Below are 72,089 nucleotides of genomic sequence, written 5' to 3' on the forward strand. Positions count from 1 at the left end.
TTAAGGTCATTCTTGAACTCTTGTTGCACCATACACCAGCTTACTGTAGTTTATGAGCTGTCTTAAAACAATTTTTAAAGAGTTGGTTTTTTTTCGTTTTTTTTTGTTTCTTTCATTAATATTTTAGGTAATACCTAAAAATCAATAGCTTTTTTGCTTGTGTCCCAATAGTTGCTGGATGTGAAAGGAAAATGTGTATGAAAATAGAAGACATCCCTGCGGTACTGAACAGTTCAATGCAAGACTGCAACATTAACCTGGGCCTAAATGTATGTTCCAAATATTGTCAGCGTTGATGTTTCATGAAAGGTTGTAGATTTAGATTGTGCAAATAGGAATGTTGGTCAACTCCGCAGAAGACGCTGGGTTTGATTCCCACAGTGGGTCTGGGAACTTTACCAAATGCAGTTTGCATGATTTCCTCCGGGTGCTACAGTTTCCCCCATTATTACCACATGCCTTATTGACTTTGTCAGTGGAATGGCTGTGTGGTCACAGTGGCTCAGGGAAAAACAATTGTTTGTAATTTTGTTCATTTTGCTGTGCAGTTATTTAGTTTGTTTTTTTCTTTTGTAACATCCGGAGTCATTGGTTTTTGGGAAGTAGATGAGGCCTTTTGATTGGACTACATCATAGTTTGTAAGAAAATCACTAACAAACCATGTTGTTCTGTTCCAGGTGAGACCGGTGCAGCCCTGTCACGCCAACAGCGCCCCCTTTCGGCCCGGACGGCCCACCATGGCCCGGCGCCTATGAAAGGGTACCATGTCAGCCGAAGCTTGTCTCAGCATTCCTCCGGTGGTGGAAGTGGAGGCCCCTGCCACTGCCCACCTGACGACTGCGATGGCCCAGGAAGAGACTACTACCAGGGTCACAGTGACGGGCACTACTACCCAGGAGGCCCAGCAGAGGCTCTGGCTCTTGAGAGGCATCATTCCCACTCTCACTCACACTCCCATAGCCACTCTGGAGGGGGAACGTTCCCCCGTTCTCACATCAACCAGCACCCTCCTTTACAGTCCTTTGACTCTTGTGAGGAGTGCTTATCAGGCCATGGCGGGAAGATGCACCGTATACCCCCAAATCTGATGGACCAGTTTGAGAAGCAGGTACCTTTTCACCCTGATGGCTTTCACACACTGCAGTACCAGCGCAACGCTAGTGGTGGTGCTGAGCATCGCAGTGAAAGCCCTTCCCGCATTCGCCACTTAGTCAATTCAGTGCAGCGCCTATTTGCCAAGTCACACTCCCTGGAGGCTCCATCCAAGCGAGAGTACAATGGTACGAGGGGAGGCGGGGATTACCGCAGTGAGAGGGGAGGAGGGGGTCACAGGAGTGGAAGTGAAGAGGGTCACTACTCAGGACACCAGTCCCGATCCACCAGAAGGAACAAGTCCCGAGAACGAAGCAAGAGTGGAGACTCAAGGCACGAATCGAGCAGACGCCATCGCAGCCGGACCGCAGGCTGGTGGAGCTCTGATGACAACCTCGACAGTGACAGCAGCTTTTTAGTCAGTGGGGGTCGAAGAGGGTATCCCAGTGGCCACGAGAGCTTAGACGCTGCCATTCAGGAGCTCACAATGAAGAAACCAAGGGAGCGAGGAGGGGTCCCGGGATCTGGGGAGTGCATGGCCTGTACTACAGTAGCTATACCTGGGAATGAAGGGGGAGGTCACCATCGGGACCACGGTCACTCGCTAAAGAGGAGCACCTGGTCGGCCATGACAGTGAGTCAGGCCAGAGAGGTGTATCCTTCTAGCAGGGGTGGAGCTTATGACAAAGCCTTGGTACCAGTGGAGAGCAAGATCAAGGAAAGAACCTTCCATTACCTGCAGGTGTGTTTCTGCCTTCTTGGTGACATCTGTACTGTGTATGCTGGCTTTAGCTAATTCAGTAAGTGCATGTACAAACTAAGTCTGATTTATTTACCTAAATACATAAGCCTTCCATCAGAGGCATAGATTTGAATAACAACCGATCCTCAGGTTACATAAACAATCTATAGGGTTTTTCTGCAAAGCTATAACTTCAGGGGTTTTTGGCAAGACCCACAGGAACTGGGTCACTTAGGTCCTGCCCACATTGGATGGATTTAATCAAATAACCTGTATTGCTAAAGCAGTTTGGCTTGGCACCAGTTTTACATTTCCCTAACCACTACTTATTAACTACAGAATCCACTGTGGGAAAGACAATGAATTCTACTTCACAGAAGTAATTTCTAATCAGTGGTTTTTTTATAAACCCACCCAAAGGGATAGAACTTGCTTTTTGTCAGTCAAAACTGTGTTTCTCAGACCTGACTGAAGGTGTCAGTATGGTGCATCTTCTTCTTGATGGTTTGGTAGCCAAACCAACAGTGCCACGTGGAGGTTAGAAACTGTTTTGTTTGGTCATTTGCTTTGGTTCTCCAAGTGAATGAAAGACCTTTCTATCCAGTGCTATCTGGATGAGAAACTTTTCAAAAAAAGAAAAGCTATGCCTTTTATTGGGTATTGCTTTCCTTTTTACAATAATACAGACCATTTACTTTTACCTCATCAACACACCTATCTACATCTCTCCCAAGTGTTGCCACTGGCAACTCTCAATACAAAACGTTATCCTCAGACAAGGGGAGTGGAATTAGTCATAGTGGTGCTTCCGAGGTCTGGGTGATATGGACCAAGATTCATATTTTGATATTTTTTCTCTGAAAATGGCGATACAATATATGAATTTTGTGAACTTTTCTAACCTTTTCTTAATAAACTCTAACCAGAATGAATGATTCTGAATGAGAATCACTGCATAATGCCAGATGGGTGCTTTTATTGACGAACAGCAGTACAATATCAACATGTGCTCATTCATGCTTTTTTGTCTCATTAGGGACAGCATGTGTCAGTATATCAGACACCATGTGATATATCACCCAGACCTGATTCTTTATTATGTCATACATCGCATTTGTGTGTGGGCCACCGACAGTTTAGGAACAGCCATATTACGCCCAAATGATCAATAACCATCACATGCTGTCTTTGTGCACTTTTCGTACAACTTGTGTTTCTATAGAAACAGCACAAGACTCCCTGCTGTTGATAATGTCTCATCTTCAATACACAACTGAGATCTGCCATTAGGAGACTCCAAGAGCATGGAGATATACTGTATGTTTATGCATTCAAGAAACACACTTGCCTGAGTGCTTTTTGACTTCCATCTAATTCACACTGAAGGTCACTAAGTAAACGTTACTACTGCAGCGTTAAGAAGAGTAAGAAGGCCGTGAAATGTATCAAATCTCTTTGGTAAGTGTTTTCAGAAGTTATTGCATTGGGTATGAATCCTCTTTAATTCTCAAACGACCTCTATTGATAAGATATGTGCGGAACCTTTTGTATGATAGGAAAGCAGTTAGAGTAGTTTTTAGTGATGATAGTTTTTTTGTTGTTATACTATATATATATATATATATATATATATATTTATATATATATGCTTGTTTCATAAGTTAAAGTTATCCTACATCCAGAGATTTAGTATGTATCCAGGATTTTTTTTCTCTAAGACTAGAGGAGGAAGTTGGAGTTTGAAAGTGGAGTCCTTTGCGTAACTGAAAAAGTTTGATGCCAACAAATAAAAAACCGCTAACCTTGTTTTTTTTTCATTCAACACACAACACTGTATATGAGAAAGCCTTGCTAGATTTCCATCTGACCTGGCAGTTTGAAGTGTTTCTTTTCCATTTTGGCTTTTTGATAGGCATCATCAGTGCAAGCTTTTGTACAGTATGTTTGTTTTCACATTGTCACCGTGAAGGTTTTAGTGGCAGGACCAGGGTTAGGGTCAATTACATTTTTCAATTGCAATTGCATTTTGAATTATCCATGTTCAATTACAACTTGATTATAAGTACGGTGACAGACGTTTTTTTTCCCAATTACAATTAAAACTACATATTTTTTTCTTCCTGAAAGTCAATTGCAACTATTTACAATTACTGAGTTTTTTTTCAGTAAATCAGCCCATCAATCATAACCTTCCTCTTGTGTAACCTACTCATATTTTAACAGGTCTTAAATCAGCTGTAAAATACCCTACTAATTATTATCTATCATTCAGTTTGTTTCTCACCTATTGGTTATCTTGTTTGGCTTGATATTTAATGAAAATATAGGTATTTATATATTTGGTGTGGGCGTCTGAGCTTTTTTTCTGTCAGAATACCCCTTGATTTAAATTTCAATGGTAAAATGACCATCAAGAGAACTAACAGGTAAACTTAATATCAAACACATTTTAATAATTGTTACCAAAGTAGGCCTATGTGTAAGCCATAGAACTTTAACATGGTTCCCAAGTTTTTCTGTTTAATTAAACTGTAAATTATAATTTTTATTGAATTTTGCATGCCAATTACAATTACAAAGTCAATTACCTGAACTAAATTAAAATTATAAATATATCATAGGTGTAATCTATTATCAATTATGCCATTATATTTGACCCCAATCCTGGGCAGGACTCTGGACCTTTTTCTTCTGTCTTCTTTTAACATCAACGCATACGTGGAACACTTTCTGACATAATCACATTATCGGTAAAAGTTTCCAAATCAGGTCAGTTCTCGACTCGTATAGTTAATCCTTCAGCCATTCAGTTTTTACAATATGCCCATACAACTATTCACTGACTCCACTTTGGGTCTTTGTTTGCTGTTTTCTGAAATGTAGAAACCACTTTGTCCAATATCTTTTTACTGCTCTCGCTGCCAGTCTAAAATCAAGTACTCTTGGGTCTCTTAACCTCACGCTTCCCCTCAACCTGTGTGCAATAGATAAGGGATGATTTAAAAAAAAATAAAATAAATAAAGTAAGAAGAAGAATATATAGTTAAGACTGAAATCCAAGACAGAAGCAGCAAGAAAGTGGGAGGGAAAGATAGAAACGAGCCAGATAAAGGAATGCGGCGAAGATAGCAAAGTAAATACGGGGATAGAAAAACGATAAGGAAGGTGATGGTAGCCAAGGGGCAAAGAAAAGAGAGGGGAGACGAACCAGATGAGGAAATGAGTGAGATAGTGAAAGGCCAGGGGGTTGGAGAGATTAGGCTGAATCATCTTTTAAGTGATGACCTTAAAAACACACACTCAGCTGGATGCCAAACCCTGGGGCCTGCGTGTGTGTGTATGTGCGTGTGTGTGTGTGTGGGCCTTTTTATTTGGTCACATTTGAGAAAGCTCGCCTCACAGCATTGGCAAACACACAGCTGAACAGCTGCTGTAAGGTGGTACAAAGCTTTCATCATGCTGGAAGATTTCTGGCACGCAGACACACATACACACACACATTTACTTTTAGACTAAGTGATTTTTGACATTAATACATTTCATGCTCAAGGTTAATAAAAGTTTGGGCAATTGAACTGGAATAGTTTTATGTATAACAGAAATCACACAGTCTTGACAAATATCCAATATGTGATTATTCCAATAGTTTTATATCGCCTTGGGCTTTTTTTTTTTCTTTTTTGAAATGTTGGTCTAGTTTTGGCAAGACAGTAGGTGGAAAAAAAAAGGGGAAATATGACGTGATTTGGGAAATTCACCCCTACTGAGGACAAACGGCGAGTGTACTTATGCTACAATATCTGCCAAAGGTCAATCAATGCAGACCTAAAAGCGTCATTATTCGTGAGTTATATTGTCATTGACTGAATTGGTTCTGCATATTGCATCAGACTATCCAGTCCCATCAAAAAGTGATGTGCAATTATCATTTGTGCAGTGTGTGGGATTTGTGGAAAGCCTGAGCAACTTAATTCAGGGAATTACAATCTATTAGAGGTGTGAAATGGGAAGAAGAAGAAAAAAATGTAAGTAATGAATTGCAAATCTGACTTTAAATAATTGTTTCATTCGCATCGTGTGATCTTGTGATTACCAAAAATACAGGTGAAACATCGAAAATGTTAAATATCGTGTGAAAGTGAATTTATTTCAATAATTACCTTAAAAAGGTGAAACTAATATTGTACTTATTCAGTACAAGCAAAGTCAGATACTGTTTCACTTGACTACACAACGTTTTACTCCCTACGTTCCTGCGAGTGTTTTTTTCATTTGGTAGTTTTTACTTAATTCTTGTCATTTTATATGCTTTTATCTTGTGTGTTCATTTGCATTTGGTTTGCTTTTATGCCTTCAGACTGTGTGTCACCTCACATGCATTCTGTCTGCTCGTCCCTCTGCCGATCTACCTGCTGCTCTGTGCTGTGCGCTTTCTTTCTTTTTTTTTTTTGCTCTGCTTTTGTCAGCTTCTCGCTTACGCTGCTGCTTTTACTTTTCTGTGTCAGTGTTTCTCCAGCTGTCAGAGTTTCTCTCTCTCTGTAAGTCCCTTTGTCCATTTCTCCCTTTCTCTGCCATCATCTCATACTGTATATATATATATATATGTATATGTATATATATATGTATATATATATGTGTATATATATATGTGTATATACGTGTATATATATGTGTATATACGTATATATGTGTATATATATATATATATATATCTGTGTGTATATATATATATATATATCTGTGTATATATATATATATATATATATATATCTGTGTATATATATGTATATATATGGGATCCTGTGTGTTTGTGCTTTTATTGTGTGCATGGCCTTAGTCTAGGGCTTTCTTTAAAAAGTGTCTGCATGTTTGTCCAAACTATTTATAACCCAACAGCGTTTCTGATGTGAAATATGTTTAATGGAAGATATTGGAAAGAACCTTTTCAATATCTCAACACTGACCGACTCACATTGTGATGAATCGCCTTTTTCTGAACAAGTATAACACGTGAATGCATTACAGTACAGTAGCCCCTCGTTTATCGCGAGGGTTACGTTCTAACGATAAACCGCAATAGATGAAATCTGAGAAGTAGTCAGCTTTATTTTTTACAACTATTATCCATGTTTTAAGGCTGTAAAACCCCTCACCACACACTTTATACACTTTACTTAGACAGGAATGAACATTTCTCTTTTGTTTAAACACTCTCAAAGTTCAAACCTTTGCAGATTTTAAAATATAAACCTGTTTTCAAACATACAGCACTTCAGAGTCACACTGCTAGCGATCAGACATTGACGCCGAACGCATTCAGAGTCTTTGTTGACAAGGACGTCAGGCCGTCAACATGGACACTGGTCTGTTCACCTATTCAACCATGGAGTAGAAGCTGTGTGTGACCACCTGGAGCTGTATGACACGGCCTTTATAACCGGGACTGGACTAGGAAGGATTAGGCGTGGAGGAGAATCAGCGAGAAGGTGGTAGTAGCAGGTAAAAGTTCTCTCTCATTAGCCTCTAATCACACCGGCTTTTTTTTACTGCTGGTTTATGTTTATGAGGAGAAAAAGGAGCGCAGCTCCTCGCTTCAGCAGGCAGTGAAACTCACCGAGTTGGATGTGTCACTGGTGGGTGAACGCAGCATTAGCCATTCAGGACGCAGAACACAATGCGCTGTAAAAAAAAATTGCACTGTAAAAAAAAAAATCTGCGAAACATAGAGGACGTGAAAGGTGAACCACGTTTTAGCGAGGGACTACTGTACTTATATTTCAAACGTCGTAACTTTTTAACCCATCTGAAGGAGACTTCTAGTGACAGTTTGCACATTTGGCCTTGCCAGTCATTTTCCACATGGTTGTTTTAACTCACTCATCGTTTTAATGAATTCTGTGTTGGTCCATTTTTTTTTTTACGCTTTTGACTTTTTTCAATGTCTACGTGAACGTAAATATCTCTCAGGTCCCATCAGATGACTGGGGAGGAGGATACGGCGGTGGCAATGCTTCCGACAGCGGGGGCGAGATCCCCTGCCGTCGCATGCGAAGTGGCAGCTACATCAAAGCCATGGGTGACGATGACAGCGCAGACTCGGACACAAGCCCCAAAGCTTCGCCCAAGTCCACCCTGATCGCCCAGAGAGACGCCTTCAGACGCTCCATCAGCATGGATCAAAGGTCACATGCCGCGCACACTGTTTGGTTGAACAAATTGTTTTTGTTTCTCTGTCATATGCGGAGAGTGGGAGAGACAGTGAAAGCTTTAGCGGACATAAAGTACAAGTTAGTGCTTGTTTTTCTCTGAAAAAGGTCACTCCCTAATGAAGATGACATTTCTTCGTGGGGTGGATTTTGCATAATGCCTATTTCTTGATTACAGCCTAAGGAGTCATCACGTCCTTTGATTACACTGTACTGGGGAGGCTATAAACAAAAACAAAATGGCTGTACAGTATTCATAACAAAACTAGCAAAATAATACCCAATAGATCAGGGGTGTCACACTCATTTTAGCTCAAGGGCCAAATACGGACCAGTTTGATCCCACAGCTGCAGGTTTTAGGCGGGAAAACTTACATTTCAACATTAATGTGCCCAAGTTTCTACTTCCAGTTGTAAAGTAGACATAAAGTATTGAAGGCTTTTAATTTTAATTTGATTTGGGGAGTTTTTCTGGAATAATTTGAGAAAAATTGCAGCATTTTAGAAAGATGTTCTTTCAACAACAATTTACAATTGGATTATTTGGTCATTTACACAATGATTGATGTTTTCTCTGTCATTTTCACTTTCTCCTGCGGGCCGAATCAGATGCTCTGAATAGCTGGATTTGGCCCCGGGGCCTTGAGTTTGACACATGTGCAATAGATGCTCCAAACACAGAACTTTCATAGTTAATTTATACCCAAGGTATTTTTCTGTTCTGTGTAATGCATGAAAGATGCTCAATACAAAATACTGTTGTGCTTCTGCATATTCTAGATACTCATGTAAGCAGTGCACAGATTCCTACCCCAACAGCCGAACAGCCCCCAAAACTCACACCCGCTCCCGTAGTTACACCCGTTCTTTGACCAGCTCACAGGTAACAACTTTTGCATCAGTACTTAGTAATCATTATTGTGGATGAAGGGTAGTCATGGAGGGTCTCTCCATGTGCAGCTGGGCGACACATTGAACCATCAGTTTGAGGCTGTCTGCGAGACCATGTTTGGCGAGGTGGAGTCCCAGGCGGTCGAGGCTCTGGACCTCCCGGGCGTGTTTCGAACACGAAGCCACAGCTACGTCCGCGCCATCCAGGCAGGCTGCTCCCAGGACGACGACTGCCTCTCCCTCTTCTCCATGTCTGGCCCCCAGGGAAGCATCAAGAGCGGGGCTGGTGAGTCGGGAGGAGTCTGCATTTGATTCGAAATTTGCGGAACAATAGCTGTGTTTCCATTACAGATTTTTGCAAAATAAAAGCGATATTTCTAAATGGAAGGAGCCTCGTAACACCCGTGAAATAGACGCTTCAAACTTCCTTATAACACTTTATTATAACACTATTCCTTTTTTTGTTCACATCTAATGTGGCAGTAATAATGTTAAAGTATAATGCTAAGAAATGTCCCAGTGTCCTCTTCTGTTTACATGTGGAAAGTGCCTATTTGTACGGTTGCCGTACGGACAATTGGTACGGTTACCGAAGTACACGTACGTAGGGTGTTAGGGTTAGGATTAGGTTAGGTTATAACCCAATATCACAACAAATTTTAGGGTTAGAGATAGGGTAAGGTTTAGTCTTAGTCACGTTACCTAAACTGGCCAAATAGGGGCGCTGTGTGCGAATAGAATGTCGGTATATTGATGCGGCAACCGTACGGATAGCCACTGCCTTACATGTATGCGCCATGTTTTCTCTGAGTGAAGTGGTCATGTGACCATGTACGTCACGTTTTGTGACGTGTATTTGCGGAAAAAGTGTTTCCATGGTGCTTTTGTGATACATTTCAATATCAAAAAGTCTGAAATTCCTCCTCATGGAAGCGTCAAAACCTTATTAGCGATATTTTTTTCCAAAGTCAGGTGTTTCCATTAACAGTTTTTATTGCACTATTTAGATTTTGCGCATTTCCAAGGGTAATGGAACACAGCTACATGCAGTTTTTGCTTTTATTTTTTGACCCTACAATGGAGTGCAAGAAGTCACGTGACAGCGTTTGCCTGATCTCTCTCAAGCACAGTTGATTTCTAACTAAAATATCTGCATATATTTTTTTTTATTTTCAGCCTATTTTCCAATGTTTTACCTCAATCTGTCACCTTTTAATTCTTGTTAGTGCACTGAAATGTGCGATGCTAGTGCACACTTTCACACATCAACCTAAGTTTATTCCATTGTGCAGTTACTTTGTTCGCCGTCATCTCTGTCTTGTCTTTGTGTCTCAGCGCTTCAATCACACGTGTTTGTGTGAACGCAGATTTCTCAGGCTCAGTAACAGGTTCAGAAGCACTTGTGATGATGATGATGATGATGATGATGCTGATGTTCATAGCTCATTGTCTCCAGCTGCTTTCTTTATGTCTGCATCACCTTCTGCTCTCATTCCTTCGCACCCCCTGTTTTATCCCGTGAAATGGTTCCAGACATGCTCAGGCTTAATATACGCTACAGCTGGAGGTATTCGTGACTACCTGTGGGTGTTTGATTGTACCCAGTTAGTGTGGTGCCAAACATTTCTGAGCCTCCAGCAAAATCCCCACAGAGATTTATCAGAGCCTTTGTGAAGTGTCATCTCCGTCAACCACAAGTGCACACCTGCATACGTGCATGCACACACGAGTGGCTAGAGCTTGCACTTGGAAACTAAAAGGGCTCCCGTGCACTTAGATTTAAAGCAGAGCAGGATGAGAATGAAGCTGGTGAAATGTTATTTTTAAAGATGCAAGGATAGGGTGAGGCTCGAGGGAGGTTTTTGTCGTGTCTGACAGTCTTAGCACTTTACTGAAATTTGCACCAGAAACTCTTTTTTTTTTTTTTTTTTACTGTGGCCACGGTTACATGATGTTTTTTTAATGTCATAATCAGTTATTCCAAATTTAAAAAAGGGTTGTGCTTCGTGTTTACATGGAAATAGTAATTCAGAATTGAGGTTTACATATAAAACAGGTTTATGCGGCTTTATTCAGTTCCGCTTTAGGTCTGGAGATTGGGAAGGGTTCTGATTGGACGGGGGGCAAACAACAAACCTTCTGTTGTTGCCTGTAACATAGAAGACCACATGAGAACTGTTTTCATTTTATTTTCTATTGTAGTTTTGAAGTATCATCTTGACAATAGCATATGGTTTCACTTTGGTCAGCTGAGCAGGAGAAGGAGATAGGAACTAATGGTCGGTAAATAAAGCCAAGTAAAACTCTGAATAACAATAAACAGGAATAAATAAATAAATAACGACAGTAGCTCTAACAACTGGTACAATGATAAAATTGGTGATAAGTGAGCCTGTGAATGCAGTACGGGGGCAGAATTTACTCCGTCTCCGGGTTTTAGTATCACCCGTATGATGAAGCCTGTTCCGTGTGATGTCTGTGTGTGTAATAAGTCCATGTGTAAGCGTGAATGTCCACATGTTTATGCTTCCGTCCATCCACTCTTTTCATTATATCCATGTCTGCTAAGGCTATTATTAAATAATATGGGCCACCATCTTGGACTATGTTGTCATCGCTCGCCATCGCGACTGTGCGAGCATGTGCAGAACAACCGGAATTAAACATTTAGAGGAACAGTTAGAGGAATGATGTATTTCAGAATTAAAATTGGAATATACCAGCCACCTAATTCGGATTTAAGTTTATTTCGGAATTACATTTGCATTAGGAATTAAGTGTTATTCTGAATTAAAGGCGAATTAAAGCTCCCATGTAAACGTGGCCAGTAATAAGCTTGCACATTTGAAATGCATTCATGATTCTTTTTCATTTTAATTGTTTTTCATCCTATATCCTTCTCTTTCCATCAAAATGTTCCTCCTTCCAGTTTGTCCTTTCTGTAAGTACCCCCTGCTCTCTGCTATGTTACCTTTGACCCTTAACAACCCGCTATGCCTTTGTCTTCCTTCCTCCTGCTCTTCTGAAACTTCAGTCTTTCCTTATCATAAAGGTGCTCCTCCCCCACTCCCACCTCGCATGTCAAAGTCTTCACTCTCAGTGCGAGCCCAGAGCAGCACTGAGTCCACCCAGGATGCCTACTTCCAGAGCGCTGGTCAGATGGCCTCGGGCTCCAGTCCAGGGCGTCCCAAGCTTCACAGCAACTCAGTGGACCTGGGTAGTTCTGACGGGCCATCCGGTCGCTCCTCTAGAGGATACTACACGGCCAGCTGCTCAGGGCGATCACGACAGCACAGCAACTCCGCAGAGAGCCTGGATGGGGTCAGGGGTTCACGGGAGCTGGTTCCCTACAGCGGGGGACAAGGAGTCGGGGTGAGGCCCAAGCACAGCAGCTCAGCCGACAGTTTGCTGGAGGGCCCTCCGAGGCCGGCCAGGGAGAGAGACGGCAGGGTCGGAGGCAGCCTGGGGAAGTCTGCCTCTCTGCCTCAGAACAGCATCGTGTTGAGTAAAGCCGGAGGGCAGGATGAAGGACGCGGGGGCAGGAAGTGGAGGCCGTCTATAGCCGTGCAGGTGAGACCAGACACTTTACTCTGATTAGATTAGATTCTGTAGTAAGAGACCTACTGACACCGATTAATATGTACACTGTAAAACAAGGGAGAAATTATTTCAAATGTCAAAAAATGGAGGTAAGGCATAAAAAAGGGCGAAATAATTCAAAATGCCAAAAAATGGAGCAAAGGCTATATATAGTAAGGCGTAAAAAGGGCAAAATAATTTAAAATGCCAAAAAAATGGAGCTAAGGCATAAAAAAAGGGCAAAATAATGTCCAAAGGCAAAAATGGAGGTAAGGCTATAGTAAGGCATAAAAAAGGGCATTTTTTTTTTAAATGCCTAAAAAAATGGAGGAAAGACTACATAAGACATAAAAAAGAACAAAATAATTTCAAATGCCAAAAAATTGGAGGTAAGGCATAAAAAAAAGGGCAAAATAATGTCCAAAGCCAAAAATTGAGGTAATGCTATAATAAGGAATTAAAAAAGGCTAAAATAATTCAAAACGCCAAAACACAGAGCAAAGGCTATAGTATTGAATAAAAACTGGAGAAAAAAATTCAAATGGCAAAAAAATGGAGGTGAAATAAACTCAAGTTTTACCCTACAACTTTTATGTGCAGCCTTAGTTCAGTTTAACCAGACCCTGCTTTAATTTTCCTTTGAGCAAACATCAGTGGAACTTGGTTCAAATCTTGCCCTCAACAATGTATTTATTTTTCACTGTAAATAAATGTCTGTTTAATCCTCAGTGAGTGAACGTAATTCTGTCTATTGTCTGTAAGTACTGCCTACAAATATCTAAGCTTTTAGTGGTGTGGCCCTTTTTATGCTTTAATAAGGCATAAAAAGGACAAAAAAAAATGTCAAATGCCTAAAAATGGAAGTAAGGCTATAGTAAGGCATAAAAAGGGAAAAATTATTTCACATGCCAAAAAAATAGAGGGAAGGGATAAAAAATTACTATACTATACCTTACTATAGCCTTACCTTCATTTTTAGGCGTTTGACATTTTTTTTGTCCTTTTTATGCCTTATTAAAGCATAAAAAGGTCCACACCACTAAAAGCTTAGATATTTGTAGGAAGTACTTACAGACAATGGACAGAATTTCGTTCACTCACTGAGGATTAAACAGACATTTTTTACGCTTGAAATTTTTTCTCCAATTTTCATGCCTTACTATAGCCTTACCTCCATTTTCAGTGTTTGAAATTATTTTGCCCTTTTTTATGCCTTACTATAGCCTTACCTTCATTTTTTTTCATTTGCAAATGTTTCCCTTTTTTATGCCTTACTATAGCCTTACTTCCATTTTTTGCTTTTGCAAATTTTTTGTGCTTTTTTATGCCTTACTATAGCCTTACCTTCATTTTCAGTCGTTTGAAATTATTTTGCCCTTTTTTATGCTTCCTTGCTGCCTTACCTCCATTTTTTGACACTAGAAATTTTTTCTCCAATTTTTATGCCTTACTATAGCTGTACCTTAATTTTTTGCTTTGCAATTTTTTGCGCTTTTTCATGCCTTACTATAGCCTTACCTCCATTTTTTGCGTTTCCAATTTTTCCGCCCTTTTTATGCCTTACTAATGCTGTACCTTAATTTTTTGCGTTTGCACTTTTTTTGCGCTTTATCATGCCTTACTATAGCCTTACCTCCATTTTCAGTGTTTGAAATTATTTTGCCCTTTTTTATGCCTTACTAGCCTTACCTTCATTTTTTTGCATTTGCAAATGTTTCCCTTTTTTATGCCTTACTATAGCCTTACCTTCATTTTCAGTCGTTTGAAATTATTTTGCCCTTTTTTATGCTTTCCTATTGCCTTACCTCCATTTTTTGACACTAGAAATTTTTTCTCCAAATTTTAAGCTGTACCTTAATTTTTTGCATTTGCACTTTTTTCGTGCTTTTTCATGCCTTACTATAGCCTTACCTCCATTTTTTGCGTTTCCAAATTTTTCCCTTTTTAATGCCTTACTATAGCCTTACCTCCATTTTTTGACGTTTGAAATCGTTTTGCACTTTTTTTTGCCTTACTATAGCCTTACCTCAAAGTTTTGCATTTGCAATTTTTTTTCCCTTTTTAATGCCTTACAATAACCTTACCTCCATTTTTTGCGTTTGCAATTTTTTCTCCAATTTTTGTGCCTTACTAGAGCCTTACCTCCATTTTTTTGGCATTTGAAGTTTTTTCTCCTTTTTATATGCCTTACAAATGCCTTTCCTCTGTATTTTGGCATGTTGAATTATTTTGCCCTTTTTTATGCCTTACTTTAGCCTTCCTTCAATTTTTTGCCTATGCATTTTTTTCGCTTTTGTTTATGCCTTACAGTATCCTTACCTCCTTTTTTTGGCGCTTGAAATTTTTCCCTTTTTTATGCCTTACTATAGCCTTACTTCCATTTTTTGCGTTTGCAATTTTTTCGCCCTTTTTTAATGCCTTACAATAGCCTTACCTCCATTTTTTGCGTTTGCAATTTTTTCGCCCTTTTTTATGCCTTACTATAGCCTTACCTCAAATTTTTGCATTTGCAATTTATTTGTCATTTTTCATGACTTACTATAGCCTTACCTCCATTTTTTGACGTTTGGAATCTTTTTGCCCTTTTTTATGCCTTACTATAGCCTTAACTCCATATGTTGTGTTTCCAAATTTTTCGTCCTTTTTTAAGCCTTACTATAGCCTTACCTCAATTTTTAGGCGTTTGAATTTTTTTTACCCTTTTTTATGCCTTACTATAGCCTTACCCTCCATTTTTTGCGTTTGCAATTTTTTTGCCCTTTTTTATGCCTTACTATAGCCTTACCTCAAATTTTTGCATTTGCAATTTTTTGCGCTTTTTTATGTATTAATATAGCCTTACCTCCATTTTTTGCTTTTGCAAATTTTTGGCCCTTTTTTAGGCCTTACTATAGCCTTACCTCCATGTTTTGTGTTTCCAATTTTTTCGCCCTTTTTTTGCCTTACTATAGCCTTACCTTCATTTTTTGACGCTAGAAATTTTTTTGCCTTATTATAGCCTTACCCCCAATTTTTTGCGTTTACAAATTTTTCCCTTTTTATGCCTTACTATAGCCTTACCTCCATTTTTTGGCGTTTGAAATAATTTTGCCCTTTTTTATGCCTTACTATAGCCTTACCTCCATTTTTAGGCGTTTGAAATAATTTTGCCCTTTTTTCGCCTTACAATAGCCTTACCTCAATTTTTTTGGCATTTGAAGTTTTTTCTCCTTTTTTTATGCCTTACAAATGCCTTTCCTTTGTATTTTGGCGTGTTGAATTATTTTGCCCTTTTTTATGCCTTACTTTAGCCTTCCTTCAATTTTTTGCCTATACATTTTTTTCGCTTTTGTTCATGCCTTACAATAGCCTTACCTCCATTTTTCGCGTTTGCAATTTATTTGTCATTTTTCATGCCTTACTATAGCCTTACCTCCATTTTTTGACGTTTGGAATCTTTTTGCCCTTTTTTATGCCTTACTATAGCCTTACCTCAATTTTTATGAGTTTGAAATTTTTTTACCCTTTTTTATGCCTTGCTATAGCCTTACCCTCCATTTTTTGCGTTTGCAATTTTTTTGCCCTTTTTTATGCCTTACTATAGCCTTACCTCAAATTTTTGCATTTGCAATTTTTTGCGCTTTTTTATGTATTAATATAGCCTTACCTCCATTTTTTGCTTTTGCAAATTTTTGGCCCTTTTTTAGGCCTTACTATAGCCTTGCCTCCATGTTTTGTGTTTCCAATTTTTTCGCCCTTTTTTTGCCTTACTATAGCCTTACCTTCATTTTTTGATGCTAGAATTTTTTTCTCTAATTTTTTTGCCTTATTATAGCCTTACCCCCAATTTTTTGCGTTTACAAATTTTTCCCTTTTTATGCCTTACTATAGCCTTACCTCCATTTTTTGGCGTTTGAAATAATTTCGCCCTTTTTTTTGCCTTACTATAGCCTTACCTCAAAGTTTTGCATTTGCAATTTTTTTGCCCTTTTTTATGCCTTACTATAGCCTTACCTCAAATTTTTGCATTTGCAATTTTTTGCGCTTTTTTATGTATTAATATAGCCTTACCTCCATTTTTAGGCGTTTGCAATTTTTTTTGCCCATTTTAATGCCTTACTATAGCCTTACCTCCAATTTCAGTCGTTTGAAATTAATTTGCCTTTATTTACGCCTTACTATAGCCTTACTTCAAATTTTTGATGTTTGAAATCGTTTTGCCATTTTTTATGCCTTTCCTGGGCGACTATGGCTCAGGTGGTAGTGGGTCGTCTTCTGATCGAGAGGTTGGGGGTTCGATCCTAGTACCTGACTGTGTCGAAGTGTCCTTGGGCAAGACACTGAACCCTAAGTTGCTCCCAGTGGTCGACTAGCGCCTTGCATGGCAGTCCTGTCCCACTGGTGTGTGAATGTGAGAGTGATTGGGTGAATGAGCTGATATGTAAAGCACTTTGAGACTGTTTCAGTGTGGTGATAAAGCGCTATATAAAATCAAGTCCATTTACCATTTACCTCAAAGTTTTGCATTTGCAATTTTTTCTCACTTTTTATGCCTTAGCCCCAATTTTTTACATTTACAAATTTTTCCCTTTTTTATGCCTTATTATAGCCTTACTCCCAATTTTTTGCGTTTACAAATTTTTCCCTTTTTATGCCTTACTATAGCCTTACCTCCATTTTTTGGCGTTTGAAATAATTTTGCCCTTTTCTTCGCCTTACTATAGCCTTACCTCCATTTTTTGCGTTTGCAATTTTTTTGCCCTTTTTTAATGCCTTACTATAGCCTTACCTCCATTTTTAGGCGTTTGAAATAATTTTGCCCTTTTTTCACCTTACAATAGCCTTACCTCCATTTTTTGCGTTTGCAATTTTTTCGCCTTTTTTTATGCCTTACTATAGCCTTACCTCAAATTTTTGCATTTGCAATTTATTTGTCATTTTTCATGCCTTACAATAGCCTTACCTCAATTATTTGCGTTTCCAATTTTTTCTCCCTTTTTATGCCTTACTATAGCCTTACCTTCATTTTCAGTTGTTTGAAGTTACTTTGCCCTTTTTTATTGCCTTACTATAGCCTTACCTAAATTTTTGCATTTGAAATATTTTCGCCTTTGTTGATGCCTTACAATAGTTTTACCTCCATTTTTTTCATTTGCAATTTTTTCACCCTTTTTAATGCCTTACCTCAATTTTTGGACGTTTGAAATCTTTTTGCCCTTTTTTATATCTTACTATAGCCTTAACTCCATTTTTTGTGTTTCCAAATTTTTCGTCCTTTTTTAAGCCTTACCTCAATTTTTAGGCGTTTGAATTTTTTTTACCCTTTTTTATGCTTTACTATAGCCTTACCCTCCATTTTTTGCGTTTGCAATTTTTTTTGCCCTTTTTTATGCCTTACTATAGCCTTACCTCAAATTTTTGCATTTTCAAGTTTTTGCGCTTTTTTATGTATTAATATAGCCTTACCTCCATTTTTAGGCGTTTGCAATTTTTTTTGCCCATTTTAATGCCTTACTATAGCCTTACCTCCAATTTCAGTCGTTTGAAATTAATTTGCCTTTATTTACGCCTTATTATAGCCTTACTTCAAATTTTTGACGTTTGAAATCATTTTGCCATTTTTTATGCCTTACTATAGCCTTTCCTGGGCGACCATGGCTCAGGTGGTAGTGGGTCGTCTTCTGATCGAGAGGTTGGGGGTTCGATCCCAGTACCTGACTATGTGTCGAAGTGTCCTTGGGCAAGACACTGAACCCTAAGTTGCTCCCAGTGGTCGACTAGCGCCTTGCATGGCAGTCCTGTCCCACTGGTGTGTGAATGTGAGAGTGATTGGGTGAATGAGCTGATATGTAAAGCACTTTGAGACTGTTTCAGTGTGGTGATAAAGCGCTATATAAAATCAAGTCCATTTACCATTTACCTCAAAGTTTTGCATTTGCAATTTTTTCTCACTTTTTATGCCTTACTATAGCCTTAGCCCCAATTTTTTACATTTACAAATTTTTCCCTTTTTTATGCCTTACTTTTTTTTGTGCTTTTTCATGCTTTACTATAGGCTTACCTCCATTTTCAGTAATTTGAAATTATTTTGCCCTTTTTTTTGCCTTTCTATAGCCTTACCTCAAAGTTTTGCATTTGCAATTTTTTTGCCCTTTTTCATGCCGTACTATAGCCTTACCTTCATTTTTTGACACTAGAAATTTTTTCTCCAATTTTTATGCCTTACTATAGCTGTACCTTAATTTTCTGTCGTTTGAAATTAATTTGCCCTTTTTTAGGCCTTTCTATAGCCTTACCTCAAATTTTAGCAATTGCAATTTTTTTGCCCTTTTTCAAGCCTTACTATAGCCTTACCTTTATTTTTTGCTTTCGCAAATTTTTGGCCCTTTTTTAAGCCTTACTATAGCCTTACCTCCATTTTTTGTGTTTGCAATTTTTTCTCCCTTTTTATGCCTTACTATAGCCTTACCTTCATTTTTTGACGCTAGAAATTTTTTCTTCAATTTTTATGCCTTACTATAGCTATACCTCCATTTTTAGGCGTTTGCATTTTTTTTTGCCCATTTTAATGCCTTACGATAGCCATACCTCCATTTTCAGTCGTTTGAAATTAATTTTCCCTTTTTATGCCTTTCTATAGCCTTACCTCAAACTTTTGCATTTGCAATTTTTTTGCCCTTTTTCAAGCCTTCCTATAGCCTTACCTTTATTTTTTGCTTTCGCAAATTTTTGGCCCTTTTTTTATGCCTTACTTTAGCCTTCCTTCAATTTTTTGCCTCTGCATTTTTTTCGCTTTTGTTTATGCCTTACAATAGCCTTACCTCCATTTTTTTGCATTTGCAATTTTTTTCCCTTTTTTATGCATTACTATAGCCTTACCTCTATTTTTTGCTTTTGCAAATTTTTGGCCCTTTTTAAGGCTTTACTATAGCCTTACCTCCATTTTTTGTGTTTCCAATTTTTTCACCCTATACATGCCTTACTAGAGCCTTACCTTCATTTTTTGACACTAGAAATTTTTTCTCCAATTTTTATGCCTTACTATAGCTGTACCTTAATTTTCAGTCGTTTGAAATTAATTTGCCCTTTTTTAGGCCTTACTATAGCCTTACTTCCATTTTTTGCATTTTCAGTTTTTTCGCCCTTTTTTATGCCTTACTATAGCCTTATCTCAATTTTTGCATTTACAATTTTTTTGCCCTTTTTCAAGCCTTGCTATAGCCTTACCTCCATTTTTTGCTTTTGCAAATTTTTGGCCCTTTTTTATGCCTTACTATAGCCTTACCTCCATTTTTTGTGTTTCCTATTTTTTCTCCCTTTTTATGCCTTACTATAGCCTTACCTTCATTTTTTGACGCTATAAATTTTTTCTCCAATTTTTATGCCTTACTATATATAGCCTTTCCTCAATTTTTTTGGCATTTGAAGTTTTTTCTCCTTTTTTATGCCTTACAAATGCCTTTCCTTTGTATTTTGGCGTGTTAAATTATTTTGCCCTTTTTTATGCCTTACTTTAGCCTTCCTTCAATTTTTTGCCTATGCTTTTTTTTCGCTTTTGTTCATGCCTTACAATAGCCTTACCTCAATTTTTAGGCGTTTGAAATTTTTTACCCTTTTTTTGCCTTACTATAGCCTTACCTCCATTTTTTGCTTATTTTTGGCCCTTTTTTAGGCCTTACTATAGCCTTACCTTCATTTTTTGACGCTAGAAAAATTTTTTTCCAATTTTGATGCCTTACTATATAGCTGTACCTTAATTTTTTGCGTTTGGACTTTTTTCGTGCTTTTTCATGCTTTACTATAGCCTTACCTCCATTTTCAGTCATTTGAAATTATTTTGCCCTTTTTTTTGCCTTTCTATAGCCTTACCTCAAAGTTTTGCATTTGCAATTTTTTTGCCCTTTTTTATGCCTTACTATAGCCTTACCTCGATTTTTTGCTTTTGCAAATATTTCGCCCTTTTTTATGCCTTACTATAGCCTTACCTCCATTTTTTTGTGTTAGCAAATTTTTCCCTTTTTTATGCCTTACTAAAGCCTTGCTTCCCTTTTTTGTGTTTCCAATTTTTTTGTCCCTTTTTAAGCCTTACTACAGCCTTACCTCAATTTTTTGCATTTGCAGTTTTTTCCCTTTTTTATGCCTTACTATAGCCTTACCTCCATTTTTTGCTTTTGCAAATTTTTGGCCCTTTTTTAGGCCTTACTATTGCCTTACCTTCATTTTTTGACGCTAGAAATTTTTTTTCCAATTTTGATGCCTTACTATAGCTGTACCTTAATTTTTTGCGTTTGGACTTTTTTCGTGCTTTTTCATGCCTTACTATAGCCTTACCTCCATTTTTGGACATTTGAAATCTTTTTGCCCTTTTTTATGCCTTACTATAGCCTTACCTTCATTTTTTGACGCTAGAAATTTTTTCTCCAATTTTTTTGCCTTACTATAGCCTTACCTTAATTTTTTGCGTTTGCACTTTTTTCGCGCTTTTTCATGCCTTACTATAGCCTTACCTCAATTTTCAGTCATTTGAAATTATTTTGCCCTTTTTTATGCCTTACTATAGCCTTACCCTCATTTTTAGTTGTTTGAAATTATTTTGCCCTATTTTTTCCCTTACTAGCCTTACCTCTATTTTTGGATGTTTGAAATCCTTTTGCCCTTTTCATGCCTTACTATAGCCTTACCTTAATTTTTTGCATGTGCAAAGTTTTTCCCTTTTTTATGCCTTACTATAGCCTTACCTCCATTTTTGGACGTTTGGAATCGTTTTGCCCTTTTTTATGCCTTATTATAGCCTTACCTTCATTTTTAGTTGTTTGCAATTTTTTCGCCCTTTTTTTTGCCTTGCTATAGTCTTACCTCAAATTTTTGCGTTTGCAATTTTTTCGCCCTTTTTGATGCCTTACTATAGCCTTACCTTCATTTTTTGATGCTAGAAATTTTTTCTCCAACTTCATGCCTTACTATAGCCTTACCTCCATTTTTTTGTGTTAGCAAATTTTTCCCTTTTTTATGCCTTACTAAAGCCTTGCTTCCCTTTTTTGTGTTTCCAATTTTTTTGTCCCTTTTTAAGCCTTACTACAGCCTTACCTCAATTTTTTGCATTTGCAGTTTTTTCCCTTTTTTATGCCTTACTATAGCCTTACCTCCATTTTTTGCTTTTGCAATTTTTTTGCCCTTTTTCAAGCCTTACTATCGCCTTTCCTCTATTTTTTGCTTTCGCAAATTTTTGGCCCTTTTTATGCCTCACTTTAGCCTTCCTTCAATTTTTTGCCTCTGCATTTTTTTCGCTTTTGTTTATGCCTTACAATGACCCTACCTCCTTTTTTGGCGCTTGAATTTTTTCTTTCCAATTTTTATGCCTTATTATAGCCTTACCTCCATTTTTTGACATTAGAAATTTTTTCTCCAATTTTTTTGCCTTACTATAGCCTTACCTTAATTTTTTGCGTGTGCAAAGTTTTTCCCTTTTTTATGCCTTTCTATAGCCTTACCTTCATTTTTGGACGTTTGGAATCGTTTTGCCCTTTTTTATGCCTTACTATATAGCCTTACCTTCATTTTTAGTTGTTTGCAATTTTTTCGCCCTTTTTGATGCCTTACTATAGCCTTACCTTAATTTTTTGCGTTGGCACTTTTTTCGCGCTTTTTCATGCCTTGCTATAGCCTTACCGCCATTTTATTCTTTTGCAAATTTTTGGCCCTTTTTATGGCCTTACTATAGCCTTACCTCCACTTTTTGCGTTTGCAATTTTTTCGCCCTTTTTTAAACCTTACTATAACCTTACCTCAAAATTTTGCATTTGCAATTTTTTTGCCCTTTTTCAAGCCTTACTATCGCCTTACCTCTATTTTTTGCTTTCGCAAATTTTTGGCCCTTTTTATGCCTCACTTTAGCCTTCCTTCAATTTTTTGCCTCTGCATTTTTTTCGCTTTTGTTTATGCCTTACAATAGCCTTACCTCCTTTTTTTGCGCTTGAATTTTTTTCTCCAATTTTTATGCCTTTCTATAGCCTTACCTCCATTTTTTGACGTTTGAAATCGTTTTGCCATTTTTTATGCCTTACTATAGCCTTACCTCCATTTTTTGCGTTTGCAATTTTTTCGCCCTTTTTTATGCCTTACTATAACCTTACCTCAAAATTTTGCATTTGCAATTTTTTCGCCATTTTTCATGCCTTCCTATAGCCATACCTTCATTTTTTGCGTGAGCAATTTTTTTGCCCTTTTTCTATGCCTCACCTTCATTTTTTGCATTTGCACTTTTTTCCCGCTTTTTATGCCTTACTATAGCCTTACCTCAATTTTTTTGGCATTTGAAGTTTTTTTTCCTTTTTTTATGCCTTACAAATGCCTTTGCTTTGTATTTTCGAATGTTGAATTATTTTGCCCTTTTTTATGCCTTACTTTAGCCTTCCTTCAATTTTTTGCCTATGCATTTTTTTCGCTTTTGTTTATGCCTTACAATAGCCTTACCTCCATTTTTTGCGTTTGAAATTTTTTTGCCCTTTTTCATGCCTTACCTCCATTTTTTGCGTTTGCAATTTTTTCGCCCTTTTCTGTCTTACTTTTTCAAATGCCAAAAATAAAAAGGCATAAAAGGACGAAATAATTCAAAATGTCAAAAAACAAAGCAAAGGCATTTCAAACGCCTAATAATGGATGGAGGTAAGGCTTTATCAAGGCATAATAAAGGGCGAAATAATTTCTTCCGTCTGCAATATGGGAGAATGATGTTTGTTAGTGCTTGATTGTACGTCTTATTTTCTCTGATTCACATTCTTCTCTCTGACGGTGCAGGTTGACAGCTCAGAGACTCTGTCTGATTCTGATGCTGAGGGCAAAGCTCTGACAGAAGTTCACTCCATTGGTGTACAAGTGGAAGAAGACAAAAGGTAAACAGAGTCAGACTGCAGAAATGAGTATTGGATGATTGGCCCAGCCTCACCATGAGCTATTTACTAATTGTTCAGCTGATTATTTTTTATTTCTAAAAAAAAAAAAAAAAAAAAACATGTCTTCATCAAAAACATTGGATTTTAGTGCTGTTATAATGTGCTTCCATCAGCTTGAATTATGAATGTCCAATGGTGCAGACGTCTATGGTTGATTTCATTATTTTATTTAACGCTTCATCAGACATCACAGCTTCAAGTTCGTCACACCATTTCCCACTTTTGTGTTTGTGTGTGCATCCGTGTGCGTGTGTCACCATGACTACTTCCAATCATGTGTCATCAGACTCTTTCCTAATTATATACCGCATTGCTTATGGGTCCGATTTGCACGCGTGCACGCTGTACTTGAAATCAGAGGATATTCCCAAACATCTTTCAGTGTTTGATGATCACGTGACCACAGAATGAGGGAAGGTAATGGAAAGCCAATAACAGACGTGTGAGTCACAGAGTAAAGGAGGATGAACGGAGGTGAAGGATCTACTTGTAACATAGTAAACACACATCATTGAGTCCACTGATGTGACATTTGCACACACTGGTGCGTCATATGTCAGCGGATTTAGCGAGACTTCTGACAACCAAGTGTGAGTGAAATGACGGGACAATCCTGCTTAAATTAGAATGTGCAATTATGTGCATGTGCGCACACGCCATAATCTGTGTGACGGGAATGCTCAGGGCCCACCCTGAAAAATTACATTTTTCAGTTACAATTACGTTTTCCATTACCCATGTTTGAGTACAATTCAATTACAACTCCAGTTAGCAAGATTTTTTTCCAATTACAAATAAATTACAATTATTTTTTATTCTCAGAAAGTCAATTACAATTATGTTTTTAATTACCGAAGTTCAATTTCAACTAGAATATTTGCATTTGAAGAAGAAAATGCAAGTGAGGATGCAGGTGCTGGCCTGTGTCATTGAGGAATTAGTTTAGCATTAGCATTAGCCTAACATTAAACTACCATTATCATTAGCTAGCATTAGCCTAGCACTGGCTAGCATTAATTCAATTCAATTCAATTTAATTCAGTTCAATTCAACTTTATTTATACAGCACAAATTGAAACAAAGTAATCTCAAAGCGCTTAACAAAATATAGAATAGTTCGTACTCTATATTTATATAATGCTAGCACAAACTAGCATGAGCTAACATTAACATTTGCTTTACAATAACATTTGCTAGTAGTAGCCTAACATTGGCCTAATATCAGCATTACCCTAATATTAGCATTAGCTAGCATTAACCTTAGCTGGCATTAGCATTAGCCTAACATTGGCCTAATATCAGCATTACCCTAATATTAGCATTAGCTAGCATTAACCTTAGCTGGCATTAGCATTAGCCTAACATTGGCCTAATATCAGCATTACCCTAATATTAGCATTAGCTAGCATTAACCTTAGCTGGCATTAGCATTAACCTAACAATACCATTAGCTGAATCACAATTACTGAGCCTAAAATAAATGACCGACTAAAAGTTAACCATCCTCTTGTGTGTTAGCTTTTCTGTTAGCATCTCTTATAATAACAGGTCCTAAATCAGCTGTAAAATACACTGAAAACAAACATCTATCATCTTATTTTTTTTCCTGTCTCTTGGTTTCCTTGTTCGGCTTCCTAATCAATGAAAATATAGCTTTTAATATTTTTGGTGTGTGTGTCTGAGCCTTTTTTGTGTCAATATAGCACTCAATTTCAATTTTTTTTAATGGTAAAGTGTGGGAAATTGTTAATATGTGTAGAACTGTACATAGAACCGTAGCATGGTTCCCCAGTTTTGCATTAAATTGTAATTGACATTTTTTAGAGAACGTTCATGGCAATTACAATTACAAAGTCAATTATCTAAACTCAACGACAATTTAATTACAATCACGACAGCAACAGATTTTTAAAATTACAATTATATTTGTAATTACTTATCAATTACGCGATTACAATCATAATTGACCCCAATCCTGGGGCCCATCACCACTTCCTGGATTGCAGGCGGGCTCGTTTCAAGCGCTCCAATAGTGTGACGGCGAGCGTGCAGGCCGACCTAGACCCTGAGGGCTTCCCAGGCCTCAGCATCAGCGTCCCAACACAGGACAAGAGTCTCCAGTTCGGCTGCTCCTTCCAAAGGCATTCATCTGAGCCTGAGTCTGCCAGCCAGTACGCCGAGTGTCACCGCACCGTTCACACACAGGGCCAGTGGGCCTACAGAGAGGTAGGTCCCTCAAATGCTGCTTTCATGAAAATGCAAACCAACACAGATTCCCCATGCACATCAAACAATATCACAGTCAAAATGATACATCATGATTGGAAAGGAGCAATAAGAAGAATTAGATTCTTATATTTCTGCCCCTTTAACTTAATCAACACATAATCAATGACCACACCAACCTTCCCCCATCAATACACGTTTTACTATTCTCTGATGTTATGGAAATCTTCAAGCAAACACTATATGTCTGATGAAATAAAGTCAAATTAGACCAAAAGATATTTTGTGGATTTTATTCCAGAGCTCTTGCATGAAAAGAAGGGAATGGATGAATTATTATAGGGTAAAAAAGGAAAACTTGGGAGAAAGGCTGTTATTGGCTAATCACATAACAGAGGGGAGGGGACACCTGCATGAACTTTGTTATGGGATAGTCTAGCACTGAGAGAACAAGGCATGTTTAGTGAACTTGTCAAAGGACAACATAACATTAGGGAAACAGAGCTCTGACAGGAAAGGAAGGAGAAATATACATATATAAATGTCTATATTGGCATCTGTACGCTCAGAATTATAATGTGCATATAATTCTACCATTACACTGATAACCCAAAAAACACATTTACAAATTACCCCACGAGTCAACTTTCTAAAGCATAATGGCTGATTATATTTTTTTTCCAAATTGACAAATATTTGTACAAACCTTCAAATCATTGTTTATGTTTTATTTATTAGGATCCCCATTAGCCACAGCAAAAGATGTTGCTATTCTTCCTGGGGTCTGTAGAAAAATACAACATATACAATTACAGTGTAAAGGCATAATTCCAGCTGTCCTCTGATTTTGATTCACAACAGTTGCGCTGCATTGATGAAGTCCACACTGAGACGGGAATGTATATAAAAAAATAAAGAATAGAGAATAGGATAAATACAAAGACCCTCTTCCGCAGGAGGGGTGACGCGCTGAACCCTGAAAGAGTAAAACCATATATTTTATAGCATGATGAAGAGGAAGGTGGGGAGGGTGTGAAGGGAGGAAGGATTTTGATGGAAAATTACTGCTTCTACAGAGCTCTGCTTATCAGAGCTTTGTTGAGACCTTGAACAGAGACTGGTTTTTGCTGGCACATGTGAATACAGCACATTCTGTCTGGACTCCGAGTAATCTAATCTGACATGACTCAGCAAAGGAACCACGTCCATGTTCAAAAGTACAACGAATAATGCAGCCATTGTGTATAAACACATGAAAAATTGTACACATGAACAATATGTATAATGTAAAAATAATTGCCATAACAACAGAAAGATAAACTTTAACAACAGTTATTATCATGTAATGTACAAGTAATGTCAAAATATGGCCTGGTGTATCTAACAGTCAAGATACTACAATCCTATTAATAAAATAAGCAATAAATTCACTTAGGCATTATAAAAACATAACTAAATCCCAATAAAACATTATTAAATCACAAAGGTACAGACTTCACTCTGGAACAGCTTTAAATTCATGTGTAACATTATCTAGAGCATTCCATAACCTTATATCAGTGGCACAATTGGCAAATCTTAAAATAAATGTTTTAGTGTTTGAACTGTTCTTGATTCTTGCTGATGTGGAAATGTTGGGTTGTTTCAATATAACATAACTTTATATTTTGGGGTTAAGTCTCTTGAGATAATTGGTGCTACATGAAAAACGTTGAATTCCAGGGAGTTAAAAAATTCCTATTAATGCTAAAAAAAAAAAAAAATCCCCAACAACTTTCATATTCAACTGAACACATTGTAAATTAGTCTTGTGGTTTTGTTTTTTTCAGGCCAGGCCATATTATAGCCATTAACTCTGTATTATAGATAATGCACCTGGTTCAAACACGTTAATGCTCTTATACTGTAGGTCACAGGATAGCTTACAAAAGAAAAAATGGTGGAGAATAGAAGCTTAAAAATAACTGTAGTTTGTCCTTTAATTTTAACATAATGCCATTGTGGACTGTTTTTTTTTAATGTTGTCAGGACTTAATTCAGAGTGGCTACACCTCTGAGGCGTGCCAAGCAGACCAACGTCCCCACCAGCACCCCCACTTGCCCCCGCGTGCCCACTCGCCTCTGCCTATCACCTCTGAGCGTGCATGGGCAGCGACACCCTCCCTAGAGGGTCCTCGAAGCCTGCCCGACTCAGGGAGAGCCTCGCCCTGCATGAGAGATGGAGAGTTCTTCCTCCGCCTCCTGCAGACGGAGGTGGAGAGGATGGAGGGCTGGTGCCAGAACATGGAGAGAGAGGCAGAGGAGAATGAACTTCCTGAGGAGGGTGAGTGCGGCAGACGGATCCCGGATAAAAAATGTAACCATGAGTAAACATGGGATTGCTCTCACTGTCTCTAGTTCTGGAGCTGATTCATAATGCAGTTGGCAGCGCGCAGATGCTCATGTCTCAGAAAGTCCAGCAGTTTTTCCGCCTATGCCAACAGAGTGTGGTAAGTACTTTTTACACACGGTTTTGATGAGGATCGCAGCTGTTAACCCTTCTATTATCCTTGGGGTCAATTTGACCCCATTCAATTATTATCATTCAAAACTTTGGTTTTTTTTTTTTTGCTTCATATTTCGTGACCTTTCATAATTTGAAGGGTACAATTGATTGAGCATAAAATGATCATGATGATGTTTTTTCAATGTGCTGAACACACAAATTGACCCCAAGCGGTTTTAGTTTAGGGCCATTATTGAAACAAAACTATTTGTGTTTGCCTCCAGTTGCAGGTGTCTGTCACTTGGTGCCAGCGAAAACTGCTGGTTTCTAACGGTATTTCAGGAGTTACAAGTTTCAAAGTTACAGATCGCATTCGCCAAATGTGTTCCAAAAGTCCTGTGCACAGAGACAGCAATAGAGAGTCCCGATTTGATGACGCGCCTCCGGATGTTCATACAGACACACAGAATGGATTACACACAGACAACTTTGTTTACAAATCCTAAATCTACACATGACCATGGCTCAGGTGGTAGTGGGTCGTCTTCTGATCGAGAGGTTGGGGGTTCGATCCCAGTACCTGACTATGTGTCGAAGTGTCCTTGGGCAAGACACTGAACCCTAAGTTGCTCCCAGTGGTCGACTGATGCCTTGCATGGCAGTCCTGTCCCATTGGTGTGTGAATGTGAGAGTGATTGGGTGAATGAGCTGATATGTAAAGCGCTTTGAGACTGCTTCAGTGTGGTGATAAAGCGCTATATAAAATCAAGTCCATTTTACCATTTACATACGAATTAAAAGAGACACACGGAACAAGGTACAGACACACAGATTGTATTATGCACACACAAGTGGTTTTACACATTGCACTTCCACACACACAGATTGTAACACACGCACCCAGATCAAGGTACAGACACACAGATTGTATTATGCACACACAAATAGTTTTGTTACCATAATGGCCCTTTTAGATGTGTAAAGCGTGTCTCTGTGTGTGACCCGTGTGTGACCCACACCATGGGCATGAATGTGTTTGTGTTGTATCTCTGTGTGTGTATGAGTGACCTACTACTCACACCTGCTAAAGCAAAACAGCTGTGAGTAGTTATTCAGGTGTGAATATCAGTTAAAACCCCAAAAATGTTAAAAAAAAGATAAAAATTACTTAATGAGAGGAAAGGGGGCGGGGGGGGGGGGGTCACCAACATCAACCGATATGGTTAATTCTGTGAGAGTCATGAATGTGCACCCCGAGTTCGAAAATAATTGTATAAAAGATTTTTAGGATACACTAACTGTAAAACTGATTTGGATGAAAACTATTCAAGATAAATGCATTGTAATTTAAAAGTTTGGCCTGATGGTGGCGCTAGAGAACAGGTCAAGGTTTCATTACCAAGGGGTCATTTATGTATTCAACAAATAAACAAAGTGCCTGACACAAAAACTTGGTCAACATTTTTCTGAAAATCATATTCTGGAGGTAAATATCCCTGGGGTCAGATTGACCCCAAGGGTAAAATGTGTTTGTAATATTTGAGGATAATAAGAGGGTTAAGGGGAACATTTGCTGAATTCTACACAAATTGCACAGGCTATCATTTAATCATTTCATACTTTGTCCCGTGTGTCTACCCAGGACCCATCAGCCTACCCCCAACCCACGTCTCAGGACCTGGCAGCCTTCTGGGACCTGCTGCAGCTCAACATCGAGGACGTTAGGGTCAAGTTTCAGGACCTTCAGCGGCTCAAGGACTCTGGATGGAGGCTTCCACCTGAAAAGAAGGTGAGAGACCCAGAGAAGCCAACGTCCATGGTTTCCCTCCATTGTCTTCCCAGAGTTAAAGTGGCAGTGTGCAGACAAGTAGCACAGATGGTGTTGCCTCCCAAACCTTTGCAGGCTGTGAAGCTGCAAACCGGCAAGAGGAACTGAGCAGGGATGCCCACAAGGAAATATCTAGAAGGATTTGGGGCAGTTCAGTGCACAACAAAGAAATCAATGCTGTTATTTTTTTTCTATAAATTTTAAGCAAATCAATGACCAACGTGATTCTCAGTAACAGCTCTTTCTCTGTCTTCTTCTTTGTCCATTTTTTTTACCCCCTTCCACCTTTTCTGTTTTATTCTATTGTTTTTTTTTTTCCATTATTAATTTTATTGCATGCTGGAATATGTTTTGTGGATTTTTGTTGGCCTGCTGTGATATTTCAACCCTTATTTATTTACTCCTCGTGTTGGTGCTTTTGTCCTCGTGTTCATTGCGTTGCTTTAACCTTTGACTTATTGCATGACGTCTGTTTTACTCACCATACAATATGCATGTTTTCACCCCTCCAACATGATGAATCCACTATCCGTTTTCATTGTAAATCATGAATTTACCATGACTGAATCAGGAGGATAAGAAGCTTCCTCCGCCCTTACCAAAGAAGCCAGCAGGCGGGGTGAGCGGCAGCCTCAGAGCGGACAGCGTCGGGGACGGCGGTGCCGGAGGAGGCGGGTCGGGTGGTCTGGTGGTTCCTCGCATCGGAGGTCACACCCTGCCCATCAGGGAGAAGTGTTTGGACATCGTGGACCGTCAGAGGACAGAAGCGAGGAGGAGGCTGCTGCAGACCAAGCGCACCGCCTCCTTCAGGCAGAACTCGGCCACGGAGAGCGCCGACAGCATCGAGATCTACATCCCCGAAGCTCAGACTCGACTATAAAGGCGCGAGGTTCCACTTTCCCAACATTTTTCACTCTCACCTTTGGCAAAGCTCACCAACCTCTGAGCCCAAACATAAGCTCCAATCTCCTCGTGCATTCAATCATTATTAGGAAGCAATTACAGCCATTGTAGTGTCTTGAAATTTTGACATAAAAACAGACACAGAGGCCTAGACCTTAAATGCTAACCAGATTTCCTAACTTTTTTGGAGTTGCTTTTTCTATTCATCTCATTTGTCAGGAAACAGGAAACGGCTCACTTTTCTAAAAGCAGTCAGAGGAGTAGCATGCCTGTGCGTGTCCACCCAGCACATCTCCCATCACTGAAAATAAAGGGCTTAACAGGCACAAGACCTTTGATAGAATCTCCCCCTGTCAATCCCCCCGATGCCATTTGCAGCACATACTGCTGTGTTTCATTGTTTGAGGGGGATCTTGAATAAGAACTCAGAGATAAATTAACTTTTTTCTGTTGAAGCGATGCTAAAAATATGATCATCTGGTTAAAAGTTTGAAACCTAAAGATCGTTTACCGAGCTCCGTAAGCCTAAAACACTTTTTGCCTGGGCGCCACCTGTTCGCGAAGGTATTGAGAAGAAAACAAAACAGTGGCCAGTGGCATGCATTGATTCCCACATTGCATAACACGGTGAGGAATTTGGATATTTGAAGTGCGCTCACATGTTTGCCAAAAAAAAAACAAAAACAAAAATTGAGCGTCATTAGCGTAGCGTCACAGCCGGCATGAGTCAGAGATGGAAACTGAAGAACAAACAGCGCTGTTTGCTTTCTGAAGTTTGGAGAGTTCAGTGCTGGCGGTTTCTCTCGGTTTTGTAGGGAACGTAATTCTGTGGAATTTCAGGAATAAAGCCTTGAAATTAAAGCCAGGAAGCCTCTTTTCCACTGGGTGACCACGGTGCCACCCTGTGGTAAAATACTGACCCAAAAAAACAATAGGGGAGTGCAGTTCGTTTAACTGTCAGGATTCGATGCATTCACAAAGCAGATATAAAAGAGGAGTACGTTGTCTTGCATTTTTAAAAATCTCCTTTCACTTATTTACGTCCTTCAGTGGACTTTATACTAATATTTTAGCCTAGACAGTCTAAAGGACATAGTTATTTGATTTGTCAGATAACAGGAGTCACCCTCTGAAGACTTTCCAAAGACAGAAAAATGTTGGTTGAAGAAATTAAGAGGAAAAAAAAACATTGTGGTTGCGTTTTTTAAAGATGCTGAGGCCTGGGAACACTTACTGTATATGACAGGAGTTCTGTGTTTGTGCTGCTCACATGTTGCAATTTTGTATTTTTTTCAAGCGGCGTAGCATGATTTTTATTCTGAGTTCATGTTAGAGTGGGATTTTCTTGGTTCTGGGGGGGACGTTCCATTAACCTTTGTTCGTGCTAGTACGCAGCGGGAAAACCTCATAGCGAGTATAAAGCCTTGTCCACAAGTGTACAGATTACGTAAAATTCTAGAGCAGTTTTCTCTTGAGATTTCTCTTGATTCATTGGGATGAGAAAGTATTGAAGGTGCAAAATATCATAGGAGATTATTCAGCTGCAAAAGTGAACCACAGACAAATTTATTTTCAGTTAAATTTGAATTTTTGGTACGCTTTCATTTTGAACACCTACGTTTCGACAATGACAATGTTCAATTTCAAGTTAATTTAAAACAAAACTAAGGGAAATGTATTCATTTCATACACAAGGCAACTCATTGCGCTTTACATGATTAAAAAGTGCAACAGAAAGTATTTAACAGATTAAAAATCAATAAAAACAATAACAGCAGTAAAAACATTAAATCAACAATACTATGACTAAAAATCTCCCTCTCAGTCATACGCAGTAGAGAAAAAGAGAGACTTAAACTTTGATTTAAAAATGTTCACATTGGATGCTGACTTCAGTTTGTTCCACTTCTTTGCAGCATAACAACTAAAAGCAGCGTCAACATGTTTGCTGTGAACTCTGGGCTCCACTATCTGACCTGTGTCCATAGAGCTGAGAGACCTGCTGGGTTCATACCCGAGTAACATCGCACTGATGTATTCTGGACCAAACCCATTCACATATTTATACACCAGCAGCAGAACTCTAAAGTCTATTCTGAGGCTGACTGGGAGCCAGTGTAAAGACTGTTCTGGTAAGACCCGAGCTGCAGTGTTCTGAACCAGCTGTAGATGTTTGATGCTCTTTTAGGTCAGGCAGTGAGACATGCACATTTAAAAATAGCTAGGTTGTGTGATATATTCATTTAGTGATATACAGTTTAATATGACTTTCTTATATGCTTTATAGAAATTGGCAATGTTGTTTAATTGAGTATATCTGGATTTTACTTCTTATTTTCTACAAAAATATTTTTTAGAGTTGCTACTTTTCCCATTTCTTCTTGTTATGCACCTGTCTGGGAGGTAGGTAACATGACCATATTAAGGGAAAAGGTGTTTGTTCCCAGTCCTCAAATAAATCAATATCATCTGACCAGCAGCAAAAAGGGGCATTTTGGTTCATAAATGGGTACAACCCCTTCAAAAGCAGAAACACCCCCTTCTTCTTATTCGCTCCTGAATTGTAACATAACGTCCGGTCTTGTCGGTATAAATAAGATATTGGGTTAGGGTTCAGCACTTCTACTTGACTTTGACGGAAGTCAAGTCGCGGAAATGACATTTTTTCAAACCCTTTCTAATTGGTTGGTGAAAACCCCCACTCAGTCGGTTTTGTAGCCCATCCGAAACGCCCCCACAGCTGGCCCGACCCTGCTTAAATAAATGATCGAACAAACAGAGATACCAGGGTACTCACACTTTGTGGGTTTTTTCCACAAGTAATTTACAAAGCACTAAAGGAAAAAAAAATCACCGTCAATGGGAACAAGAAGCTGGATCCAAACTAAGGAGGCAGTCTAGCACTCAAAAATAAAACGGTCCAAATAACACTGTCAAAAATCAACTAATGAAGACAAACTAAACAAAGTCATCACTATGGTCATAGAGGTATCAGAAGAAACCCTTCTCAAACAAATCTAGTTCTTTGGACGCTAGGGACAAACGAGCTGTGTTGCTGTCAGAGGTTCGCTTCTCTTTTTTTGGTGGAGGACCAAAAAGTTTGTCTCCTCCAATCATGCAGCACCACCTAGAACACTACGATCCACTCACAACTCACAGCACTCACTCACCTACCAAAACTGAATACAATATACAAAACTCTTCATTACGGCCACAGCCTTAACACTTCCCTTCCTGTCTTTCACACAAATGACTTCTCTCCGCCCTTATTCACATGTTTTGCAAGGAGCCAACATGGCAACGGACACGAACGGAAGTGTGTGTCCTTGCAGCAGAAAAGTTCTTTCTGAAGTTTCAAGCACGGCTAATCTCTTCTAACCTTGCCTGCAAGATATATTCTCCTGGTGTTCACAAACACCAGAATCCATCTTGTACTGTTCCCGCCTTTGCCTTTCGAAACCGAACCAATTAGAACCGATCACGAGACAGTGTTTATGGCGGGACATCCGGGTGTGACAAAGACAGAAGCGCTGAAGCAAAACTGGCACATGCGCAATTGCGGGGAGAGGAACTAGCTGGGCTACTGCTATTAGCATAGCTCCGAATCAAAATAGAAAGATGTCGATGCAGGAGGATGGTTAACGTGCCCTTTACTCGCATATTTGTGTTGCAAAAACGGCAAAAGTCACTCAATGATCGCAGCATTACTATCCCAAAAGAAAGTTTTCACCAGCGGAGCCTTCTTATTGTAGCAGCGTCTCTGCGGCGCATTCCAATGACGACATCATTATTTGTCCAATCAGCTTCAAGCATTCAAGGATTAGCCAGACACAGACCCAGATCGATGTGGAGAACTGGAGTTAGAGGAAGGGCTACACATTAATCTGGCTCATGCCAGGTTAAATCTCTTCCTCTGCCATCTACAAAATCAACATAAGGTACAATTTGACAAGTGTGTTACAGTCCAGGCCGCAACCCAAAGTCCGTCCATGCTCCTGCCCCGAAACCAGCCACTCTACAGAACTTACTCACACGTGCTGTTTCTTATGAGAAAAAAAGGCCAAAAGTGGCTGAACATGTTGACTTTGTGCAGCTGGTTGTCAAATATTTTTTTCTTTCTTATAATCCAGCTCTAATAATACGTATATATTAAACAAAAAAAACATTGATGCCACATCTTATACAGTAATTTGATCAGATTATAGGTAAATTTAAAGGTTTCTTTGGACTTTGTGATTTCTATTGTTTTGTCATTCAAATACATGTTAATGGTGTTCACATACGCTTTAATCAAGATATGACCAAATGAGCAAGTCAGAATCTCTCGTTACATAGCAAATAAAAGCTGTGTTTTCTATCTGGACACGTGTGGACAAGGACAAAGGCTAACCAATGTTTTAAAACTCCAAAGCTCCCATTTTAAAAGAAAACAAACCCAAAACAGGGACTTCTTCGTTTCTTCCTCTTGTTTTTTTTTTATTGCATGATTTTTTGCTTTTAATTTCCTCAAATGTGGATGGAAGGTGTCCGGCCAAATGGGATATTTTATCAGGAGATGTATATTTTATAATATAATCAACATTTCTAGATTAGTAGAGATTATTGAGAACCATATATGTACAAAAAAAGCATATATCAAATGTGAAATTCTACAGTATTATTATTAATATGATAGATGATAGTGTTGTGTGATACTACAGCTGTGTGGCATATCCAGAAACAGTACATGTGAAACTCAACTAAACAGCTGTTGTTCTATTTGAGATGGTGAGTCAGGTTCACAGGGTATAACTGGCCACGGGTGCCAAGTATGATCCTCCTTTATAGGTTTACTGTCTTATCTGTCAGTGGTTGGAACTACATAAACCCTGTACTTCCTCTTCTAGAACCAACTACATGTGCCTAACCAGCGATATGTGGAGGTTTACAAATTCTAGAAATAGAAAAGATGTGTACATAGAAACGTTTGGAAAAATAGCAGAGAATATTGTTAAGATGTTTTTATTGTACTGACACTGATGCTCCCAGCCCTTATCTGACTAACCTTTACCTGCAACACACACACACACACACGCACACACATGCGTAAGACTGGCCCATTCTGTTGGTGTTAATGCTGCATGTTCAATGACAGCCTCTTTTTAGAGAATTGATCTGAATTTACACTTTGATCAATGAAATCCACTTTTATAGCCTATAATCCTTTTTTTTTTTGGTGATTGAAAATAAGAAGCATAGCCTTTTACAATACATCGATCAGAGTTTGTACAAAGATTACGATATATCAGTGGACAGCTCTCTCGTGTTTAATCCATCAACAGCAGCGTGGCTTTCTATCCCGTCATCCTCAGCCTCCGACTTTGACAACTCAGCGGCGTTCGACGCAACTCATCATCAAACAAAAAGCACAAAGACCCGCTTCGATACTGTTACTCCACTGTGAAGGACTCTTGACTCCACCCTCACCATCCTCAAACCATGCATGCTGAGGGATGGCAAAGTCTTTCCCTCTGCGACTTGAAGGAATCAAAGAGGATTTGTTATTTTTGTTTGAATATATTTATCCACAGTAGCAGCATCTATACCTTAATTCTTCAGTTCTTGCTGACTTTCTTACACACTCTGTGCATCACATGGGCGGAGGTGTTGGCCAGCCACCTTTGCCTTTAAACAGGTCCAATGCGAACACTCTCCCCCTGTGGTGACTTTCATGTTTTGTTTGTTTTTTTTTTTGTTCAATATTGTACCAATTTATTGTCCTGTATCTGCACATTGTGGGACTCCACAGCACCTGGCGCGTAGTTGTAGAAATGTAACATCTATAGGAAACTCTCACCTGTTTCTAGCATAGCAGTGGAAAAATCCCACATGGACAAACTAGTTGGAAAACTCGGGAGTACCTCAGTTTCTAGCAGCATCCTCTCCCAATGACCCAGGCCTCTGTCCTCAGGAGATCTTCCAACCCCACACAGACTCTGAAATCACACCAATCCTGCAGGAATGTTGTTCCTACTCCAAACTGAAGAGCGGGGGCATCCCTCAAAACTTGAGGCCGGATTCCCTTTTAGCCATTTTCTGAGAGTGGAGAGCAACACGGTGACATAGAGGAGGGGGGGAGGAGCCGAGGCAGCAGCTTATGTGTAGCCTCTCTCTGTGTGCGTGTGTGTGTGTGTGTGTGTGCGTGTGGCTGGAAGGGATGTTGTAGCAGCAGATTTGAGTTTTAATTTGACATTTCTGTGAGCTGCTCTGGAGGTTGAAAAACTGCTAAATCGTTTAATATTGAAACTCATTAAGGCAAAGAAAGTGTTTTTTTGTTTTTCTTTAATTATTCTGTGAAATATTTAAAACCGAACCACTCTCTCATAGCATAGCCCGTAGATAACTTTTATTAAGCAATTGCAAATCAAAACATACCCAAAAATGAATGGAAAGGTATTTCACATAAATAGCATCCAAGCAAAACTACTTCTAGACGGCTTATGATGGACATTTTTAGCTTCTGTTTTTTTTCTTTTTTACATATGCTGATGTTTAACTGGAAAAACTCAGGGAGATCAAAAAGCGTGGTTTACATTTACATTTTTTCAGCTTGGCTCTAATCAAAAACGTATTTCAGAATAAATGTTTGTCATTTGCCATGGCATAGGATGCAACTGTTTACTAGCCTACACATATTCCCTAAAACTTGATTATATCACACTTTATACGTATTAAAAAAAGTACATTCTTCTACTTTTATTTTGGCAGAATTTGGGATACATTTACCAGTCGTAACCTTTCAAGCCAACCTAGTCTTTATCGTCAAATTTAAAAAGTGTAGTGTGCCACATGTAGGGCTAAATGCACCTTTGAAAAACACTACGCACTACAATTTGACCACTTTCGCCATTGCAACACCAATGTATTTGCAAATGAAATAAATACTATAAGTGTAAAACAGAAACAAAAACAACATTAAAGCTTGTGGAGAACTTGCAAACGACACACAGAAAGATTCCAGGAAGGTTTAATCACTTTTTTCTGTTGAAAACAAATGTATTTAGTATAAAGTAGTGTTGTTTGATCAAATATTTCAATTTGGTCTATCGTGTTGTAAAAATGTAAGAGTGACTGCCCTCTATGGTTGAAACCTGCTATTACCATTGTTTTTCCTATAGACCCATTTCAATGCGGACAAACATTTGACTCGTGACTGCCGGCGCATGCATACTCGGTGCAGAAACCATGCTGTTTACATATGTGACGCTTGAAAAACTGAAAAATGGCAATGAATGAATCATTGTTAAGGCTCATAAACAGTTTGTAGTGTGTAGAAAGCTTGTCACATGATGACGCGGCCGCTTATTTAAAGAAACTGATCCGGAGTTTCTGCGAAATCTATGTTTATGTATGATTCTTTTCAAATGCGAAAAAATACCTAACTAGTCTTTTACTATGGTCTACTGCCGGTGGTCATTCGTATACGTTAATGTATATAAGTAACTCCTTCGTCCTATAGACCCCTATGCAAATGGAAACGATCGCCGAGTGCGCCCAGCTCACTTTTTACTGGATCCAGATTGAGATAGTGCTCGATCCGTCCGCTCCCAGATGCCTCTGCTGCGATTACGTTGACACGATCGCTTCTGAACAAACGTAACATGGTTATTTGGCAACTTTATGCTGTTCAAAACCGGCTGATTTTTACTTTATCCGGAATGTTTCAGCGCGCTCTCTCTCTCTCTCGCCGATGTTAGTACAAAGCAGTTCTCCGGTTGTTTTGCACCGCGCATGCACCTAATTTAGTAGGCATACGTCACACGAAATGGGTCTATTGGCTGAGATGGCGTTTTGATGGCTTCTTACATCACAAACCACCACTATTGGCCCCACCCCCTCCTATAAAAACAAACTCTGAAGGGGGTTACTTTTAGAGAGTGACTAGACGTGTCTTAACTGCTCCAGTAGAGACATTTACAAAAAAAGAATTCCAACTAAATCCTCAGGGCTTAGTTCCTCTTTAGAAATGTATCAGTGTTTTAAACTGTTCAAATGTTAATTGGATTAAAACCTCAATTTATTTCTAATTCCTTTAATTTACCCTGCAATCAGAACAGCAGAGCAGGGAAAACACTTACTGAATAATAACATAATTAAAGTTTGTAAAATACAATGTGTGGAAATTGCCGAAATCTCCCGTCTGTTGTCAAAAACCGTTTTTCCTGAGTAGCGTTAGAACAACATGGGTCACCAACACGGTGAATTCCAGGATTCAAACTCACAAAAATAAATACATATGACAGATGTAGTTATTCAAGTTAAATACTGCTGTAGGTGATGAAGTTTTAGTAGTAAACTAACCATCTTTAAATGTTTCACTGAAACATTGTGACAAACGTGTTTCAGATTTGGTGTATGGTTTGTGGTATGTTATATAATATGACATATAAGATATATTTTTAAAAATGCAAGGTACATTTTTGTAAAACCTGACAATTGTTTCATTTTACAAATTTGATATGTTTTACGATCAGTTAAAAGTTGGTAGTTAGTAGCTAGTAAAACAGGAAGGTGATAATTTTCTATGAAATGTAACGAAAATGAAACAATTGCACAGATTTAATAAATGTTGAAGCTTAAACATTTCCAACCTTCCTTTTTTATCTCAGCCTCTAAATAAAGTGAAATCATGAACATTTGGTATTTAGGGACAAATCGTGCACAATTGGAACTTAATTTATTTTCCACAAAGGCATCTGTATAAAATAAAAGTAATACCAATGAATTCAATTCAAAATTAAAAAATGCTAATTATACAAACTCTAAAACTGAGAAACTATCCTCCATTCAATGCCGTTTTGGCACCGTGCATTACGTTTAATCTGATTGGTCGGCTATGATGTGATGCATTTGATTGTTGTTTGGTTATTTCATGTTTTGTAGTTTCACAATGTTTGTAGATCATTTTAAAACTAAAACAATAATAATAATTCACTCAGTAATCGTTGGGTGTATAAATATAATGAATTATTTTACTTCTTTTAAAACATACTTTAGCACAAGTAAAAATGACTGATTTAGAAATATACTCAGAAAAAGTACACTTTAAAAGCAACCCAACTACAGTAACGTGAGAAGGTACCAGACAACACACTTTAACGCGGCTTCTTCCTGCCTCGTCTTTAACTAACTTTGTCCCAGACAAAGTAAATGATTGAGTGTTTTGTGCCTCCAGAGTAGCTCAGCCAGATGTTGAACTCAAACTCCAATGTGCCTTTAACACTGAGGTGTGATGTGTGCACTCAGTCACAGCGAACCGTGCAGATCAGAGACAAACTGAGCAATTACTGTGTAATTAAAGTAGAAGTAACGACGCCCTGCCAACGATACGTTTACAACGCTGTAAATACCAATGTTACCAATGGACACTGCTCTTCTCAAAAATATGGATTCTCACTACTATGATTACTGACATTAAAATGATCATATATTGTCATCACTTTCATAAACAGTGTTGTCTATTCTCGCTGCGTAGGTCGGTCCTTTTTGGCCTTAAAGGCTGAGTGTTGTTCAGAGAAAGTGAAGAGGTTCTAGTTGAAGGAGACGCTCAGATATATTGCTGCTACGAGGAGATGGAGAAGAAGAAAGCCAACCTGACAAACTCTGGGAAGCCTTTTTTTTTTTTTCTGGGATCACTGATGGACACTCGTGAGGAGTGGAGGACGGACGGACGGACGGAGTGGAACATTTCGCCATCGTCTCCACCGTTGTTGCATCCATGTGCTTTTTTGTTCCACTCTGAACTCACCAGAGGGGAAACCATGGATATCACAGTGATGCAGACGCTCCACTCTGTGTTTACTAGTCTATGATGTAGCAAACACTGGTGTTCTCCCTCAATCAGACGGGTTATAACCCAACTAGCTCTTCTGTCTAAAGCTTTATTCTTGTGTTCACTCGTTTTATACATTTGATGCCAAGACCGCATATTGTACAAACAAGCATTCAAACGTTTAAAATCTGTCTCCTATTTAAAAATAAACAAACAAATACTGGACATATAGCAATAGAGAGATGCCATATTACACAAACGACCAGGACGATGGATTCACAGCATGCATGAGAACGAGGACGTGCCCAGCAGGGTTTGGGTCAATTACGTTTTTCAGTCACAATTATGTTTGCAATTACCCACGTTCAACTACAATTAAATTATGATTACAGTTACAATTATTCTTTATCCTCAGAAAGTCAATTTTATTGTCATTTTTTTAATTTTTCTGTTTTCTGTAAAGCGGCTTTGAGTCCCAAAAAAAGTGCAATAAAAAACTGATGTATTATTATTACTATTATTATTACAATTACGTTCTCAATTATTAAAGTTCAATTATAATTCATCACAATTACTCAGCCTTAACTAATCAACCTAATACGTTCCTTTTGTGTTAGCTTCCTATTAGCATCTCTTATGATAACAGGTCCTAATTCAGCTATAAAGTACACTAAAAACAAATATCTATCATTTAATCTATCATCTATTCGTTACCTTGTTAGGCTTCCTAATCAATAAAAATAGGCAGTGGCTATCCGTACAGTTGCTGTATCAATATACCGATATTCTATCCGTACGCAGCGCCCCTATTTGGCCAGTTTAGGTCACGTGACAAAGACTAAACCTTACCCTAAACCTAACCCCAACCCTAAAAATTGTTGCAATATTGGGTTATAACCTAACCCTAACACGCTACGTACTTCGGTAACCGCACCAATAGCACCAGGGGTTGTCCGTATGGCAACCATACAAGTAGACACTTTCATAAAAAATATAGGTAAAATGTGGGAAAGCTTGATATGAAACATATTTAAATAATCGTTATCTACATATGTGTAGAACTGTACATAGAACTGTAACATGGTTCCCCAGTTTTGCGTTAAATTATATACGACAATTTTTACAGAATTTTCACGACAATTACAAAGTCAATTGTTTGAACTAAATTACAATTCAATTATGATTACAATGGCAACTCATTTTTCTTTTTCAATTACGATTATAATCATAATTACATCATAATTGTGATTAATTACCAATTACGCAATTACAATTATCACTGACCCCAACCCTGGTGCCCAATGTACATCAGGATTCTGTTTGTTGTGTTATGATTCTCATGTTGGACTCACATTCATTTATTTATTGATCTGGTATGTTCTATGGATGGAGCGTGGAAGGCACACTGTGACGTGGTTTACCCCCCAACACAGAATGTAACACTGTCTACGTGGTCAAATCATTTTCTAATGGCTAATATTATTATTATGAATATGATTACTATAAAGCTATTTTAGCGAGGTAAACAAGGGTGTCACGCGTCTATTCTGTCATCCTTGTGTGTTGTTTTTATTTTTTTTACTGCATTGAACACTTCACAAACTAATAATGCATTGGATTTTATATAGCACTTTATCATAGACACTCAAAGCGCTTTACAGAATTAAGGCATTATGCTTTCACTCCACACTTTGTGGTGGTAAGCTACTATTGTAGCTACAGCTGCCCTGGGAAAGACTGACGGAAGCGAGGCTGCCATAGTGCGCCCTCTGACCAACACTCACTCACACACTACATTCATACTAAGCAATGTGGGTGAAGTGCCTTGCCCAAGGACACAATGACAGATACCAGTGGAGCGACTGTCTCCCACTGTGGCACCTGGAATTCTCAGTGGTCTCCCATCCAACTACTAACCAGGCCCAGACCTGCTTAGCTTCAGAGATCTAACGAGATCGGGCAATGACAAAGGCTAAAACGTCAGCTCGAGAATTTTGTTAATATTCAAAACAAGGAACTTTTCATAGAAGTTATTTATTGGAATTAACTGGAAATTAGGATGAATTTTAAATAAATATCATATACAAACATAAATATTAGCATCTGTGCTAATAACAGTATTAAAAACATTACATTTCAACAGATTTATTTGAAAGTAGAACTTTAACATGTACAGTAAGTACAAATCTAACATCCCATAAGGACATATCAGAGTGATCAGCATAAAAATACTAAAAGGAACGGACATTAGACTTATAATGATCAATACCCAAAACAAATCATGGACAGACAAAAGCAAATGATAACAGAAGGAAAGAAAACACTCATCTCACTGGACAAACTATACATATACGGACAGTTATACCCTGGTTATACTAACTATTGCTTTAATATGTTCAAGCATAACTGCCCTGTCTCTCTCTTTCACATACACTCCCCCCCCCCCCCCCACATCTACTCACTATAACACAAGGACAAATATATTTACTAAAGCACCCATGTCCCGCTCCGCACAATCATGCACACACACAAACAGCGCACACCTATTGTTTAGTGTTTTTGTGTTTTATTTTTGCCGTTTGTTTTTTTTCATTTTGGTTTTGTTTATTTGGTGATGTAATACACACACACACACACACAAAAGCATAATGATTCCCCACTCTCTGATTGTTAGTAATCAAACTGTATGACAGCTCCTTAAATGGTTTCATGTAATGTTCGTGGTATTGGCACTCACCTCACTCCAGGCTGATATTTGTCTAGAACTAGACAACATTAAGGTAAAAGCATCTAAATTTCTGGTCTCGTTTTCATCATCATAACAATCAACAATATTTCATTAATAATTGGTAATCTACAGTATATGGCCCAAACATCGATGACTTATCCTTTTATAGAACTTCTTTTCATCCATATCAAACTTTTATGACTCTCCAATAACCCATCATTTGACAGATCCAGCACATTCGGCAATAAACGCACTTGGCAGTCCACAGAAACAATAATCCAGTTCATTAGAGATTTCGGTCTTGGCGATAGTTGGTGCCAACACCATCTAACTGCAAGAGAGTTCTCATTTTGTTCACCAGTCCATCACTCATACTCACAAATCAATTTCTTTCTCACCAGTAACTCAATCATCCAAAACATTTCTGATCGCCAAATCCACCCCATTCTCATCAGCGACCATGCCCCAGTTACACTCAAATGGACCATGCCAAGACTTCACAAACCAGTTACCAGATGGCGTCTCAACACATCACACCTTAAAGACCCAGAATTTAGCACCCTCATAGAAAGTGAGTGGGCTTCCTTCCTGGAATTGAATGATTCCCCAGAGTCATCATCAACCCTTCAATGGGAAACAGGTAAAGCCGTTATGAGATGTATAATCATTTCATACTCCATTTTCATTTTTTATAAGCAAACTAAAACCAAAACTCAAACAGCTAGAAATTAATAACGCCACTAACCCAACAGAACTAAATGACAATGAAATCGCCATCTTAAATGCAGAAAAAGCTTTTGACAGAGTAAACTGGTCATTCCTCATCAACACCCTCCACAGACTTGGCTTTCATTAACTGGGTTAAAACACTATACTCCTCACCTACAGCCAGTCATTACTAATGACGTACACGCCTCACAAAACTTCACTTTGCACCAGGGGACCAGGCAAGGTTGCCCACTCTCCCCCTCTCTGTTTACCATATTCATAGAACCCTTAGCAGCAGCTATCCGTCAGAACATCCTCATAACTGGATTCCAAACATCCAACATGCACCATAAAATTAGTTTATATGCAGATGATATATTACTATTTATTCATAATCCACAACCATCACTACAAGAAGTTATCAAAGTTATTAAATCATTTTCCAGTATCTCTGACTACTCTATCAACTGGAACAAATCTTCCATACACCCATTAAACCCCAACAGTCTGGACGTGGCAGCCCATACAACGAGGAGGGTTTGACCAGCTATGGAGGCGTTTCGGATGGGCTACAAAACCGCCTTAGTGGGGGTTGTGGTACCTTTTCACCAAGTAATCAATCAAAACTGACATGTCTGATTCTAAATTCAAATTGACTGTTTACCATTTCGGATAAAATAAAGAGAATATTTAATTTGTATAATGTGTGAATTTTGGTTACTTTCTTTCATCCCTGAACACAACATGAAGAGATGAGGTGAATTCTGTGTAAAACGTCTCTATAATTTCAAATACATGCTTTACAAATGTCATTTCTTGAAATATCTTCTTTTTTTTTTTTTAAAGAATTCTGATTTATTTACATTTCCACATGTTCTTGATATGGCTGTCAAATGAATGTGTGAAACTCAGAATAGTTTTATATCCTTTAATAAGAGGAATTTGGCTCAATTTACCAACAATGTTGACGACGACCAAGTATTTGGAGCTCCAGTATTTCAATGGTTGGCAAATGGAAGTTTAATTTGAATTGATCAGAGACACACACACTGCTGCACTGATCTAAGACTCAAAATAAATACTGACCAAAGTAACACTTCAAAGCTTCATTGTCAAATGATGATTGATAATGTTCTTAATTTTGACCTCTGACTTAGTTTGACGTTCTACTACAAATCAGCGTTTGACAAGATGGTGCCATCAACCAAATATTGGACTTATTCAACTAGAAGCTCCATGTAGAATTCTTCAGTCCATCACAAGGCTAACACACACACACACACATTAACAAGTCAAACACACTGCTTGACACATTTTACAGCCACATCTGCCCTAAATGAAATTATTTTTATGCTTCTGTAACAGCTGAAGTAATAAACTTTATTACTAGCTCTTAAAGGGAATAATAAGATACAAAATTACACTATCTTCAAAAATCTCAATATAGTTTATGAGATCTGAAAAAGGAGTGTAGTAACCTAGGTATTGAAGAAGCTCAAATATGGCCATAAAAATTCAAAATTTCCTTTAAAAATAATGTTTTCATGACAGTTTTTCTATGAAGTTTTATAAGCAGACTACATATAAATATGGGAGGAAATCAAAGTAACCTGAGAGAACCTAAAACCTCTCACATGAATTCCAACTTCATTGTGTAGCATTAAACACTGTCTCAGTTCCAGCCTGAAAGCAACAAACCAAAGTAGCTTCAACAGTTCAATCTGGCTTTAAAACGATGGTTCTCACAGTCTGAACAAAATGCTGATTTCCTTTAACATTCTAACTGTTTAAAACGGAAGGAAATCATTGTTTTGATGGTTCACGCCAAACTTTCAGTGGGAAACAAAGAGACAACACAGGAAAAGGTTCAAATGAAGTTTAATTTTAAACATTTTTCAACAATTCAGTGAAAAAAATAGAACATGCTTTCGGTCAAAATCTTTAAAAAGGTGTGTATAAAATCTGTTTTCTATATAACAGCTGCCCTTCATGATGGCAACTCTTATGACAACTTGGGCCAAAAAAAAACAGAATATTTAGAATAATCACCAATTTGTGCATTAATACTGGAAAGAACAAAAGCTTTGTGTGTTTTGTCTGTCATTTAGTGCATTTTTCTTGTTAATGGTTGTTTTGTTTATTTTTGTCATTTTGGGGTTTTGAAGTCATTTTACTTTTATATTTGTTGCCATTTTGGAAAGATTTGTCATTTTCTATATTTTTCCTTCATTTCATTTCCTGTGATTTTGTATGTTTTTTTAAAGTAATTTTGTGCGTAGAGTATAATGAAGCTTACAACCCAGAAAACCAAAGCACAGCAGAACTCACTGGAATCCTTCCAGCTTGAGCGTGAAGGCCTGAGGATGACCGATGAAGTACTGCTTAGGCAGAACAACGGTGATGCCACTGGGATCACTTGGAAACCAGTTTAAGGGCAGAGGAGACCCCAACAACGTCACCTACACAGATAGCATCAGTTACAATACAAAGGATCCAAACTTAGAAACGCTTTGGTTGCATGTTTTTGGTGTTGGTTGCATTAACTCTACACTTTATAGCAGACATAGGAAACTAGTAGACCTCCCCTCAAAATATGTATTTCAAAAAAGTTGGAAGGAACATAAAGCCCAACATAATACACAAAATAATTCCCAAGACACACAAATTGACAGAAAAAAGCACAATGTACACCAAAAATACACAAAATAGCAACAAAGACAGACTTAACAAGCACTTAAACATAATGACTATGTAAACAAAAAAACACCAACACATTACAGAATAGCTCCAAAACAAACTGTCAACAAAATGACGAGAAAATAAAGAAAACAACCACAAAAATACAGAAAGTGACCCCAAAAAAAGCACAAATAAACAACATAAATGCAGAAAATAACAAAAAACAAAAATACACAAAATTGCAACAAAAACAGAAAAAAAAAAAAAAAAAAAAACACACACGATGACTCCAAAAATAGGAATGTCCCAATACAACTTTTTCACTTCTGATACAATACCGATATTGTAGCCTTTGGTACTGACAGATACCGATATCAATCCAACACGAATCATATATACTTTCATTGCTTATTTTGTAGTGTGGAATGTCAGAAAAGCCTTGATCAAGTGATGTCGCTCAAACAGAGAACAACAGTAGGGATGAGAACAACTGACCCATTTATTATTAACCAATTGGTTACATACATTTTAACCTTCAACATAATATCTACTGTATTCTACAGTTGAAAAAAAAAAAAAATGTATTAAAAGACCCTGAAATATCGAAGCGTTTATATCGGAGATTTTAGATGCAGTCCGATAAAACCTGATAATCGTTTTCTGGCTGATATCAGACCAATATCCGACATCAATCTCTAATTGGGACACCCCTATCTAAAAACACACAAAATGACAAAACAACAGAACTACAGATGTTGATAATGTGGACCTCGTGTCAGATACAGTCACATTTTTGAAAACCTGAGGTAGAGATATTAGATATACAGTATATGTCTATAACTATTTTAGGTATGTTTTCACACACTGGCTGTTTTGGTTTCATTAAAAATCTCAAACTCTGATTTTCAGTAATCGGCTCACATGCAAACCAGTTAACACTCTGGTGTCCAGTAGGTGGCAGCGTTGAGTAAAAGAAGAAGAATCAGTGGACACAAACAGCAGCAGAGACTCAAACTTTTAACGTTGTGCTTATTACAATTTCTTTCCTTGAACGTTCATCATATTTTTTCCTCCATCTTGTTTGACATTTATTCTTTGTAAAAAAAAAAAAAAAAGAAAAAAAAAAAAGACTGTGGTTTACTCTAAAATACATTCATTTTCACTCATGTTTAATGTAAAAAGGCAGGGAAAGGCTTCATATGGAAAGATACAATTATTCTAATCCCTGAAACAAATTTTTATGAGCTGGTATGATTTAATGACCCCAAAAATGACTAGCTTTATGAATTAATTTACTCATAAATAAATATACTGTATGACTAGCTTCAATCACAAAAACTGGCAGCTAAAATGTCCAATCAGGTTTCAGAGGTGGACAAACATCTAGCTCCGCCCTCACTGAGCGCAACTGGAAAACAGTTAGATTTGTATGTCCTAATAATTTTATCCAAGTGTTTTCAACCTTGGGGTAGTGACCCCACGTGTGGTCGCCTGGAATTTAAATGGCGTCACCGGAAATGTCTAGTAACTAAAAATAAATAAATAAATAAAACTTAAAACAGCACATATTCTTAACTGAATTCTATGCCTTGTCAAATATTAATCTATTTCAAATAAAATGAACTACAAACTAAGTTGTTTAAACCAATCTGTATTTGTAATTCAGTGATACAAACATGATCAAAAACTAATTCCAGATTAAAAAAAGCGTCTTTGGAGTAACCGCAATTTTTTTTTATATCAAAATGGAGTCACGATCCCAAAAAGGTTGGGAACCACTGCCTGAGTACACTTCCTCTTTGCATTCCAGAGTTTTCGTAATAAATAAATGCCTGACTGACGTGGTAAATCGAAAAGCTACTCTACAGTATGTCTGTGTGTATAAATTCCTACCTTTGTGGTTGCTGATGGGCGCGGTGCTAGCAGCTGCAGGTCGATGGATACAGATTTTCCAGTAATTACAGCAAAGACCACGTTGTCTTTAGCAGTGTACCTGAAACATGAAGACACTCTCAGTGTTAGTAATGATTGAATGAGTGAATCTGTAGTACTGTACACAGGCTGAGGCTGCGTCTGAATAGTCCCTTCCTATCTCCTTTCCTATCCACTTTTCCTTAACCCCCAAAAGTGTTCAGCCATAATAAGGAGAGTTTGAATTGTCTTTAAGCTAAGGAAAGGAGGCTCAATGCTTCCTTTATCACCTCCTTTAGCCTAGGAAACACTGATGCATCCTTTACCAAAGGACACCAGATTATGCTGACCCACAATTCCTTGTGGCGACAACATTTAAAGGGACACGCACACCCGAGCGCTTACGGAAACTCACAATAACCAACAAGGGACTGAGATTATATAAGTTACCAATGCAATAATAGGCCTTGAACAACTTTAGATAATCTAAAACCCTTATTTTATTATGAGTAAGGAAAATTATCAGAATATAACTGACATAAAACAGACACTTTGTCGGTCATGAAAAAGGGATCAAAGACATTTTTAGCCACAATATGTTTCATTCAACATAATTCATATTGGTGAGTGGAAGGTGTGTATGAGCAACCGTTCTCAATGTGACGTTCTTTAAGTTTCACTTTTGTTCCTCGTAGCCTGTAGTAACCTCTTTTCCTTTGATTTACATTCAAACCTTGTGATTTTTGTGATTATATCAGCGGAAAGTGTTAGAAATGTGCTTTTAGTCATTTTCAGAAATGTGTAGTTTTTTTCACCACGGCAGACGTCACTTACCTTCACCACCATAGGATTATAACGTCACCTAGTGGAAGTGCGTTTGATTGTCAAAACAAATGTGATCGCCTTTTTCCTAACTCCTCTTCTAACACCTTTCCTTAACCCCATGACGTCATCCACGGGGTTAAAACAGTGGATAGGAAAGGAGATAGGAGGGGTAGTGTGTCTGTAGTTTACCAGACTGTCGCGGTGCTGTTCTCATGCTGCACTCTCCAGGGTTTGGAAGCGTAGATGGCCTCCCCGTTGACCTTCAGCCACGCTCCAACACCTCGGAGCCTCTCCTGGAACACAGCAGGGATCGTCCCGTACGGGGTGGGACCCACGTTCAGAAGGTAGTTGCCTCCGAGGGCCACGGTGCTGACCAGATCCTGACAGATTACCGGTAGTGTTATGGTTTAAACCTCATGAAAAAAACAAACCATGTAAGATTTCAGCCACATTGATTGTAGATCAACAATCCCACCTCAATGATGGAGGGCGCGTCCATCAGCTCACTGATCTCCATGTTGCGACGGTATCCCCATGACAGCGTGTCCACAGACGTGCATTTCTCCCACTTGTGCTTGGGCAGCTGTCCTGGTGTGTACTTGTCTCGGCAGTTGTAGTAGCCGCCATGTTTACAGGCACAGCCGGCCCCCCATCGGTCATTGGTCACCACAGTGTCCTAAAGGGAACAGAGCAGGGTTGGGGTCAAAATGCAGCCTTTGCGTTTAGAAAATCACGTTTTATAATATCGCGATAATATCGCAAATGCAATTAATCTTTCAGCTTGACTTTGTAATTGGAATCTATACATTTTATAGGATATAATATATTTCGTGTGTATTTTACAGCTATTTTAAGACAAGGGTTAAAACTGCTTATAAAAGATGCTAACAGAGTGCTAACACAAGAGGAAAGTTAACTTGTATATGGTTATTTATTTCAGGCTCAGTAATTGTTATTAATTGTAATTGACTCTGGGGGGGGGGGAAATAATAATTGAAATTTTAATTGTAATTGGAAAAAAATGCCGGTCACCGTAACTGTATTGTAAATGAACATGGGTAATTATTAAAGACTTAATTGCAATTGAAAAATGTAATTGACCCTAACCCTGGACCTCACTTTCACTGGGCTTTCGTTGTAGAGCCAGGCCAAAAAGCCTGTGGAATTCCAGTAGGTGTCGGGAGCTTCCCAGTCCCCGTCAGACCAGATGACTTCAGGCCGATACCTGTAAAGTAACAACAGGACAAAGGTTTAAAGGCGGAGCGCTAAAAAAAACAAACAAAGAAAAAAAAACACCTTGTATTTTGTATGAGGAACTTATGTAAACACCGACTGCATAATGAGAGTAATGCAGAAACACACACCGTAGAATCATGTCACGAAGCTCAGGAAGGAGTTTATTCATCACAAACTCCTGCGTTTTGAATCCGTTCTGCTTGTCTTTCAGGTAGAGAGGATGGAACCACTCGTACAGGGAGTTGTAGAGTCCATAATGCAACGACCTGTAGGAGGAAAACACAATACAACAAAAGGATGATTGGTCATTATTCTAAACTTGTTTCCCTTGGATCTGACAATCTGAGTATTAATGCAGGAAACAACAAAGGGTTTTGTTTTTGGTATTTTTTCCATTGATTATGCCTTGCGGTTAACGTATCGATCCAAAAAATGTCCAAGTTGATTTTATTAATCATGTTTTTTTAATGAAAAAAACATTTAATTGCACTAACATATGCAGAGCACGTAAACGCCCGGTCACTTGGTGTCACGTGTTCTCGATATTGGTAATTGAATTACCATTTGTTGTTCTCGCAAGTTTTCTTTTTCTTTTAATAAATTGTATTTCATACCATTTTGTACTTGTAAAGGTGAAATTTGTAATTATTAATATCGCAATGTATATGGTATTGGGATATATCGTATCGTACCGTCAGATTCATGGCTATGCACACCCTTAGTTCCTTAGGGGACCACAAAACATACCGAGGAACGCATGTGGGCCCCGGGCCACCAGTTGCCAATGTCTGATCTACACCCCCGTATCCTGTTTTTTCTTCTTTTTTTTCAAGTGTTTCTTATTACTGCATATTTCTGTTAAAGTTTGATTATTCTGAATGCATTAAAAAAAAAAATCTCACAGAAACACGTACGTATATGTATAAAAAGGCCAAGAATTCATTATGAATTTAACTTGTTTTTTCATCTACTGCATATAATTAAACTAGAGCCCGAGATCTGGGTTAGTGTAATTTAAAAAGTTGGAACAATTAGATTAAAATGGCAAATAATGGGCATCACAAATCGGGAATGTGGTTAAATTGGCAAAAAAAATGCGACAATAATGGGTCATTATCTGCAACATTAGGTGGGAGACGTGGTGGAAAGGTTTTTAGAAGTAGATAAAATGTCTTGAAAGTGGAAAAAAAATGTGCAGAAAAGGCACTGAAATTTGATGTAGAAGTGGCAGAAATGAGAGTAAAAATATGGCAAGAAAAAGTGATGAAAATAGTATTAAATACGTAGTGTCCGGACCTGGACCTCAGACAAACCAGACTATATAACTCCATGTCAGGATGGTCGAGTGGTCTACAGCGCCAGACTCTAGGATTCTTCCTTCAGCTGGAGTGGTTTCAAATCCCACTTTTGACATATATCATTTTAACACATTTAACACGGCAAATTCCACCTTTACAAATACATATACAAAGAAAATAAATACTGTATTTTAGGGTATTTCCTAGGGCTAAAATAAAACTGACAGAACTATCACTAGTGACGGAAATACCAACTGCGCATGTGCACAGAACGTGCCAGAACTATAGTCAGATTTGTCTGGGAACTATAGCAACAGCCTATAAAATATGCCAAGTTTGGTGTAGTTTCAGAAAGAAGATTAAAAAAAATAGCAAAAATGGGCTCAAATTTAAAAATATATATATTCTTAGTTCCTAGAAGGCATCTGGCGACCCCCTTCCGTTGTCTCACGACCCCAAATGGGGTCCTGACCCCAAGGTTGAGAACCCCTGATTTTAGAGGGCCCACCTTCTCCGCACAGCCTCTCCCAGATCACCCACCAGGTCCCTGTGAGGACCAGTATCAACAGAGTTCCAGTTCCAGGAATGTGCAGAGCCCCAGTTAGTGAAGCCTTCGTGGTGTTTAGCCGTCAGCACCACATACCTGTGTCAGAAAAGACAGGGTTACGCAAAAACACATGACATAAGGCATCAAAATGAGGATTAAAGACTGACTTTGCACCGGAAGCTTGGAACAAGTCCGCCCACTTCTCTGGGTCGAAGGACTGCGCGTGGAAGTCAGGAGCGAACTCCGGGTAGCTGAACCCAGGAGGGTAGTTCTGCTTCATGAAGCTCACACACTTCTGGTCCGGAGGCTTCTGACCCTGCCAGTGCCACCAGAACCACTCACTGCCAAAGGCGGGCACAGAAAACACACCCCAGTGGATGAAAATCCCCACTTTAGCATCGTCGTACCACGAAGGCAGAGGTCTAGAGTCCAGACTGGTCCAATCCGGGCTGTACTGGGCCCAGGTTACACCCACAAACACCAGGAGGGACAGAACCACAGCCAGCATGCTCAGTCTCGGTAAAAAAAAATGCAAATAATACAAGTCATATGACCTACGTCAGGTGACAGTACAGCGGAAGTTTTTTTTTAATATATTAACTTTATTGACAATAACAGTAAAAACAAACCGCCCACAGGTGTTGCTAGGTTGAGATAATTTTATACACGTTGGGCAGCAAAAAAATACCATGACAAATTGGGCTGCTTTACAAATTATTTGGCAAAATTTTAAGAAAACATGGTGAATAATATAAAAACAAAATAGCAATATTCTTTTTAAACAAAGTAATAGGTTTTTAGAGAGTTTGAGATTTGGCTGTTTTTTGTTGAGGTTTCTAAAATACTTGTAAATACTGTAAACTATTTTATCAAAAAAAAAAAAAAAAAAATTGTTCAACATAGCAAATAGCTATCCAAAACAAATAAACTGTAATATAACATTTACATGAAAAGGCTGGTTTGGACGTTTATTCACTCCAGAATCAAGCCATAAGACTCGAACACAAACTATTCCTTTGGAGAGCTCTTTTGCCCCGCTTTGCTGTTATGTTGCATTGCTATCTAATCAATAAACTTGGCATTTAATAAAATAAAAACACTTGTTTTTCAAAACAAGCCCTTTTTTTCAGTTATTTTACACACAAATATAAATGATCAAGTAAAGTGGGGAGGAGCATCATTCTTTTCTTGGTTGCACAGCTACTCTTGTTTGTTTCTTTTTTATTCTTCATTAAACTGTTAAATATTCTTTGAAGACTTACTTTCATTGCTGATTTTTAACTTTCTTAATAATGGCTTGGATTTACACAGCGCTTTTTTCGAGGACACTCAAAGCGCGTACAGAAACCATTATTTATTCACACCAGTCACATCAGTGGTGGTAAGTTATAATGTAGCCACAGCTACCTTGGGGCATTCTGACAGAGGCGTGGCTGATCCACGGTTGCTGCTGTTGTTTTAAATTAATCTTTATTTGTACAGCATTTTGTGATTTTTATCTGTGAAAAGCACTATATAAATAAAATGTACTTACTGCAACAAAGTCTGAAAGACAAGAGCAATTTCAGCATTGTTTAATTATAAGTTAACACACAGAGCGATATGGTCACGTATTCATGAGTGCACTCCATGCACAGTATGGATTTACAGACTCATTTTGTATAAAAGACAACCAGACATGATAACGGGACGGCAACAATGAAAGCATGTCAGAAATAGAAGTGCAAGTAGAGGCATGGCTTGGACATTTGCTGTGATGCAACATGGCTGTAATCAACCAGGATTGGTCTTTGAAGGGTCACAGCTAGACTTTTGAGAATCTCCGAACACTTGTCCTTAAAGCTGATATTTGTTCATATTCTTCAAACTTCTTTAAGACTCCATGAGATCCTATTAGTTATCAATCACATTTGGATATTTTTTCTTTTCTAAACAAACATGTTCAGTAAACACAAGTGACTCCTGCAGGCAGCCATCTTAGAATATCACATGCTTTTCTTTAACTCGTGAAAGAAAATTCCCAAATTTCCCACACTGACTGTTTAGTTTTCTAAAAGCTGGGATTTTGGTTTTTTGTCGCAGCAACAGCTACTTTCATTCCTAAAGCACATTTATTAATAATAATATTAAATAACAGTAAAATCATTCATGTGTACATTGACGCCACACTTATTTATTTTTGTTACTTTGACAGTTCAGACCAGTGGTTCCCAACCTTTTTCGGGTTGTGACCCCATTTCTTATATCACAAATTTCTGGCGGCCCCAGAGACATTTTTTCTCTAGAATTAGTTTTTGATCATTTTACTGCATTATATTTGAACTAGAATTATATTTGAGAAAGTGAACGTATAAAATACTAGTGTTTGAGATTGTGTGTGGTAAAGAATAATAATGTATGAATAATTGAGAAATATAGAAATACATAATTTCAATTTGTATATTTTCTATCAATTACTAGACATTCCATGCAACCCCATTTTAATTCCAGGCGACCCTACATGGGGTCACGACCCCAAGGTTGAAAACACCGGCTTAGACTCAGTGAGTCACTTCACGGTAGAACACATTGTCAAGCGCTACTTCCTTTTCCCACAAGTGGAAAAAAAAAAAAAAAAAAAAGAGAAGAAGAATTCACAGGTAAATCCTCTTCATGGAGTATGTACGATACTACATATACAGAGATATTTGGTTTAAACCAACTGTGCAATACACAGCTGCATAATCGAAGATCACATTAATAGAAAAAAAAATAAAAAATCAATCGAAGACTATGTTCTTCAGGAAAATTGCTAAAGGCTAAAAAGCGGTAAAGATACAATAAATATTCAGCATCAAATCGACCAATAAATACAGTTTCATGCCAATATTGATCAGTTATCGGTTATTCAGGCAGCTGTTTGTGAAACAATATAAGACATCACGGACTTTTCTTTCATGTTGAATCAAAAACGATAGCGTCACAGAGTTTGATCTTCATCGTTGCAGACGGCCAGCTGCCTTTCAAGCATCTGTTTCTCCACCAAGTCCTCCACCCGGCCTACCTCCACCTCATCCACGTCATCCATAAAACTGGACCAATCGGCAGCACCATCCGCTCGCTCCATGACCTCGGCCTGACTAGAAGAGTGGCCTGAAACCGAATCCTCGTTAGTGGTGGTCACGCAGTTGCAGCTGTCGCAGATGCCAAAGCGCCTGAGACCAGGAGACACGCTCGAACCGGTGAAGCTCCGCCTGCAGCTTTTACACGACACGGGCCAGTAATGTCTGTGGACCTGAGGACGTGTGACGTGTTACACAGACAATCTGTAATACACTGTACATACTCAGACACTGACATGATTTAGTCACCAGTGGTTCAACACATCATCTTTCTAAGTCAGAAAAAAAGGACATGAAAATTACCTAATTTATTAGCAATGGATTTAGACTCAATATATTAAAAATGTATTAAGATTAAATCCCTGTAGTTTAAAATAAGGCTTTTCTGTCAGTGTTTAACCTTTTATTTTGAATTTCAAAGATGTATTTATTGTAAGCCTGAGCAATTTATCATTTATTGATCATGTGATCGCCAAAACACCCGTTTTTTGCTAGGGGTGTCCAGATCCAATATCAATATTGGTCCGATATTAGCCTGAAAACAAATATAGGATTCAAATTTTTTATTTTTATTTATTGTTTTATTTATTTTTCCCCCAATTAATTTTTTATTCATTTTCTTCAATTGTAGAATACTGTAGATATCATGTTGCAGGTTAAAATGTATGTAACCAATTGGTTAGTAATAAATGGGTCACCTAATGTTGCTGACTATTGTTCTCTATTTGAGTAATTAATTAATCAAGCCTTTTCTAACATTCAACACCACAAAACGTGTAATTAAAATATGTATCGTATCAATATCAGCAAATACCCAAAGATGCAATATCAAAAGTTGTATTGGGAGAGGCTTAATGTTAAGCCACAGACAGTAACTAATGCAGTGGTTCACAACCTTTTTCAGGTCATGACCCCATTTTTATATCACAGATTTCTGGCGACCACAGACACGTTCTCTCTAAAATTAATATGTTAAGGTTTCTTTAATTCAGACTACTTTTTTCAGGAAATTTACTTTGATCTCCTGACATGTTTTGACATGATAAGTTGACTTTTGCCCTTATCCCTTTGATAAGGATACATCAAAGCAACGCCTCTGAGGAAGACTGACAGTTTTCAGTCAAAACTTGTCAGGAGATCAAAATAAATTTCAAAGTAAATTTCCTGAATTTGTCTGAATAAATTAAACCTTGACATATTAAAAAAATAAATAAAATACAAAATGAATTGTTAGAATTATATTCTAGAATTAGTCTTTGATCATGCAGGATTATCGCACTAAGTGACACGATGCGACAGGTCAGATATATATTTTTTACTGCATTTTACTTTAACAAAGTTATATTTGGGAAAGTGAAAGTATAGAATACTTTTGTTTGAGATTGTGTGTTAAAGAATAATAATTAAATAATGATGATATTAATATTATCATTATACATAATTGTCATTAATATTCATAATTTAATAACAATTAAAAAAATATATATATATATAAATATTTAATTTTAATCTGTATAGTTTCAATCAATTACTAGAAATTTCAGGCGACTACACATGGGGGTCACGACCCAAAGTTTGAAAAACCCAGTGACTGATGCATCCCACTGATGCTGCTGCTTACACTGAGTGCGTGGCTGCGCAGGTGCTCCTGTCGGGTGAACCTCTTGCCACACAGCGGGCAGGGGAAAGGCCTCTCTCCTGTGTGACAGCGTATGTGTCTCTTCATGATGCCCTTCTGCTTGGCCGTGTAGGGGCAGAACGGGCACTTGTGCAGCTTTACTGGGACGACCAGTCCATCACCTGTAGGGGGAGACACAGAACAACCAGTTCATCCTTTTGGTTAAACAGAAAAGGGAAATTATTAAGTTGCCATCTTTTTCCCAGAGCCTGGCGCTGGGTCAATTATAATTGTAATCGCGTAATTGATACTTAAATTAAATTATGACATAACTGTAGTTAAATAAAATCCGTAATTGGATTGTAACAAAAAGATTGCAATTCTTCTCGTGTTGACCTTCAACAGCACGTGCAGATAAAGTAAGAAAAAAGTAAATAAATAAAAAGTTTAAAAAATTGACTTTGTAATTGTAATGGAAATTGCATAAAAACTGTCAATTACAATTTAATTACAGTAAACGCGAAACCGGTGAACCATGTTACAGTTCTATGGCTTACACATACAGTTAACAATTATTGAAATATGTTTCATATCAACTCTTGCCACTACCTGTCTGTGAATCTTGAGGATAATCTAACCATTTTTTAGAATTATATATAAATCTAGGGCTATAGTGACAGAAAAAAGACTGATGCTCACACCAAAAAAATGTACAGCAATATTTTCATTGATTAGGAAGCATAACAAGTTAAGTGATGGAAAACTAATTAGATGTTAGATCATATTGTTTAGTGTATTTTACAGCTGATTTAAGACACAGGGCATAACTGACCCGTTATCATTAGAGATGCTAACAGAAAGCTAAATCAAGAGGAAGGTTATGTTTTATGGGGTAATTTATTAAAGGCCCATTAATTGTAATTGAATGTATTTGAACTTTAGTAATTGTAATTTACTTTCAGTGGAAAAATTATAATTGTAATTTTAGTTGTAATTGGAAATAATGCTGGCCATTGTAACTGAATGTTGATAATTGAAGACATAATGTAAAAATGTAATTGTTCTTGATAATAACCTGTGTCTTCTGTGAGCCAATCAGTCTGGATCTCCATTATGGAGGATCCCACGAATCCTAAACCTTCATCCATTTTGCTTCCCACAGCACCGTTACCCAGTCCTTGGGTGAACCGGGGGCCGACCCGCTCCCCCAGAGGACTGGAATGTTCTCCTCGTGTCAGCATTTCCATCAACTGCCTGGCGTTGTAGTTAGAATTGTATCCTAAGTGTGAGCGCTCGTTAGAAGGACTCGAGGAGCTCATCCTGCTGTGGTGGCTGTTGTGCAGCGATGGCCCAGGATACGATGCCAGATCTTTATTGTCGGGGGACTCGATGGGTTCCTCGTCTGGGTCGTACTCAATTTTAGGGTTAACTAACTCCAGTGTCAAAGTTGAAGAGGAGGAGGATAACAGGCTGTTCTGCTCTATGCATCTCTTCTGTTCCACACCACCAGAGGCAAACTCCTCTCTGGAAGCGTAGGCACTGTCCATGTCCCTGCTGGAGCCTGGAGGAGTTCCCACAGTGATGCACAAAGGGGTTCTAACAGGCTCCACGCTGACGTCTGACCCTCGGTCGGCCTCTGCGACCTGTGAACGCGGCTCTGCAGCATCTGAACCCCCGGGGTTTGTTGCCACAGGCGTGCCACTGTCAGCAGGACCCATCCCCTCATCCTGAGGCTGAGCGTCCTTCTCTGCGTGCCTCTCTTTGTCCTTGCTGCAAATCTCCAAAGATGAGGTGATGTACGCTTTACAGAAGTTCACCAGGTCGGTCATCTGCAGGTAGCTCGCTGCCGACATCACCTCTATAACATTACTCCTGCTCAGGGCCAAGCGACCCGAGTAGAGGAAGTCCAGAATATTAGAGAAGGCATCAGCTGTCACTATGTCCAATGAGGCCGTGCTGTAGCGCTGTCCATTGTCCTGAAAAAGAAAATCACATCAGTATTGGAATTGTTTAACAAATGCAGTTATCACACCTAGGAATACAAATGTGGCCTCACATAAAGCAGCAATATACCGTAAATGTGAAATACACAATCTGCGGGACAGTTGAACGCTACCTCCTCCCGGTCGTGCTCATACTAGTCTACAAGTCTAGTCTTTCAAGTCTACATGTACGGGTATGCAGTGGAGCTGCTGACAGTGAGAGAAACGATGACTGCCTGAGAGAAATCTAGTGCTGACAAGAAATAATTTCCCATAAAACAAAGACAGTTTTATTCAAAATGTGCACCACAAAGCTTTCACGCTATAATTCAACCTGAGGACACCAATCTCCCTGATCAGCATTTGAAGCTCACCTGTGCCATGTTCATTCTTTTTATACCCGTTGACTTTTGAAAACATTACACTGCTGCACTTTATTCTTTTTTTTAGAATGTTCGACTTCTAGGAGCTTTTGTCCTGGAACCTGTTGTAAGTTTTTTTTAAGAATTAAATATTATATCTAATTTAAATATTCACAAAGTTGCTGCATTTGGACGTGTTTTTTTTATTTTTGCACAACAAAGAAACCTAAAACTCGAGAGTTTATTGATGGTTTAAGATGTTTTGTAAGTTTATCATTGAGATTATTATTTTAGCATCTACCTTAAACCTTGTGATTTTTTTTATTTGCAAAACCAAAATACCGCTGTACACTTTATTTTTGGAAAGGAGCTGAAAACAGGTCTGCAGTGTTACCTGTTGGAAAAGTTTAGTTTGTTTCTAAAATGTGAAAAACCAAAAAAATAAAGGAAACAATATATAATCTAGTATTTTGAACAGCAAAGTTCCAAACTTTTTATTTATATTTGAGATAACTACCTCATGTGCAGTTAAAACACCAAGTTTTGTATTGTTTCACAGGTATTGTTCAATGTTTTACAATAAAATAAGATTGGAACATTCAGGGTGTATGCTGTCAGTTTAAAAAAAAAAACCCACCAAGATTGGAATTAGCAGGTCATACTTTTTTAAAAATTGGTGATCGGCCAGAAAATTGAAGAAAAAGGTGCACCCCTAATTTAATAGAGTCGAAGTGAAACATCAATGAAGAGCACCTGGACATCAGTGCTTCATCTGGAGTTAGCAAAGGCAGTGCAGCAAGCCGATGTTAGCATGTAGGGATGTAAGGATATATCATAAATCAGCTAAAATGTATGCAAATAAGAGGGGATTAAAATCGACAGCACAACAGGTGCTTTGATACTCTGCTTAAACAATAAGGGGTGCTAAGCTGTGTTTTAGTGCTGCTTGTTTAGATGTTACGGTCTTTGTTCAGCCCGCACAATCGGGTCTGAACCAAGAGCAGCGGCGGGAGGAGAGCTTTAGTCAAACCAAAAAAAGACTGAAAATGGCCTGAACTCGTAAGACCCGAATGAAGCTGATGTCTCTTTAAGTCCAAACTCCTTTCAACCAGACACTATTCACATCTGTGCACATGCATGTAAAGGCGAGTTAGCATCCATTTGTGCGTCTTTCTCGCACTAAACTCATCACCTGATTTGCAGCACAACACATGGTATAACGATCAAAATTAGGCGCAACACACGCACACACATTAAGAAAAATATGTTCATTCCAAGCCATGAACTTTTTTTTTTAAGTCACTTTCTTTTTACTGTATTTATGATTCGAAAACTTCTTATATTTTCATTCTATATGCTTCTACGTTAAACATGGAAGAACCACACAAAACCTATCACTTCTTTCTCATGCTGATCACCAGCTTTACTTTTAACAACAGGGAGCCACATCACCCCTCCAATGAAAAACTGTTTACATTGCTGGTACTCACTTGTAGATAATGTACCAGAAGAGCCCGAAAGTAACCGCTGCCAGCAAACAGCACATTGCGGTGGGCCTTGAACACACGACCTTCAACGACAATACTGCAATCACAAAAGAAGTCCCGTTTGCGCTGCTCGTTGAGCTCATAGAGTAACTTGGACACGTAGCAAGGCATCTCCATGTTTGGACCTCAGGGACACTGCAACAAAAAAATAGAGACATGGTTATGATTACAACAACTAAATTATTATAATAAAGCAGAAATGGGACTGGTCGTGGTGAGCAACGCTATAAGTAGCAGCAAGAACCACATGTGTATATCTCTACTGGAGCCTGTTAGCAGAGCAGCGCCAGCTACTTTAAGTTCTGGGGAGTTCTTACCCCTGTGAAGTCCCTGAATTCGTGAGTAGAGCAAATTAACCAGTGAGATACTCTGTCTCAGGTGGAAACCAGTTAACTGGAGAGCTACGGTGCTAAATAAAGCTTTATCTTGAATTGATGAATGAAACAATGGGCGCTCAATGTTCAGCTTTCAACATGGCGGAGGCTGGATGCTAACCCATTCTGATTGGATGAAGCAGTCATACCAATCAAAATGAGCTCTGTAAACCCCACCCCTAAACGGCCCTGGGCCGCTTGCAAAGTATTGCCTGCTGAAAAAGATTTTCACTGTTATTCTTAATAAAAAGTGCTGACAGATACACACGTGACAGCTATGTTAAAGGCTGTGTGAATTTACATTACTGTGAATCAGATCCCCCCCCAAATAATTACTACTACTAATAATAATAATAATTTCTTAAAACATTTTTGGCCTTTATTATTTATAATTTTTTACCTGGGGCTGAACATTTTTCACTTTTAAAAGCGGGGGTGACAGAAAAAGAATTTCAGTTCTACTGGTATAGTGTGAGAGGAATATTATTTTATATTATTTTAACAACTCAGAGATAAACAGCCAACGTTTAGAGTGGAAAGTGCACACAAACAGAGCAACAAAAAGCAAAGTGAAGAAAGAGTTCACATAGTTTACTTTGATCTCACATCAGCTGTACTACAAAGCTGGTTGTCATCGCATTAATTTAAGTCAGGGCTTTCCAACCTGGATCAGTGCATCCGCACATAAAAGGGATGGAGTATGCGGCGTCTGACCAATCACAAACATTACCATAGAAGAAAAGACTATTACTGTATTAAAAAAATTAAGGATTAAAATCCATAACCCAAGCCAGGAAGTAAAGAATGATGGCAGAAAAATTGCCAACTTTGTTAATGCATAAATTGGTGAGTTTATACAATAATAATTCATAATCTATTTTTATTCTCTATTTGCATAGGTTTTTGTTTTTACATGGGCACTTGGAATCTCTTGATATACTGTAGGAAATGGGGTGTGGTTGTGTTTATCTCACTAAGTGTTGGCCTTTTGATAGATTTCACCCTGATTTAACGTTAGGATCAGCCACTTTGTTCTTAAAAGTTTTTCAAGAATACATTATAATTTAATGCACATTAGGTCAGTGGAGAGTCACTTACAGCTTGAATAAGAGATGTTGATTATTTATTTGGATAGCAGCCATAAGTCATATTTTTACCCCTTGACGTTAAAAGTGCAATATGTTTTGTATTAAAACTGCTCGTGCATGTGTAAATAAAATATCTGACTCCTAGACATAGGATTTCATTTAAAAGACAGTTATCAAAGGAGTGTAGTCCAGCTGTTAGTAAGAGTTCTAGCTTTGTTCAGCAGAGGTGAACAGATATTCGTGTATTTTAGGTTGTGTGACAGGACATATCAATCATGTATGCTTCCCTATAAACCCATAGCAAGTAAAAACGAATATTTAAACGGGGTAGACAAGATTATGTCTGAAACTGGCCATTGATTTAGGGCACACAATCACTTTTTGACACGACAACTAGGACACAATCGTAAATGAGGAACTTGGTCCAAGCTTGACGTTTCAAGCCTTAAAAAGGCAATAACCCTTAGCGATTCCTTTAGTATATAAGGAATTGCATTACTTCATCGCCTAATAAAACAGTAGTAAATTAAAATTTCTAGGTTGAATTTGAAAGAAAATCCACTTCGTATGCTAACAAGCTAGCAAAAAAGCTAGCGCTGAGAAGCTAGTTGGACGCTAATTTATCCTTAAAAAAATCCCAGCACAATGTGGAAATCGAACGCACTTTACACACGACGATATCACACTAAGAACAGGGTTCATGTAAAGCACAAACATACCTGTTTAACTAGCCTGAGCAGGGCAAATTATTCACCATGGCACGTAGGCTGCGGTTAGCCAGTCTCACTGTCCCATGTTCGATGGCCAACTACTTCCGGTTACAGCTAGTAGATCTGTCCAATCAGCAGAGGGCAGAGGAGGGGCCTGTACCTGGGTGATGATCAAGTCATAAAAGCTGACATCACATAAAATCTCAGTATTTATTTACCGCAACACGAATTTGATGTAAACATTGGACAAAAAAATAGTTTTGAGCCATAACAACCTCAATGTCTGGTACTAACTACCTGTTATTATAGGGTTCAACTTTTTTAAACATTTATCATGCATAACAAAAGTGATCTTTGTGCATGACTGGTTAAATACCTGAGCACAATGTTGTCAAATGTGTGGAAGCCCATTCCCGCTGGTAAATAAAACACTAGAAAAAGTAATAATTATGAAATACTAAGTCAATGTTTACTCAATAAAAAAAAAGTTTTCATGCTCAATGAATATCTCATAAATATGAGATATTCATTGAGCATGAAAACTTTTTTTTTTTTTTTTTTTACAGAAGGCACCACAAATACCTTTGTAAAAATGCACCACCAAAAATACAAGGAAAGATATTTTCTATTTACATTTCTTTTTTTTTTTGTCGCAGCCATAAATGTAATATTTTCACCAGTGTTTATTTATTCTGTTTGTAGGATTACGTCAAAGTACTTGACAGATTTTGACAAAACTTTAAACAAAGATAGACTTTACAACATTAAATATTTCATAATATTTTGAAAGGAAACCAGATCACTGGACTGATTCAAGATCAATTTAAAAAAATTAATGATTCCAAGCTCTCTGGTGAAATTTCCAAAATGAAATACTGATCTTCATGAAATTTTACCCATTTATGTCAAATTGGTTCCCTAATTACTCTATCAAGTTTCACCCGGATCAGATTTGGTTTGAGCATTTCATTAGGAATTTGGACCTACTGTATTGTTATTGTTTGGGATAAAAAAGCCTTTAAAGTGATCCTGATCATGGTACCATGATCCAGATAACTGCCCATATCTGGCAAAGAGCATATTTGGCTATTGGTGAAAGTTTGCACTCTATAAGTGCTCTTGTTTTCTTTGTACTTCATTCCTCTGCCTTCTACAAATATTTTATATTTTTATTTCAGGATTTAAATGAGATTTCCTTCTTTACGTTTACACTATTTCCTCCAGCAGGAACTCATAAAACCTTTTTATTAATGGGCATTTCTGACAACAAGATGGCTTTAAAATAGGAATTTGACAAAAAAATGCAGAAAGAATGAAGCGATTTTGTAATGTAATGAGAAGAATAAACAACAAGAAAGGAATGACCGCTGTAGAGAGTGATGTAAGAACATTCTGCATCCATTGTTTGGTTAGAGGACTGTTTTTAAATGGCTTTCTATAAGATAAATAGTCTTTCTTTCTGTACTGGCAATGCATTATAATGGCCCTGACCCTGCTGCTGAAGCACACCAAAGTGAAGCAGCCTCCAGCGGGCACATTTCAGCCCCTAGCCAAAAAACCACATATTCAGACCCAGGGGAATAAAACGCGTCTGCTGATACCACATTTTCCATGACATTTGCACTTTTTTTGCACCGCAATTGTGTGTTTTGCCTCTAGAGGGCGCCCTTCTGACTCTACCTGGGGGGAGGCACAGAGCAGACCTTTCCGCTGATATTTCGTTTGGCCCGATCCGAGCACTTTTGGAAGCACTATCGATAGAGGTGTCCCGAGCCGATATTGATATCGAATATTGGTCCGATATCAGCCAGAAAACAAATATCGGATTTCATCGGCCCGCATCTAAAATCCCTGATATAAACTCTCCCATAACATTTTCTGCTCCAGCACTTCTATCCATAGGAGACTGTGGTTGACACTCCAACAAAGTAACCTACTGTTGCTGACTATTGTTCTCTGTTTGAGTTACATCACTTGATCAATCCTTTTCTAACATTCCACACTACAAAATAAGTAATAAAAGTATGTATGATTCGTGCTGATATCGTATCAATATCGGTATTGGCCGATACACAAGGCTGCAATATCGGTATCATATTGGAAGTGAAAAAGTTGTATCGGGACATCCCTAACTATCGACGCTGGAGCCGCTTTCACACTGCTCTCTCCCATAAACATAGTACAAGGAGGCGGCACCCTTCCCACGTGTGGGCGTGGTTCCAGCAGAGCCGTTTAGAGAGAGTTGCGACAACTCCGTTCACTCTAAAGGTATGTTTTTTTTTTGTTTTGTTTTATTACAGAAATGGCAGTTCATGGAGCCTCACAATAGTTCCTGAAAGTGAGTAGTTACCTATTGCACCGCAATGGAACTAGAGCAGAGTAGACACTTAGTGATGCACTTTTGGATGGTAAGACGTTTAAATAATCATATTGGATATTATTATTATTATTATCAGCTTATCTAAACCCATTAACGTGTGAATTAACACATGTTAGTGGACTATTATATTTATATGATGTGTACTGTTTAAATATTGTAAGTCAATGCAGTTATTGATGACAAATTACTAAAAATCCCAGTTATGTCACTCGGAAACCAACGGATTTGAATCATCCGAGGAACTATTTGAGTCTACACGAATCACGTGACGGTCAAGCATTTCGAACTTCCATTGTCGCAACTCTCTCTCTAACGGCTCTGGGTTCCAGCGCCTTTAACTGACACGCCCCCAGTATCTCAGAGCAGAGAAAAGTGCTTGTTTTTCCATGATTTTGAGACCTAATTTTATATACTTAGCGATTTTTTTCATCTTTCAAATTTGGCTCAGTGGTCAATGACACATGTGTCTGTGGTGTGACAAACCTATAATACACATTTATTTCTGCTTTACACAGTCCTTCAATGTTTGAGTAAAGTTTTTACCATGACAGTCTTTTTGGGGGCGATCATTAAGAAGTCCTCTATTACTTGTACGCTGCTACACCTGAGTGGATTCTTGCACATTGTTAAAGAGTACTTGGTTGTTGGCCTTTCATTTCTGAGAAAGAATAGCGCCTTTTCATTTTTTTGTCATTTCTGGACTCAGCGAAAGTAAACACATATTTTCTCCTGCTGCGTACCACACCCTCTTAGCACAGTCCACAGCTCTCACAAGTGTTTTTGCACTTACGAGTGCCAACCAGGCAACTTATTTGTTTCAGATATTTTCCCATGCAAACAGAGTTAGCACAAAGGCTTCGTGGTGGCCTTGAGAAACCGCAGGATAGGCCGACATGAGCCTCCACACTCACTCTTTTTTGAAAAACAAAATTTATAGTATCTCATAAAATTCTATTCATGCGCGTACGCACTAAATATAAACTAGTATAAGGCAGTAAAGCATCGTGAAATCCTTGTGATGGTGACCTCGTGGAGGGTTGTGTCCGACTGAGTCAGGGGTCTGCAACCTGCGGCTCTGGAACCACATGTGGCTCTTCGACTCTTTTGCAATGGCTCCTTGTAGCGTTTAAAAAAATATGGCATTGATGATTAATGACAATAACTTAAAACAAAATTATGATAAAAGAATTGGTTTCCCTAAAAATGAATCACATTGTGCAATAACTTTGCCACCATCCTACTTCACCTCCTGCAACATCTACAGGTCATCAACTTTCCTGCACCTGTGGCTAACCTTAAGTTTTAAATCCCTGGTAAGATAACTAAACCAACGAAAACACTATTTTGGAAGAAAATAGAGATTTTAATTGTGTGGGAAAAGATTTATTTAATTGCCAACATGTCGGCTTAATATACATAATGCATGCTTGATTTGTTGCAAGAAATTAGCTATTAGCATGTGTTGACCGACATGATCACTCACATGTCATCAAATTCAACCCCCATTCAGTAGACACTGAGACCAGGCAATGATTGCATCATAGAGAATCTCAGAAGCTTTTTGTTACTTACAGGCCTATAGGATGAGGATATTATTGTATTTTATTCAGATATATGTAAAGTTAACTGATCAACCAGGTGGATCATATCCAGGGTTGGGGTCAATTACATTTTCACTTACGATTACGTTTTAAATGATCAATGTTCAATTACAATTCAATTATGGTTACAGTGACCAGCATTTTTCCAATGACAATTCATTTACAATGATTTTTTATCCTCAGAAAGTCAATTACAATTACGTTCTCAATTACTAAAGTTCAATTACATTTAATCACAATTACTGAGCCTGAAATAAATAACCTAATCAGGGATGTCCACAAGCATAGGCGACGGGCGGAATCGCCTACTACTCTTTTTCTGGCCGCCTTCTACTCTTACTGTAAACATGTTCATAAATGATTCCGTACCCCTTTCACACCTTAAGAATCGTTAAAATACAGAAAAAATGGAAGTTTTCCACACTGAGCAACTTTTGCAGCGCTGTTTCGGTGGCCATTCTGTTACTTCATTTTTCTCTGTATAATAATTAGAATAAAATTTTCTTGAATTTTTGAAATAATTGCCTGTTCTTTGTGTTTTGCTGCGTTCCCGCAGAGATTCTCGCCGCAAGTTTTAGCCTACTACTTTTTTTTTCTTCGGTACATCCCTGCCTAATAAAAGTCAACCTTCCTCTTGTGTTAGCGTTCTGTTAGCATCTATTATGATAATGAGTCCTAAATGAGTTGTAAAATACACTAAAAACAAATATCTATCATCTAATTTCTTCCCTATCTATGGGTTACCTTGTTAGACTTCCTAATCAATGAAAATATAGGTTTTAATATTTTTGGTGTGGGTGTCTGAGCCTTCAGTATACCCTTCGATTACATTTTTTTTAAATGTGAAAATGTGGGAAAGCTTGATATGAAACATATTTTAATAATTGTTAACTACATACTGTATGTGTAGAACTGTACATAGAACTGTAACATGGTTCCCCAGTTTTGTGTAAATTTTCTTTATAGTATTTTCATAACAATTACTATACAAAGTCAATTATCGAAACTTAATTGCAATTTAATTACGATTAACGATAGGAAGAGATTTTTTTAATTACAATTATGCCATAATTGTAATTAATTGGCCTCATATATTAATAAATCTAACATCATTTGCTCAAAATAAAGATGTAAAAGGTTTAGATTGCTGCTCAAAAGTGGTTCGTTTTGATCTCCTGTAAACGCTCCATCTATTGACGTGTAGGACAAGGTTTGCGCATTGCATTGTGGGAAGTGGAGTCCCAAAGGTCTACGAAGACAAAGAAGTGTTTTTCCTTGCACTTCTTGTAGTATTGACCTTTGGCAGCATGTGCAGACAAGGAAAAAAAAAGAAGAAGTCTTTTTCCTTCATTCTTACCATGATTTCTTTTGTTTCTTCACCAGACAAAGGGGACATTGATTCGCTCGAAGAATTTTTGTTCCCGGTATTCCCCGTGATATCACCACCACACTCAATTTTAGCCAGATTCTGATCTTTTTTCGTGTAAATAAAAAAAAAAAAAAAAAAAAAAACATTGTTTTACAAGAACATAAGAAATGTGTTGGGAAGTTCAGGTTGACAGTGTTTACAGGGGCAAATGGTAAGAATGAAGTAAAAACACTTCTATGCCTCCGTGTACGGCACTTCACATCCCACAATGCATTTCGCAAAAGATTCCCTACTTGTGTTTACAGTGGAAATTGAAAAAAATGTTTGAGCAGCAATTTCAACCTTTTACATCATTATTTCAGGGAAATTACCTTCCATTTCGGGATTTATGAAGCCTACACAGTGGATTAATCTGATAAAAAATGTTTTCTGCAGCTTTAATATAATTCATTCAAAGGCAGGGAAACAGGCCAATTTGGCAACGTGATCTATGCTTTAATGACATTTAATAGCCTGTAATCCAAGAGGAAGTAGATGATTTATGATTAATTTGATCAGAATATGATCACATATTATTTGATTATTGACGCTCACACACAAAAAAAAACTACTGTATTGTTATGTCCGTTCATTTCCAGACTCAAGACCTCACTCAGAGAGCCACGGCTGGCACAGAGGGCCCCAGCAGCAGCCCTCTGTGTCCCTGCGGTCTGCGCCTCAGCACATAACAGCCACTTAGGCCAGCATTTTCCCAGGCTGAGACAACACACCACGGTGGCAGAGCGAGCCACAGAGAGGGCCTGATTAAAGAGTAGGGACAATAGAAGGAGAGAGAGCCGGGGACCATGGTGGCATTTTCCATCTCCGCCACTGTCTCCTGGGGGGACTAAGTATGTGCCGTGAAACGTTTGAATTATCCCAGAATCCCTGGAATTCAGACACAGTCACCACGGAGAGGACCCTCGACTGGGGATCAAAGGGCTTTGAGTTGAGTGTGGTGGACTGGTGGTGAAGTCGAGTACGCTGGGGTGCGTGCGTGTGTGCGTCTCTATGTATAATGTGTAAGAGGCCTAACTTGAAAGAGATAAAGCCAATTTTTGAATCTATTTTTTTTTTCTTTCTTTCATGGGTTTAGTCTTGAAGAAGCTTTCAAAGAAAAAAAGTTGTGTTGGACTTCTAAGGAGGACTTGATCATGGAGCAATGAAATACAGGCGTGTGGTGTTTGTTGCCATCGTTTTATCCCTCATGGGATCAGATAATGCAATTACAGTCAACCATTGGGAGTCTAATAAAACTAGAGACACACTCTTCATGGTGAGGGAAAAAGCAAAGATCAATTCCTCTCTGTAATCACTTAATGTTTTTTTTTTTTTTTTTGGTTATCCTGAGACGTCTGCCTATTTCTTAGCGCTTTATTCTTTCTCTTGAGAGGACATTTTTGAGTTAGAAATAGCCTTTTTACTATTGTATATTTAGCACCAGAGCAGAGTAGTACATGGAGCCATCCCAGACCACAAGCTTCCGGAAACACGGCCCTCAGTGCTTCCTGGCTTGTCACCAAAGCCCAATTCACAGATCAAAGCCTTGTGCACTATATACAGTTAGTTTGTCATCTTTTAGCTTTGGACCCTTAAGCTAGTTTTCCTGTCTAAGAAGCACCGTATACAAAGACTAGAAGGGTATTACATTGCTGTGTCATTGTCATATGTTTGATATTAACACAAGTAGCCTAGGATTTTCTGAAAAACGGAATACAGTATTTTAGATGGATAAATGGACAGATAAATATTAAAATAGAGAAGCACAAAAAGAAAAGATGCATCATTTCTAGGAAAACCTCAAAAGTCAGCTGGATGACTGAGAAACTTTACAACTATTGATCAAATAAAGTTGGTTCTGTTGTGTTAAAAAACCTTCAAATGAAGAAATCACATTTGGATAATTGCTGTACTGAAAAGGAAGTGCCTATAAAAGCAGGGGTGGAGCAGATTTTAAAAGTGAGGGTGTTCTGAGGGTAGGGCAACCAGCAACTTCCCATTTAGTCTATTAAATTAATTGACAAAAACCATGATAAAGCTGGTATTAACTCAGTGATGCTCAACATGTGGCCTTTTATGTCTTAATTTTACCAGAAAATCTTAAAACCTTTCTTTGGTCATTTTGCAACTTCCTTTGTCCCATTTTTGCCCTTTTTCCCAAAACTTCTTTTTTTCTTCAGATTTTAGCTTTTTTTTTGCCAATAAATATTCCTTTTTCCGAATTTTTGCCAGTAGTTTATGACACTTTCATCCATTTTTGCTGATTCCTTAACCTTGTTTTACACTTCATTACTTTTCTCCCTACATTTAGTCTCTTTTTGTAGCACATTTTTGCAGTTTTTCACTGTTTGCCACATTTTGCTAATTTAAGCTACATTTTGCCATTACATACCACCTGTTTCCTTTTTTGCCACTCTTGACTGCTTTTGGCCCATTTGAGTCAATTTTCATTCTTTTCTTGCCACTTTTGGCCCATTTTATGCCACATGTTACTAATTTTGTGTCACTTTACTCATCAGGCTGAAAGGAAGAAATACAGCTGATCATTTCTCAAATTGATTTGCCCTGTGGTCGTTCACAGCGCACTTTTTGAACAGCCTCTGATGCAGTTGCATGAGGCGAAATCACTGGACTAGAGACTTCTATCCACAAACAGAAATGAGAGAAAGATGGTCCACCAAAAAGGCAGAAATTCCACCTTTTGCGCCTGTTCTTTCACACCATTCAACAATAGAGCAGCAACAAATTGCAGTGGTTCTGATGTTTTGTTTCAAACCTCAGCCGGTGCTCCTGCTCACCCACAGGACATTACAGGGGGTACTCGGAAAAATGTAACAATTCATTTGAAAATAATTGGGAAATGTTCATAGTTGGGGTTTTTTTTTACACATTCACCACAAATTAAAAGTACTCTGCTTAATAAAAATACTATAATTTCTTATTATTTTATGCTGTAGAGGCCATTTTATCATATTTCTGTCAATATGACAATTAGCTACATTTTACAAAGGTGACTGTATTTATTTATTTACTTACTAAGTAATCACATAAAACACTTATATATATATATATAAATTCCATTTTAAATTCCACTCATTGATTTAAATTTGTAGATTAAGCCGTAGGCAGCCAGTGTTCCACAAATGATTAAGCATATGAAACTATGGAGAGGTACTTACGATATGAAGAGGGGGTACACATGAATTGACAAAAAAGAGGGTACATTGGACAAAAAGTTTGGGAACCATTGATCTACGAGAGATCCTGTGTTTGGTCTGAGCTGAGAGCGTT

The 72,089-nt window shown here is 38.2% G+C and overlaps 3 protein-coding genes across 4 annotated transcripts in view; 1 reads left to right on the forward strand and 2 right to left on the reverse strand.

Annotated features, from left to right (window-relative positions):
* Positions 1-752: 752 nt before the first annotated feature.
* Positions 753-31,556, forward strand: dlgap3 (discs, large (Drosophila) homolog-associated protein 3). Its single transcript, XM_028460861.1, has 11 exons — positions 753-1,835; positions 7,803-8,017; positions 8,822-8,924; positions 9,002-9,218; positions 11,967-12,502; positions 23,288-23,382; positions 25,449-25,668; positions 27,697-27,991; positions 28,066-28,157; positions 29,796-29,942; positions 30,553-31,556. The coding sequence occupies exons 1-11, from the start codon at positions 753-755 to the stop codon at positions 30,859-30,861; spliced, it is 3,312 nt and encodes a 1,103-aa protein (XP_028316662.1). The 3' UTR covers positions 30,862-31,556.
* Positions 31,557-46,349: 14,793 nt separating this feature from the next.
* LOC114471882 (tissue alpha-L-fucosidase-like) lies at positions 46,350-53,166 on the reverse strand. The gene is made up of 8 exons (XM_028460864.1): positions 52,795-53,166; positions 52,589-52,723; positions 50,911-51,048; positions 50,666-50,771; positions 50,022-50,222; positions 49,736-49,926; positions 48,704-48,803; positions 46,350-46,590 (listed from the first exon to the last, which is right to left on the reverse strand). The coding sequence occupies exons 1-8, from the start codon at positions 53,133-53,135 to the stop codon at positions 46,456-46,458; spliced, it is 1,347 nt and encodes a 448-aa protein (XP_028316665.1). The 5' UTR covers positions 53,136-53,166; the 3' UTR covers positions 46,350-46,455.
* Positions 53,167-55,322: 2,156 nt separating this feature from the next.
* zbtb8b (zinc finger and BTB domain containing 8B) overlaps positions 55,323-72,089 on the reverse strand; it is an 18,507-nt gene continuing 1,740 nt past the window's right edge. The window contains exons 2-6 of one of the 2 annotated variants that reach the window (XM_028460863.1): positions 63,454-63,569; positions 61,181-61,372; positions 58,422-59,322; positions 57,350-57,528; positions 55,323-55,901 (exon numbers count right to left, since the gene is read on the reverse strand). In XM_028460863.1, coding sequence (XP_028316664.1) covers positions 55,587-55,901; positions 57,350-57,528; positions 58,422-59,322; positions 61,181-61,354 — 1,569 coding nt within the window. In that variant the 5' untranslated portion in view covers positions 61,355-61,372; positions 63,454-63,569 and the 3' untranslated portion in view covers positions 55,323-55,586. Of the gene's footprint in view, positions 55,902-57,349; positions 57,529-58,421; positions 59,323-61,180; positions 61,373-63,418; positions 63,570-72,089 lie in introns of both variants that reach the window. The other variant, XM_028460862.1, reaches the window with a different exon arrangement.

The sequence above is a fragment of the Gouania willdenowi genome, chromosome 11, assembly GCF_900634775.1.
Source record: "Gouania willdenowi chromosome 11, fGouWil2.1, whole genome shotgun sequence".
In the NCBI taxonomy this organism is placed as follows: Eukaryota; Metazoa; Chordata; class Actinopteri; order Blenniiformes; family Gobiesocidae; genus Gouania; species Gouania willdenowi.

Coding starts and splice junctions, on each gene's coding strand:
- dlgap3 (XM_028460861.1), top strand. CDS start 753: ATGAAAGGGTACCATGTCAGCCGAAGCTTGTCTCAGCATTCCTCCGGT. Junction 8,018..8,821: donor TCCATCAGCATGGATCAAAG/GTCACATGCCGC, acceptor TGCATATTCTAG/ATACTCATGTAAGCAGTGCA. Junction 28,158..29,795: donor GCCTATGCCAACAGAGTGTG/GTAAGTACTTTT, acceptor GTGTCTACCCAG/GACCCATCAGCCTACCCCCA.
- LOC114471882 (XM_028460864.1), bottom strand. CDS start 53,135: ATGCTGGCTGTGGTTCTGTCCCTCCTGGTGTTTGTGGGTGTAACCTGG. Junction 52,724..52,794: donor TTCCAAGCTTCCGGTGCAAA/GTCAGTCTTTAA, acceptor TTTCTGACACAG/GTATGTGGTGCTGACGGCTA. Junction 51,049..52,588: donor GGAGAGGCTGTGCGGAGAAG/GTGGGCCCTCTA, acceptor TTCCTCCTACAG/GTCGTTGCATTATGGACTCT.